At 33.3% G+C, this 60,948-nt stretch overlaps 4 protein-coding genes, 2 long non-coding RNA genes, 1 other non-coding gene and 1 pseudogene across 8 annotated transcripts; 3 read left to right on the forward strand and 5 right to left on the reverse strand.

The window, feature by feature from the left end:
• The first annotated feature begins 7,851 nt into the window (after nt 1–7,851).
• LOC129877482 (patatin-like protein 7) lies at nt 7,852–10,277 on the forward strand. The gene is made up of 2 exons (XM_055952993.1): nt 7,852–8,906; nt 9,697–10,277. The coding sequence occupies exons 1-2, from the start codon at nt 7,965–7,967 to the stop codon at nt 10,051–10,053; spliced, it is 1,299 nt and encodes a 432-aa protein (XP_055808968.1). The 5' UTR covers nt 7,852–7,964; the 3' UTR covers nt 10,054–10,277.
• Nucleotides 10,278–11,066: 789 nt separating this feature from the next.
• Nucleotides 11,067–19,576, reverse strand: LOC129875905 (casein kinase 1-like protein HD16). 2 transcript variants are annotated; one of them, XM_055951144.1, is made up of 17 exons: nt 19,194–19,569; nt 18,004–18,473; nt 17,683–17,808; nt 17,526–17,599; nt 17,318–17,387; nt 17,179–17,234; nt 16,956–17,027; nt 16,700–16,794; nt 16,390–16,456; nt 16,171–16,300; nt 15,854–16,072; nt 15,642–15,772; nt 14,181–14,355; nt 13,975–14,065; nt 12,213–12,370; nt 11,940–12,128; nt 11,067–11,464 (listed from the first exon to the last, which is right to left on the reverse strand). In XM_055951144.1, the coding sequence occupies exons 2-17, from the start codon at nt 18,418–18,420 to the stop codon at nt 11,405–11,407; spliced, it is 2,130 nt and encodes a 709-aa protein (XP_055807119.1). In that variant the 5' UTR covers nt 18,421–18,473; nt 19,194–19,569; the 3' UTR covers nt 11,067–11,404. The 2 variants fall into 2 exon arrangements, with proteins under 2 accessions (XP_055807119.1, XP_055807118.1); XM_055951143.1 differs by having other exon boundaries at nt 15,642–16,072; nt 19,194–19,576.
• A 7,704-nt stretch (nt 19,577–27,280) lies between these two features.
• On the reverse strand, nt 27,281–29,795 carry LOC129877800 (uncharacterized). Its single transcript, XR_008763617.1, has 4 exons — nt 29,526–29,795; nt 29,343–29,457; nt 28,344–28,418; nt 27,281–27,629 (listed from the first exon to the last, which is right to left on the reverse strand). It is a non-coding gene; the product is annotated as an uncharacterized LOC129877800 (long non-coding RNA).
• Nucleotides 29,796–30,385: 590 nt separating this feature from the next.
• On the reverse strand, nt 30,386–34,817 carry LOC129877799 (asparagine--tRNA ligase, cytoplasmic 1-like). Its single transcript, XM_055953334.1, has 6 exons — nt 34,252–34,817; nt 32,632–33,273; nt 31,929–32,182; nt 31,715–31,844; nt 31,028–31,086; nt 30,386–30,841 (listed from the first exon to the last, which is right to left on the reverse strand). Exons 1-6 carry the CDS (start codon nt 34,723–34,725, stop codon nt 30,658–30,660), a joined length of 1,743 nt encoding a protein of 580 aa, XP_055809309.1. The 5' UTR covers nt 34,726–34,817; the 3' UTR covers nt 30,386–30,657.
• A 2,055-nt stretch (nt 34,818–36,872) lies between these two features.
• Nucleotides 36,873–45,286, reverse strand: LOC129876246 (polypyrimidine tract-binding protein homolog 3-like). The gene is made up of 15 exons (XM_055951622.1): nt 45,203–45,286; nt 43,672–43,735; nt 41,897–41,968; nt 41,734–41,810; nt 41,505–41,586; nt 40,079–40,202; nt 39,742–39,806; nt 39,599–39,648; nt 39,440–39,481; nt 39,286–39,337; nt 39,146–39,203; nt 39,043–39,056; nt 38,720–38,827; nt 38,387–38,530; nt 36,873–37,466 (listed from the first exon to the last, which is right to left on the reverse strand). The coding sequence occupies exons 2-15, from the start codon at nt 43,726–43,728 to the stop codon at nt 37,077–37,079; spliced, it is 1,335 nt and encodes a 444-aa protein (XP_055807597.1). The 5' UTR covers nt 43,729–43,735; nt 45,203–45,286; the 3' UTR covers nt 36,873–37,076.
• Nucleotides 45,287–52,209: 6,923 nt separating this feature from the next.
• LOC129876021 (uncharacterized) lies at nt 52,210–54,671 on the forward strand. The gene is made up of 2 exons (XR_008763273.1): nt 52,210–52,466; nt 53,326–54,671. It is a non-coding gene; the product is annotated as an uncharacterized LOC129876021 (long non-coding RNA).
• LOC129878011 (small nucleolar RNA snoR137) lies at nt 52,846–52,985 on the forward strand. Its single transcript, XR_008763714.1, has one exon. It is a non-coding gene; the product is annotated as a small nucleolar RNA snoR137 (small nucleolar RNA).
• A 45-nt stretch (nt 54,672–54,716) lies between the features above and the next one.
• LOC129876020 (thioredoxin-like 1-1, chloroplastic) lies at nt 54,717–57,599 on the reverse strand (annotated as a pseudogene).
• Nucleotides 57,600–60,948: the final 3,349 nt, after the last annotated feature.

The raw sequence follows: 60,948 nt of genomic DNA on the forward strand, positions 1-60,948 counted from the left end.
ATAAAATATACATTATCTATACGTTGTGTAATGTTTTGTAAACTAGATGTCCCAAAAGCATTGAGAGATGATTTTTTCCACAAATATCAATAAGATGAAATTGTTTAGTAAATGAACAAAACAAGGAAGGATTACACAAATCTCATAGTGTTAAGAGTTAATTATATTCAATCCCTACTCTTTTTCAAATTACAAAAATTTCTTAAATTTGGTGGAATCCAAAAACATCCCAAAACGTCCTGTATCCGATCTATACATCACGTAAATGAGAGCATAGGGATTTTTGTAATTTTTTCAAATGGTAGAAAATTTTAGAAAAATATGATAAAATAAGTTGTGTATTTAAGTAATTTTTCCACAAAACAAACCCTCAATAGAATGGATCTCAACTTTGTTTAGGCCCAATACAAGTCTAATACTCCTGTAAAATGGGCTACTTAAGCTGGGGATTGACTGAGTCTGACAAATATTCAGGCCCAAGTTAGCTCAATCACTGAAGATGAACACTGAATTGTTATAGTTTCATGGGATAATTACAGTCTTGATTCTTAAATACTTCGATCAATTAGCTAAAATATGTACAAAGTGTAGGTTAGGTATTTTTTTTATTAAATATACATATAATATGCATATTTAAACACAGCATATATGGTATATAAATCATTATATCATGTATATTTTGACTATGTTAATAAACTAGTTGATCAAACGATATATTCCTGACTTTTCCTATTTTCATCATTAGAATTGGACCAAAATGCTTACGTTGGACGTTAATTACACTGCATAAATAAATGAATTTTTTACAAAAAAAAAATCTTTTTAAATCATCAATAATTTTATTTAATCATGTATTATTTGTATTTGAAAATTTATCAAATATATTACGAACCTAGCTGCAATTTCAGTATTTAAAGGTTATTGAATTCTACAAAGCTACAATAACTTCACGTTAATATATAATAATAACTAAATTTACATTTCAATACTCATAAATTATTGAGCAAAAATTATTGAGTTTCGGAACTGGCATGTAAAGCTACATTAAACCCATCACTTTGCGAACTCATTAAAATACAATTAGCTGTGACAATTTCTTTAACTTGCAACTAATTAATCTGAACTTTTCCCTTTGAACACCATCTAAAGGGAAAAAAAATTATAACATAAAAATCATAAAACATTTGTTTTTGTCAATATTAGAAAGACTGATTACTAGATATATATTACAACTAAGACTGTCCAATAATTAATAATAATATATGAATTTATTCATGCATGGAATGGAGTTTTCTTGTCCTTTTTCTACCTTATTTCTCTGTGTCTGTAGGGGACAATATGATATAATTCAGTATACTTGCTGAGTTGTTCTTGTTTTTAACTTATTCTATTCAGCCAACCTTTTTATTATAAAGGATGGTACAATAAAAAAAAATTAGACATAAGTAAAAAATAAGATTCAACATATAGGAGTCGTTTGGTATGAGGTATGAAGTAGAATAATAATTTCGGGTTAAAATGTAGGATCATGCATTTAGTTAACGGTATTAGATAGTTCTTGAATTACTTATCCCACTATTTATATCATAGTGATAGAATAACTTATCCCAAAATAATTAATCTCTCCAGATAACTTGTCCCTAACCAATCAATATATACATAAAACTAATTTATGACCTATTTTAATAATGTAATTTTTCAACGAATATTACGAATTCACATAAATTCAATTGTTTTTGCACAAAGCAAATCATGAATTATGTATAAAATTATATTTGTCTGAAAATTCAATTATTATTTTATAAGTACATATATTAATATGAGGTTGATATAAGAATCAATGTTAAATTTTAAATGTTAAATGTGCTCGATGGAGTACTCCTTTGTCCTCTTTTTATGCACAACGTTTTATTTTTGCTTTTGCTTGATATCTATTTGAGGTTTCAATTTAACTCAAATTTATATTGTATACTAGCTATTAAAAGAAGAGAAATTTTCTATCGTGAATTTTTTCATTCTCATAATTTGAACTCAGAACTTTTGATTAGAATACATAATCTAGCAGTAGCAACTCATGATCATGCTGCATTAACTGTTTTTTTTTATAAAAAAAACAAATAAATTAAAATACCATCTTAATTATCAACTATATATAGCAAAAGACAAAATATATAAATGGTGTTAATTAAGTATTATGAAGCTATTTTGCAGCAGAAACTTGGTCTATGACGATCCCTACCAATTTGGTTGGACTATGTATACTAAAATGTTAGTATGAACTTAGGTATAGAATTGACAATAATAATTATTAATGGAGATTTAATAATTGCTTCCAATTGCCTTCTCCATACTCATGTAAAAAAGGGCAGCTCGGTGCACTAAAGCTCCCGCTATGCGCGGGATCCGGGGAAGGGCCTGACCACAAGGGTCTATTGTACGCAGCCTTGCCTTGCATTTCTGCCAGAGGCTGTTTCCAAAGCTTGAACCCATGACCTCCTGGTCACATGGCAGCAACTTTACCAGTTACTCCAAGGCTCCCCTTCCTTCTCCATACTCATGTCTGTTATATATATATATATATATATATATATATATATGTTATTTAGTAAAATACTATGAGAGTGGGATGTTTCTCGGACCCCGCAAATAGCGGGAGATTTAATGCAACGAACTGTCCTTTTTACGAGGGTGAATGTGGCGGAGAGTGAATGTTCAGTGGCAGGGTTGGATGGTCAAGGGGAGGAGGGCGGCGCCGTGGCGGTGTTGGAATGGTGCATAAGTGACTTGTTTTCATAAAATAATATTTTAATTGTTCAAACATAAATTAAAAAGTCGAAATTTTTTCAATGAAAAATATTTTTCATTGAGACCAAACACATCCTTTATCTTGACTTGTACACTTCTCTCTCTATATATATAAAAGTCTCATGCCTATGTACCTAATAATTGGGGGGGGGGGAAGAAAAAGTTATATAAGCAATGAGTATGAAGAAGATTAATATTCCCTTTTATCCATTAGTGTTTAATTAATTAATTAACATCAATATCAGACAAAAGTGACTATTTTAATATGATGAATATTAAAACACCTTTAATCCAAACACAGAATGAATATAGAATTAACTAACAACCTCTCATAATTAAAGTGGCAGAGACATGATTATAAGGACACCAAATTGTTTGGTACAAGGGCTAAACTTATGCTTAAATTAAGTTTCATTTTCTGAAGTGAATTTAATTTAATTTATTTTTAATCAAACTTTAAATTACTATGGTAAATACATGGACTTCAGAAAGAATTTCTAGAGATAGAACCAACACAATTCGAATTTCAGAAAAAGAAAATATTTAGAGTTAGAAATATGTACTTCAAAAAAATTCATAGAGTTTTAACTTGTATCAATTCAAATTCCCGGAATATTTAATGAAGTTTGAACTTACAACAACAACAATCCAGTGAAATTTCACATCGTGGGGTTTGAGGAGGATAAAGTGTACCCAGATCTGACTCCTACCAATGAAGTTTGAACTTAAAAAGATTCAATATGCTGAAGTGGATAAATAAAAAATAAAAATAAAAATTTATTTTTACTTTAGTGGATAAATAAAGGTGAATTGTGTAATCATTTTTCGTGTTTAGTTATTCTTTAACTTTTTAAAATCTTTTTAATTTTGCTAATTGATAATTTGTTTGGTCTTTTAAGCTAATCTCTACCAACTGCTTAATAATTTGGGGAGTGTCCCCACTTGAGCCAACATAAAAAATCTTTGCTTGATTTGCTCACAATAATGTGTGGCTCTTTTTCTTTTTATGTTATGTTTTAACAAATCTCTTGTCTGCAATTCGACTAACTGTCGGTGATCCTAATTACCCTTTATTACCATTTGGAATTTCATTAATCACACTTCGACGCATAAAGTATCATGTATTTATGTCGAGTTCAGGAAAGATTGTATCTTTATTGGGTTTGTAATTTATAGTTTCTGAGTCTACGTACACGTGTAATGTACTTGTATTAAACTAATTTATTTTTTTTAAAAAAAAGGTTTGAGAGATCTCAAGGTTTTTTTCCTTATTATTTTATTTCATTGTCTGACAGAGATAATTTATGCCGGTTTTAATTACTAATCCTAATATAACTTATCACATGATTAATAATTATAATAAGAGATAATATAATACTAAATTTTTATCTCTAAATTATATATTTATGCTTATCAAGCATACCACACAAATCCTTAAAGTGAGAGTTGTAGGCTATCTAATTACATAATAGGTGGTGAGATATTAATACTTATGGTGAAGTTCATGAGTAAATGCATATGCATTTCACTTGTCTTGTCAATTAATAACATATATAGTTAATTAGACGATTGATTTATAATACAATAAACTACTAAAGTGGAGTAACATAACTAATGTAAATAGATTCCTTTCAATTATGGTATGTGAATTACTAGTATTGAAATGACAAGTTGTTCACCGCTTTAAATCAAATTTATATATGTATTGACTTTTCTATCTTACAAATTTATTGTTATAACAGTGTGCCAAAGTTAAACTCATAAAAGAATACAGTTAAAGGGCAGTTTGGTGCATTAAAACTCCTGCTATTCGCGGGATTCGGGGAAGGGTCTGACCACAAGGGTCTATTGTACGTAGCCTTACCTTGTATTTTTTGCCAGAGACAGTTTTCAAGGCTTGAACCCGTGACCTCCTGGTCACATGACAGCAACTTTACCAGTTACTCCAGGACTCTTCTTAAAAGAATACAATTATATGTATTTAAACTTTATTTCATCATGAAGTCTTAATTATGGTGTATAAGTGTAACGCTATTAATTTATGCAAAATACAGATGAGATTTTTTTAATAAAACTGAGGTCCCCTACCCATTCTTACATGTTGTTGTACTATTTAGGTAAGTACATAGGCAAATTTTAGCAAGTTGGTGAATGAAATGACCCCAATCATCTTATATTTCGTATGGAGTTAAATTAAAACAAACAAATTAAAGCAAAGGAAGCATTTGTAGTTGATATTAATTATACAAACTACTTAATAAATATATGACATATATAATCAGATATAGTCAACTAAAATATCAAAATTGTTTGTTATTTTGTGAGGAAAAAACTACAACAAAATCTCATTCATGACATCAAATACATTTTTACTCAAGATCAAACTGCAGATATACTGACTAAAGGACTCAGTCGTGTTCAGCTTGAATACCTATTATCCAAGTTAAGAATCTTAAACGTACATATTTCTCCCACCTAGCTTGAGAGGGAGCGTTGAAGTATAAGCTCACAATCTGAAGCCATTAATTAAGGATAGTTCGGTAATTTAACTTGTTCTGTTAATTAACTAATTGTCAAATTGTTAATTAATTTTTTTTGATTAGTTGAGTTAAGTTGTACATTTATTGCTGGGGTAGGGTTCAACTTTAAAAGAGCTTGAGGGGCGAGTTTTTGCCTCATACATCTCAGCCGACGATCGTAGAAAGTTTACATAGTAAAGAATAAACATGAAGATATTTGGGGGTCACAAATCTTAGTCAATACTCGTGCATGCATTAGTTGATTTTTCATGAAGTGGACATATCATATAACTATACTACTTAATTACAGTACATGAAATATGTTTGTCATGAAAATTGGTTAGTATATAGTACTCTTAGCTGTAAATTGAGGACCCCTACAAGTACAATTAATTTTGAATCTACCAAACAAGAAAACAATTTTTTTGGTGAGGAAAATAAAGTAACAAAAATGAAAGAATAGGGACTATGAAACATATTGAATATCAATGTTCATTAATTATACTGGGGTCTAATTCCTTTATAATTATTCCGGTGAGAAAAGGTCCATTTATTTATGAACTCATTTTTTTTTGCTATTTGACCTTGATTAATTTTCCTTTTTACTTAGCTTGTGAGAAAAAGATCTAACTCATGGCACGTACATATTGTACGTTCTAGTCCAACAAACGTTTCAAATTTGTACGCCTAAAAACATCTGTATTAATTATACTTGTTTAATAACTTAAAAAACTTTTTTCTTTCGTATTTTGATATAGTAATATTAGCTTGAGATATTATGTCCATCTTCTTCACAACTTGTAAGTATAATAGTTTTTTTGTCCTTCTCTTTGATCAGTCCTCGTTCGTCGGCGCCCCTCCTTCATGAGCCATCAAGATTTGTAACCACCAAATTATAATTACCAAGCCAATTGTGTCATGCATAATTCATAGAAATTAGTAACACTCCATAGCTACCCTTATAATAGTAATAAATAACCATTTATATGAAAGAGGTAAGGTAAGCACGAAACAAAGTTCAGAAATTAAAATACGAGTGATCGACAACATCATTATACTTGCCCCCTACCATTTGAGATCTTTTAAGTATTCACACAAGAAGAATTTTAACTTTTTATGTAGTATGTACAACATTTTTATCTCATATAATTACATCATTTATTAAGTAAACTTCCAATTAGTAATTATTTGAAAAATAAGATATAACAATTCATTCAACAACACCTATTCGGATCACATCACGATGATGGAATTGATCTGACCTCTCGAATGTCTCATGACACCCTTTTTCAATACGTTCTTCTTTAGTAAGAAGAGTACTATCTAAAGTAATATTAATTAAAGTGTATATATCAAAACCAGTCGTAACCTTTCCTCATGAATCAGCTCAATTTCAGTAACAATGAACTGTAAATAAGATTCAAGTTGAATATATTGACTATGTATGATTAACTACTATTTATATATTCTTGGATGTGATCTAGTGTTTAATGAAGTAATATGAAATATTTATTAAAATGTGTGCACATTAAAGGTGTACTTTATACAATATGAGTGTATAAATTGTTAGTAAACTGTATTGTAAATATTAAAATCAGTAACAACAAGTAAAGGTAATAAAACACAGAATCTGGAAAAATTAATGCAGAAACATAATCGAGCCCACTGAATGCACAGTGTGTCCTTAAGGAAATTATTCCCCTCAAAGTACCCGAGGTTTTAGAATTTTTCCTCCCAGGATAGAACGATTTACTCACCAAAGTAGAGGTACTGCAAATCTTTGGTGACAGCGAACCACTTGAAAGATGTATATCACACGATTTTAGGAAGTGCAGAAAGAAGAAGGAGAAGATGGTATGTTCAGAATTTCGTATGGAACATTCTGAAGATTTTACAGATATATATAGACTGTTTATACCTTTTCAGAAAAGGCACCTGTTGGGAAAAGGTTTGCCTGTTGAGAAGGTTTGCAACTTTTCGGACAAGGTTGCAACCATTCAAAAATCCGTAGAATTTTTTCCAATTAATTAATTAATTAAATAAATAATATTAATTAATTAAAAAATTTAAAGAAAATTTGGTCCAAAAAGATTATCAATCAATTGACCAAATTCGAAGCCGAAGCCGAAGCCGAAGCCGAAGCCGAGCGAGCGACGACGACGGCGCGAGGAGAGACCCTCTTCTTGACCCTTTAGCAACATGAAGGAGTGCTTCTATTTTTAAATAGGAGACTTTTCATTTCCACCACCTATGTGGGACCAAAGCTTATTTAATAAAATAAGAGAGAACATATCATTTCCTCTCCACTTCTTTTTCCCTCAATTTCCCATTCAACCTATCAATTAAACCCTACATAAATCAACATACTCATTAAAATATAATGATAATGTAAAAAAATATAAATAAAAAAATGTAAAACCCCACCCACCCAAACCCCACCCCTTAACCATCCCCAACCCCGCCAAAGGGAAAACACCCTGCGGCCTGCGGTTTGAGTCCTCTATATCTCTGTCACTCTTATGTGTGTATATATCTATATATATACACACTTGTCTACCTGTTCTTTTCACCATTCCTCTCTTCTCAAACCAATAATTCTTCAACAAAAAGGAAAAAAAAACTACAAAATCGAATACAAAAATGGCAGCAGCTGCAATTTCTACCATCTCAATGATCGATTCCAACTTAGAAGTTGACAAATTAACATACGAAATCTTCTCCATTCTAGAAAACAAGTTCCTCTTGAGCTACGATAATGACCCAAAACTTTCTCCTGCATGCAGAGAAAATCTTAATTTCTCCACCCCCTTTGCCGGAAACAAAAATGTCAGCGCCGGAAAAATCAGAATTCTCTCTATTGACGGCGGTGGGTCAACTAATGGCATACTCGCCGCTAAATCTTTAGCCCATTTGGAAGCAACCCTTCGTCGGAAAACCGGAAAGAATAACCCCCACATTGCCGATTTCTTCGATGTTGTCGCCGGCTCCGGTACCGGCGGGATCCTCGCTAGTCTTCTATTCACTCGTGGGAAAGATGGGGTTCCTCTGTTCACAGCAGAGGAAGCTCTCAAGTTCCTAAACGATAACGGCCGGAAAATCTCCCGATCTTCTTCAAATGGAGTTTTCCGGCGCGTTTTCCGGACGCCGGTGAAGGTTTTCAGTAACGTGTTCGGCGATTTAACTTTAAAGGAAACTGTAAAAGCAGTTTTAATCCCCTGCTACGACCTCACCACAGGATCACCGTTCCTGTTCTCGCGTGCTGATGCTTTGGAAGTGGACGGTTGTGATTTTAAGCTGGCGGATATATGTGGGGCCACAGTGGCTGATCATGCGGTGGACGTGAAATCAGTTGATGGAAGACGAAAGATCACAGCCGTTGGTGGTGGAGTCACCATGAATAATCCAACGGCTGCTGCTATCACTCATGTTCTTAACAATAAACAAGAATTCCCCTTTGCTAATTCAGTTGAAGATTTGTTAGTAATTTCTTTGGGAAATGGAGAATCAGATTCCGGCATCGGAAAAATGACGTCATTGCCGGCAGCGTTTGTTAAGATCGCCGGAGATGGAGCTGCCGACATGGTAAGTATATATATTTTGGTTCATGCAAATTATTTTTAATTAAAAAAAGAAGTGATAATAATTGCTAATAAGTATTTATGTGATCTCTGTCGGATGTGATTGATGTTGAGTCTATCTTTATTAGGCCACATTTTACCTACTTTATTATGTTAATTTCAATTTTAATGGTCTCAATATGAAGTAATGGGAACCCTTAAACAAAGTTGGTGCTTTGGAATTAATGAGTTATATTATACAAAAAAAATTCTCTCTTTTTTGGCATGGGACCTTGGATTACTTAATTTACATATTAAATGGTCCACAATATCTTTTGATTAAATTTTGTACCTAACTATATACTAGTAGTTTATTAGGAACTTTAATAATTTGGAATCTTAGGTAAGAATTTGCATTAAGTATGAACATCTAATGTGAAAAATGAGTGATTGGACTGTTTTTTTTTTTTTTTAGGTTATCGTTTATTAAAGATTATTAATGATGCTAGTATTAAATTGAGTTAACTATAGTTATATTTTATCTCTTCCTTCTCCGAGCTTCAATTATGGAGGAAGGAACTTAGTAAGGCATTAGTAACAACTATTAATATTATTTCATATTTTTTGTTTCATTTTTTCTGGAATAATCTCATGAATCTACTACAAGAAATTAAATTCAATACGTAATTTCAGCATTCAATGTGTTTATTCCAAAAATATTTCATTTTCAAATAACCTAATTGTATAAATATTTTTTACATCGTCAGTGTAATAAAGACTAATGTTTTTCGTTTTTTTTTTACCTACAAATGCAGGTAGATCAAGCTGTATCAATGGCATTTGGAGAATTTAGGAACAATAACTATGTTAGAATACAAGGAAATGAAATTATTGGAAAAAAACACCACATGATAAAAGATGAAAAAATGAGAAAATCAATGGCCATTTCTGAGGAAATGCTAAGGCAGAAAAATGTGGAATCCATATTATTTCAAGGGAAGAAATTGGTGGAAAAAACAAATTTGGACAAATTGGAAATATTCGCAGGTGATTTAATCAAAGAAGAAGAAATGAGGAAAAATAGCATATTATCCCCAGTTGTTTTGAAACAATCATCATCATCTCCTAGAACATCGTCTGCAACAACTTTATCGACTATTTCATCGTGTTAATTGAAACAATGATCATATATTAGCTCGATTTTAAGTTAGATTAGTAAGGTAAGGCAAGACAAGTTAACTCGATGAATTATGGTTTTGAAGCCAACTCGCGATGAATAATCTTAAACATCCGAGTTTGCGCTTAAGTTTTTCAGTTTATTTTTTTTGAATTTTTAGGTTTATTTTATTGTAAATTGTATATTTAGATTATGAATCTTGATGAATGGGTGTGTGTATTTTGTTGTTAATATTATCAATATTGCTTATTAGAGCAATGGTAAGCACTTGGTAACAGTAGTTTGTATATTTACCAACAATAGTTGTGCTTGATGATCATTTAATCCCAATAAATTTTTGTGTTAACTTTAACTCCCTTTTTTCCATATAAAAAGCTTTACAATTATCATTCACGGAAAAATAATTTCGAAGAAATACATTGCAGCGTCAGATACAATTTTTATTGTATCCATAGTTTTATGCACACACATTGGACCAGGAGATCACCGAGTCAAGCTGTGAAATAACCTTAATGTCGGGATCTACTGTTCAAGGGTGGCCAAGAAATTTTTACATAGTCTCTTCATTTGTTTTCTTAGCTAATAGGAATTTAGTTTCAAACCCGATTCGAAAGGGAGAAATACACCATGCTGTCTTGTACGATCCAAATCACAGGGTCAGACACAGATAAACACATTGAGCCACCTATGTGGTTGAGCTCACAGAACAAGCACAACAAGAGCGCTCTACTACTAAGCTAATAGCCAATCAATCTTTCTTTCTACCATACGATTTGACATGGGTTTTAAATACGGATATAGAAATCGATCTTTCCCCATAATCAAGGCATAGGGAGATCTTAGTGCACCGAGCTACCCTCCTCCGTATGGTAAAATACACGGTTTCCAAGCATGCTTTATGAAAACATGGCGCATCATTCCTTTTTTTCCAATTCCATAAAAGTTGCTTACTGGAGCTGACCAGCAAACTGACAAACAAGAGGCCTAATTGTCAGTCGAGTCGATCGATCATGGCAATCAATTCGCTGGATTATGGTAAAAATACACCTTCCAATTTAAAGGTACAAATATTTTTCAGCAATCAACCATTTCTTAGCCATAATTGCTAACACTAGAATAAACTTGGCCAGCATGCAGCAGCCACATTAGCTCAGTAAACTTCTAAACTTTCGTTTAACTTTTCCCATTACACAGTTGTACAGTACAACAGAACAAAAGATTTTACATGAAGAATCATAAGGACTCACTTTGGAGGCAATCCACAAGACCAGCTGAATTCATCCTCCAAATCTTTCCAAAGATAAAGTGACTACGATCGTTGATCGTCAACAACTCAGCAGTTGATGTCAGCAGACAGTTCGACCGTAGCAGATTGATGCAATGTAAAGATTTTTGGACCATTTTTCCTGCCAAATGAATGCAAACAATTTTAAAGTAGAAAAGGGAAGAACGAAAAGAATACATTCATAATAGATACGCAAACTGCAGCGTACAAATTCCTGGAAAACGGAACTTTGATTATTATAAACATAGACAATGGAGGCACAGCCAAAGACCGCATGTTGTTATAATACAATTTTCACAGCTTTCAAGAATTCAAATTCATTTCACTATTTAAACTCAAAACTTTGATGTGATATTTTCTCTATCAAACCAACTTTTTAAGCCATTATTTTCATATTTTCTCCCACGACTAATACAATAAACAAGCCCAACAAACATCCTAAATTCCGGGTCAGTCAAAGAAACGTCTTATAAATGGAACAGAGGGAGTACGTGATATATTCCATCAAAACTTCTTTTGCAAGTACTCCACTTGTTAGATTTTAGGAAAATCAAGGCAAACAGTAAACATGCAAGGTTATGCAAAAGAATCGTCACCTTTACATGGGTACTTGGGAAGGCAGATGTCCGCAAAGTCTCTTGAGTCTCATCAATCATTTTACGTCTTGGTATGCTCAATATGAAAGCTGCTTGATCGGCAGTGGCAGCCATAGAAGTTATTCTAAAACCACCTTCCCACCGTCGATGTATTCCTTCACTTGGGTAAAGGAAGTCTAGCTCAACAACCTATAAAGTCATCTTCTTTAAACCACTATTGTTGAGGAATTCAAGAAATGCAGTAAAGTGACAACTGAAAGAAAATTATTTCACCTGTTCCCCATATCCAGCGTTTCGGGACATCACCACACCCCAGCGACTGCCAGCAGTGGTCATTGATGTTACATGGAAACCTTCTTTCCATTTTTTGTTTATCCATTTAAAAGGAAAAGATTCACTCACTTTGTAAGACTGTTGTGTATAAGGAGTTCCTGATTCATCAAGCACAGAGAAATTAATAGATTGTTTACAAAACAATAAACAATAATCAAATCAAATTGATTCACAGCAAGCCTATTCATGGTAAACAATCTGCAGCGGATAATCTTAGCAACAAAATACAGCTCACAAACCGAAAATACAAAAAGAGGGGTTACTCATAATAAACCAGAAATAAAAACCATCCATATATTGTAGCTCTAACACCATTTAAATATTGTAGCTCTAACACCCTGTTATCATGAGATGCTTGCATGCATTGATCTCATTCAAGTAATAGCACACCTTTTCTCTTATCTGTTGGCTTGGAAATCCCATTTGATCTTATTTGCATTATAAATACTATAGCATCTACAGCTATATAATAAATTTTTTACAGTTCTTGTCAATATTAATTACAGGCCAAAAGTAGAAACATGCAAATGAAAAGCAGACTACCATATCCAAGAAACGAAAAGAAGGAATTTTTTCAAAAGAAACAGCACACTAGGACAACAACAACGAGAAAGTGTCAGCGCACTAGGCAGTGGTAAAAATAGGTTAAATAACTCAGCTACAGTTGCATTGACCGAACTAAAATGTTCTGAGGCAGCCACGACTAAAATACTTATACAGGTCAACCATTAGCCTGTGGTCTCAACTTTATTCTTCTTTGTAACCAAGATATCCAAGTAAGTTCACGGGTTCAAAACAAGGAGGCTACCCTGCTCCCACTTAAATACATTTCATGTCATTAACAGGGTTTGAACTCATGACATGCGCCCAATCCATGCATCCCAGGATGTGTCCTTACCTACGTCCTTACCACTGAATGAATGCCTCCAGGCTAGTCTATGGTCTTAACTTGCCCTACTTTTTTTAAAAATCTTTCTAACTTGCCCTACTTTTTCAGCAGCTAACTAATGGAAAGTGGTGATAAATTGCTATTTGGTATTCTAATTCCACCAGAGCACAACTCACATTTGAGGACATCTCATAGAAGGCTGCACTATGGAAAAGGTCTGAAGACATGAGTTAATCATCAGGTCCAGGCTACCCTTACAAGGGGCATATAATTCTACTTGACAATGTTTATAAGCAAGAGAACAAACCACATGAAGATCCCTATTGTTCAGTATTAGAACCACATGAACATCCCACTTCACCTCCCGGTCACACTTGTACTAGGAAACCTTTTATGCTTAAGCTTTATAGATCAAGTAGAAACTGAACCACATGAACATCCCCGTTGTTCCATCAGAGAACCACACGACTTGCCCCCCTTTCGACCTTGGTTTTTCTCTATCTAAAGCTGCATAAACCAACAAGCAGGAATGACCACTCTTAAACAGCGAAAATCAATCCACTGCTTTTTTCCAAACAGAGTTATTTTCTCTTCCATCCTTTGCCATTTGACTAAAGACCAGATCTGTAGGCTAGTGCAACAAAGTGAAAAACAATTAAAGCACAGACTCTATCTCCCTAATAAAGAAGATTTCCCACCAAAAATAGAAAGATGGAAACCATATCATTCCACAGGGAGAAGTCCATCAATTGATATTTCTGTAAACACCTCAAATTGTGAATCATTCAAATCACTTTTCCTTTAATATCTAACCTTTGGACATAACGACCAAGGAACTTCCATTAGCTGCACCAGCTATTGAGCTGATGTAGTAGTTCTTTTCCCACTGTTCCATTATCCAATCCTGATAAGACCAGCAACAGAGTCAGACAGTTGTTCGAGTATAACCCACGAAAAGAAGAGAGTCAAAGATAATCACTGAATAGAATATGTAAGTGCAAGGTGATTGAGATGATAACCTTATGGAGGAAGACAGGTGAAAGCTCATAAACCTGGGAAGAGAAACCAGTTCCTGCATCCATGATTAAGGCCCACAGATTGGATGCTGAGGCCACACAGCTGATGTAAAGACCGTCTTCATTTCCCTTGTCTACGTGCTGCCTAAGCCTAGTGTCAGCAACATTATAGTGGTACCTATAAAATCATCATGATACTTTTCTATCAGCAACTCACACTAATATAGAATCACATGCATTAAGAAGATAATTTAACATGAATATCCATGTTCTATGTAATAAATACTCAATTCATGAATATCTCACTTAATCCAGAAAGTGAGATAACACTTGCAGTCCTCATACGTAAACCTACCAAATCAAACAGTTTCTACAAGAATGTAGCCGGTCTTACCAGATTCTATAATATGATTCATTGAAAAATAGAAGGTAGAAAAATATTAGTCAAAGATATTCAAGGTGGACCAAAAAGGTTGCACACAAGGGTATTCACACTTTGATTTCCTTCTCTCACCTTAAGGGACAAAATGGTAGTAAAAAAAAACAATCAGAAGTGTACCTAAAACATCCATGCAAATATAAGGACGCAATTACATCTCTCAACACTATTCTAAAGTTAATCCTGTCAACCTAAACAAGATGTATAACATGTCCAAACAAAAGTAGAAAGGACACCTAAATTAAAGAAAGAGTTAGTTACAGTGCAAACTTCAAGAAAAATAAATTGACCAGCAGAGATGCAGTAACTAACCCATGGAAATAATTCTCAAATGTTTTCATAGGCCAGATTATCCAAAAACGACCAACCCAAGAATCATAAAATCGAGAAGCATACTTGTTAAAATGTTAAACCTGCAAACCTACTTGTATTCCTGTAATATATGCTGTATATATGAATAGTAAATCTAGATCCTTGTGGTCGGGCCCTTCCCGAACCCTGCGCATAGCTGGAGCTTTAGTGCACCGGGCTGCCCTTTTATATGAATAGTAAATCTAATTTGCGTTAGTCAAATATATAACCTCTCAAAAAAAACCATTTTATATACAGTTGAGAAAGAACAAAAGAACAAATGACATGAGGCAACAAGCAAGTCAACGTGAACATCTAATCCATATAAACAAATGACATGAGGCAACAAGCAAGTGAACGTCTATTCCATATACTTGTTGAATCCAACAACTGGCATAGGCTCTTACACAAGCCAAATTTATGACACACACCAAATAGGTATATCTAAGTTGCAATGTTATGGCAACTTAGATGCATAACTAATTAAATCATTAAAAGACTTTATTTGGAGGTCTAGAGTTTGATAAGATCCAAGACAAAATAGAAGTCAGGCACTGAGGTACCTCTTTAAGGAATTATAATAAAGACCAGATGTGTTTTTTTTTTTTTTTGAATTAAATGAATGACCAGACATGTTTAAACTCCTTATCACACTTTCATTTATAGCAACTTACCTCTGCTTCATAGGACGTCGTGCATTATAAACAGAAATCCATTGTGTTGCCGGACTACCTAATCGTACTTTTTTCTTTGGTTGCTCATCTTCCTCCAAATTTATTAGCAACCTTCCCCGCTTCTGCCCAACCTGATTAGACAAGAGGTAACCGGTGAGTGAGAAACCAATATTGTCATGCAAACATGTACATGCACGTATATGGATAAAAACCTTGAGAGCTCCATCAATTCTTATTGGCCGTAGTGATGTGACTGGCTCAATAAGACTCTCAAAGAAAGAGATAAGCTTGGCATAATTTGGTTCCTCATCAAATTTCATATTTGTCACAGCCTCAAGGAACTGCTTGAATGGTGCCGGACAAAAACAACACATCAACTCTGGAGAAGTGGCCATTTTCTTCTTACAGACAAGAAAACTCTTGTTGTCACCCTATCACAACTCAAAACAACAAATACAAGGAAATGATAAAGCTTCAAAAGACAAAATTAAACCACTAAAACAACTTACCGAAGCACATAACAACCAACCTGATAGCCTTGCCATGGTAACCTTCCCTTTATAAGAAATATTAATGTGTATGCTAGTGACTCAAGGTCATCCCTTCTACTTCCAGTCCGACCCAAATGCGCATGCACACTTGCATATCTTATGGTGCCCCTGTCAAAGCAAAAATATGAGTCCACATTTAATAGTGTTGTTGAATTGTATGCCCAAGATTATTCAAGTTACATGCCCTATAAACAAACCTGAATATATCTGGCCTCTGGTCATATTCAACATGCTGACCAGATGCTGCATCTTTCCATCTAGATGCTGCATTAACCAATAATACATCATGAACAGTACTCAAGATTAACATCGAATGAAAAGAAATGGTATTCTTTAAGTGTAGTGGACCTACAAGCAGAATTAATCTGATAGGTATTTTTCAACATGTCATAACAATTTGACAGGATCAACAATGTTTACATTAGATTAGAAACAAAATGATATGTACACTCCATGAAAAGAATATAAGTGATAAACAGAAAAGAAGATCATGATAATGCATCTTACCCAAACCGAGATCAATAAGATAGAGCTTTTTCTCATCTGGACTTCCCGGCAGACCAAGTAAGAAATTTTCTGGCTTCACATCTCCATGAACGAACCTTAAAGTGAGAACAAAAAATCAGATGTGAAAAAATAGGTCATTATTACTACATGACTCTTGAGTTTAGAGTGTTGAAAGCGAAAGGATGAAATAACATGTCTTGCTGTTTGACCCTCCCAAAAAAAACACATGTGTATTGCTGGAAGAGACAACAGTTACCCCTTAAGGTGCAGCTTTTCAAGAATCGAAATTGCCTCGACTGCAATACAGGCTACCATGTTCGGCGACATCCTGTTGCAAGATTAACGATCATCAATTAGAAAGACATACAGGTTACAACATATGCATGCCCGAGAAAATTTATATGTCGTACGTTGTTATGTTCTGCATTCCTATGTATGTGCAGGAAAATCAATGTAAATAGAACAAGTTGGCAACTTACGACTGGCCTAAAGAATTCCAGACATCCCACAAGCTGGGTCCAAGCATGTCCATGACCTGAAAAAAATTCCAGGAAATATCAGTAACGCTAAAGTGCTAGAACAAGAAATTCTTTTATAAGTGATGAAAACAAAAGTTACCAAAATGTAAAAGTCTCCCTGTCGGCCCTTAAAATGAACCCATGGGATTCCGTAGCATCCATTTAGGGTACTGTCAAGAAAAAAAGTTCACAATGGGATAATAAGTAAGAGATCTGAAGACAGTAAAATACAAAGATATCAAAGATTCTGAGATAGAATTCATGCTTGCAAAATCAAAGATTCTGAGATAGAGTTCGTGCTTGCTTACTTGTACACCTGCCACTCATAAGGAGGTCCATAGTTGCAACCTTTACTATTTCGATGCTCAAACTTTAATGCAACCTAGTGAGAATCATTATCACTGTATTATAATCCAAATAATGTCAGAAAGGCTCGAAAAAGATCCACTATGCCATAGGAAGTACCTCAACAGCATCTGGTCCTGTTCTCTCAGTTCCCCCGCTTGTTCTTCGACCAACATATACTTGCCCAAATCCACCCTTACCTAATTTCCTTTCCGTTTTATATACAGGAGAATTACCCACTTGCACCTGCATCCAGATACACAAACATTCATCTAAGAACTCTACTTACAATAGAAATTTAGCCTACATGTTATCATTAATGATGTGAAGGTATTTCACTTTCAAGGCAAGAGTTAACTTTAAGTTGTTTGTCAATTCACGTCATCCGTAAACTGTTAAGAACCCAAATGGAAAGAGACTTGAGAGCAAACAGGAAGATACCCTATCCGGTACAGGAGTTGTGCCTGCTTCTTCTTCAACTCCCATTACTTTGTCTGCACTTCCACCACCATCCATAGCAATTTTTTTATCTGCAGCACCGTCAACTCTATTAAAAGCTGGCTCAGCAACCCCAACAGGAGCAGCTTGAGGAAGAACCTCACACGGCGGCTCTGGGTCCAAATCTATCAATCTAATCCCCCTACCCCTACCAGCACCACTCTGCCTTCCACGTGTCGTCCCTGAAGGCCCTTTTCCTATAGCAGTTGCATTACCTCTTCCTCTTCCTCCACCACCTCTTCTTCTAGTTCTGTTCTGAGTAGGCAAGACCAAGTTTTCCTCTTGGCCAACAGGTTGAGGGGCAGGCTGGAGATCACCAAGCCGTTTTGATCTCCTTGCTCCACTACGCAACTCTGGCATCGTCACCCATGCAAATCACACTCAACTCGGTTCACCCACCTTGCCTTGAAAATCTGGAGTTAACACAGCATAAGAGCCAAAGAAAGTGTAACTATGAATGCAAGAATCCAATATTATCAACAATGTAGACTTCAAATAGAAACCAATAAACAAAAACACAAGGAACTCAGTCCAGGAAAGACAACAGCATCTAAGAAAAATCATAGTTTCCATGTATAAAACATGATCTTACATTATTAATTCCCAAAGTTCTGAAGTAAAGTTCGAAACTTTTTACCCATAAAAGTCTACAATGAACAACACAAGAAGAATCATATTTCCTACATACTTAAAAAGGACCAGTTATGCAGATAAGGAACATCTTTACTAATAAAACAATCAGAAACGCCCACAAACAAGTATGAAGTTTTCAAAAACTTCCCTTCATTTCCAGACAAAGAAGTGACACTGGAAGTATGTTTACAGAAATCTAAGTAACAATCCTAGAGGCTCAATTCCAACAGATATGAAAGCTTTAACCTTTTTGTAATCAATAAAAAGCTACAACAGCAAGAAACATCAGTGAAATAAATTCAAACAAATTCAAACCAATCAAAACAGATAATCGGAAAAAAAAACAATCCCCAGATGGATCGTCTTCATCCCATCACATATAACTCAACCGATCATCAAACAACCAACAAAAAATAAGCATTCTTGGCACATTTCACAAAAACCAAGAACCCAATAAAAGGAAACCCAAATAAAAAAATGGTACAAAAATCAAATCTTACCTCAAAAACAGCAAACCCCAGAAGAATCGGTGAGAAATGGAACCAAAAAAATCAAGAAAATTGAAGCAAGAAAATGGGTTTTCACAGAATCGGCGATCAATCTCAGATCTTTCAGAGAAAAATCAAGAAGAACCCCACATGGATAGTTGAAAGAAAAAAGAGGAAAAATCTTATCGGGAGAAGAAGAAGCTGGTTTTGGTGTTTAGCGTATATGGCGATAAGGGCATGAGCTTGAATGAAGGATGAAGTAACGTTACATTCGGTGAGGCAAAAAAAAATGGATTTTAGGAAAATTGAATTGAATGAATGGAAATGAAATGGAAATAGTTAGTAACAATGAGTGGGGGACTCTGTGTGTATGCTGTGCTGTATGTATTGTATCCCCTTTGTATTACCACCTTGGTACCTGTGCTGATAATCTTGATTAGTGTGTAATCTAATGTTATTTGTCCTTCTCTTATCATGTTTTAACTCTAACCTAATGTACTTGTCTTAGGACTCCTTTATAAAAAAAAAATGGATCTTCCGTATTCGTATTGAGGTTCGACTAAACGAACTCATGTGTTGTAGAATTTATTTCTTGGGGTAACGCTCTCAACAGAATTTTTTGTGGTTCGAAGTGATTGAGGTCTTACTAAATCGAATTTGTGTGTTGCAGAGTTCATTTTGATGGGTGCGCTCTCAATATAAATTTTTCATTCTCAAGGGTCAAATTGATTGAGGTCTTACTAAATCGAATTCATGCACTGTAGGATTCATTTTTGGAGATGCGCTCTCAACGAGATTTTTTCATTCTCAAAAGCTCGAAGTGATACAGGTTTTACTAAATTTAGATTCGTGTGTTGCATTCATTCTCAAATGCTCAAAGTGATACGAGTCTTATTAAATCTGGATTTGTGTGTTGCACAACTTATTTTTAAGAGCAGCGCTCTCAACGAGAACTTTTTCATTCTTAGGGACTCGAAGACATTGGCGTCTTACTAAATTTAAATTTGTGTGTTACAAGGCCTATTTTTGTCAACAAGATTTTTTTTCCATTCTCATAGGCTCGAACTGAGATCTCTGATTAAGGATCAAGAAACCTTGAACTATCTCACCACAACTCATGTTGATGTCTTTATTATTATTATTATTTAGTATTCAAAACTTATCCAACTAATCAAAATTTGCACCAAATAAGTCCAATAAGGTCCCTTTTGTCCATAAATTTTGAAGTTGAAACTTGAAGTTGTGGTTGGATATGCATCTTACTTGGATTTTTTTTAGGTTTTGTGACTCATTTTTTGGAATTTGAAAATATTTAAAGATTAAATTTTTAAAATTTTATCAAATTTCATGGTCAAACAACTATTTAAAGATAATTTATTCAAATATACTCTTACAATTTATGCTACTACTTAAATATAAATATCGAGTAACTCTATCCATCCAAGTATCAAGTCCCTAGGGCTTGTGGACACTAAAAGCTTTCTTTTTTTCTTTTAAATCTTTCTTTGCAATGAATCGAAAAGTGAAAGGCAGGACCCGATCTCAAGAGTTAATTTCAAGTCACTAGTCAGTGAAAGGTTTAAATAATACTGTGTGCAACTAAGTATAATGTGTCAAAGGTCACCAAGTTGTTGATTAACTAATCAGCCTCTAACTTAACTCTTAAATCCGCAGGTTGAAAGCCTACTTGTCGAAGTCAGCCCTACTACATATACAATTTGTAGGACCACGCCTAATTGCGGTATCAAGTTCATATCCTTTGCCTTTTTTTTAAAAGAAAATATGCTTGATAAAGCAAATAAAGACTCGTTTTCTTTCACATCATGTGTTAGAACATCAAATGACATTTCATGTGGCGGAGGAATCCCAGTCCAATGCCCTAAGCTCACGGTGACAGAATATTGTTATGTCCTTGAAAAGTGTTCTCCAAGGAATTATGTGTTAGGAGTTATATCTCTCACCCTTTCACCTTCAATGAAATCAGAAGCATGAAAAATGTGATCTAGCATTTTAGAAAAAAGTCTTTCTCTTTATTTATGTCAAACTTCAGCTACCTTATAGCGATGAAGAGATATTTCCTTGATTCTTTGCCTAATTCTTCTTTTGGGAAAACAGTTTTTGATTGACTTTTCTTGATTTCATAAAGGAAAACAGATTGTTTTGCGCATTCAAACAATTGAAAGAATTTGCGGGGAAGATAACAAACATGTCTTCTATGTATCACTTAACATCATTTTATTTGTTAATTAATTCTTAAGTTTACTTATTTAGTTAGGTGTATGTAACAACTAATGCACGTAAGTATTTATTGAGATTGTCCAACATTTTTGTCTTCGCTGAAATTTAAATTTGAAATCTCACGAGTCTCAACACGCTTCATTAATCATTAAGTCACATCAACCTTTGAGTATTCTTATCAAAACATTCTCTATCTTGCAAGAGTAGTATATTACCTTAAACTTGGAATGTATATACATACAAACAAACTGTTTTTTAAAAAAAATAAGTTTTCATGTAATATTATAAAAGAATTGTAAGTGCAATGATACTCTTAAAACACTTTTTGTTTAGCCAAACTTTTAAAAGTATGTTTTGAGAATATTATTAGTTTGTCTAAAAATGTGTTTGGCTAATGAATTTAAGAAGTATTTTTGTCAATATTAGATAAATAATTATATTTGGCCAAAATTTTATAAATGTTTCTCAGAAAAAAAGTTCTTTTTTCAATATGTGAAAAACTATTTTTACTACTGTACTTCTCAAAAGTTACTCTTCTTTTTTTCTTAAAGTCATCAAACACCTTAACTCTCTTAATTTTTTTATTTTATCTTTTTGTCTTCCTAAAATCTTGATCAAACAAAATATTAATGTTTTATATTTATCAAATCCAAAGAGTATATCTTACTTAATACATTCGTAAGAATTTGTTTTTGTATAGTTTTGTGTAGATTACATGCATAGTTCCTCATAGTATATATAAGGCAACAACGATAAATATTAAGTTTAGTGGTTTATTCCATGATGAATTATATTCAGTAACAAATCATAATTGAAACCCCCACCCCCCCAAAAAAATAATAAGAAGAAGGTAACATTTTTATATGATAAATGTAGGTCTTGAAAAAGAATCTATATCTATATATAATATAAAGGAGAAATATACACAAGGTGATGTAGCACCTCTTTATAACCTCCATTTATATTTATTTTTTTTCTCTTTTTTGGCTTTTTTTCTTAAATTAATTATTATATTGTAAAAGTAAATTACTTAATTTATTACAAGTAAATATTTTATTAATGGAGGAACATTTGGAACAAAAGACTCTTCACATGCCAATTTACAAGAAGTAATTATTCATAACTCACATATCTTTAATGTCTACTCTTAATAAATTCATTTTTCTTTTTGCTCTTTTTTTCTTTCTTCTAATCATAAATAAATCATAAAATGATAATATTTTAAGAATTTATATTTTTATTATTTAATTTATTTACAAGGATTCATGATTTACACTTCTTTAATTTTTACTTTTAATAATATTCATAACCCCCATAATTTTCATGTCTATAACCTCCAAATTTTAATTTGTAAGTTTATGGTGTCTTATGGTATTCCTCTATTTGTCTATATAAAATTCATATTTAGTTTTATGAACATTCACATTGAAGATTATCTTTTCTCCTCTTCATCATATTGATTTGTGAATGGAGTAACATGTAACAAAAAAGAAGTGTATGAATGTAACAAATGTTTTATTTTCAAGTCTTTTTTTTCCTCTATTTTGCCTATATAAGTTCATATTTAGTTTCATGGAGATTCATATTCAATATTATCTTCTCTCTTATTCAATATATTAGTTTGTGATTTAATTCACATATAACAAAAAAGAAGTACATGAAGGTAAGAAATATGTCATTCTCAAGTCTTTTTTTTAATCTTCATGTACTATTATGTTTTTTTAATATTTTATTAATTTATGTATTATCATCCTCCAAACAAGTATCATAGTGATTGTTTTCTCTAACAATCAGTTTGCAGTTGACACTAACATTATAATCATATACTGTAGTTTGATTATAATATTTGTTAGATTTGAAGAGATGATTATTGTTCATTGTTAGTACAATTGAAAAAATAATTTGTAGATACATTGTATAATTTAGATTTCTTTCCTTTAATATGAATATTTTTTAATTGGTATAATATTTTATTTATTCATAATTATGTTTAAATTTTTTATTCAATTTGTAGCATATGAAGAGTTTGACATAGCTAGGACATAGCTAGGGAGCAGAATATAGTGTCGAATCTACTTGCAAAGGAACATGGCAGAAGAAAAACTTTTTTTGAAGCATAATTAGGAATTACTTTTGCTAGATTATTTTCTTACATTGACTTAGATTAGTAACTTAGCTATTTTTGCTATAACCTTCTTGAACTTTGGCTTGTATTAATAACTAAGCTAGATATATGAGCCCGTTTGGATGGGCTTAAAAAAAGTAACTTTTATGTATGAAGTGCTTTTAGAACTTTAAAGTGCTGAACGTTATTTTTATAAATAAGTAGTTGAGTGTTTGGATAAAAGTGCTTAAATGAGAAAAATTATGTGAATTTTAGGGTTAAAAGAATAAAAAGGGTAGTTTGAGAATTTAGTTAAAATATAAAGGATATAAAAGTAATTTCTATGGTCAAAGAAAATGACTTTAAGCACTTAGAAAAAAAAAGATAGGAATCCTAACTTTTCATTTTTGACTGACTTTAAGAACTTTCTGGCTTAAAGTTAGCATTAGGCAAACACGTCCAAAAGCTGAAAAGGGGCTTTAAGTTGGTTTTGACTAACTTAAAGCCAATCCAAACGAGCTCATATTGAAAATACTACTCACTTGGTCTTTTACTATCCTACTTTTTTTTGTTATGAAGCACAATTAATATCATTATTCAATTTCAATCAAAAGAATTATAATGATCATGAGTTTCATTTTTATTATGCTAGCAAAAGAATAATTATAAAACAAAATACTAATTCTATAATTCATTTTTTTGTTTTGCGTATGTAACAATCTGTTTTCATCACTACTATTTTTTGTTCGAAATGTATTTATATATTTTTTTAATTACTTTGTCAATATAATAGTGTAAGTGATTTATATACTTTTTTATGTCTTAATAATATAACTAAAAAAAATCTATCTTCTATATATTATATAATTGAAGTGTTGAAATAATAAGATGACACATATTTTATAGCCATCAATTATTTATTTATTTTGGTTCATTTTTTATCCCCTCTCCCCTCTCCCCTTATTTTCACATTCATTAATTTATTATTACAAATAAAATCAATGCATAATTAGTAATATATTTAATGACTCATAACTCTTCATATTACATGTAACTTCCATTCTTAAATATTTTTTATAAATTTTGTGTGTTTTATTTTCATAGTATTTTAAAATATTTAAAAATTATTATAAATGAATGTAATAATAAAGACACAACGAAGAAATTCAATTTTTTTACGAAATCAGAATTTGTATATAGAATTTAGTATTCTTACAAAAGATAGAGAAAATTAAAATATAAAAAATTATTATTTCAAAATATGACCTCTTATTTCATTTACTTTACCACAATAAATATTTTATTTTACTATAAACATATGAATAGTTTGCACTTAAAAAGATGCAAAAAAAAATTATTTTGTATATTGAAAAAAGATTTTTTAAAAAAATATATCATGTCTCAGATGAAAAAAATATCAATATTATTTTATATATCCTGCACTAATCTAAATATAAATATTATATTCTATTTTATATCATTTAGAATTATAATATATACAATCACGCGGATAATTTCACTAGTAACTATTTAAAGTTGAAATTTAAGAAGAGTATTTGAAAGTCGGTTGAAATGCATACAATGATTTAATTAAATATACACCAATTCAGTAAATACATTATTTTAATCATGAAATTAGTTTAGCAAATTTAAGAACAATAAATAGGAAAAAAAATTAATGACCTTAACCTAACTAGTGTGATTTTAGGTTTGGGCTCTAAATATTTAGGCTTGGTCCTTCTAACCAAAATCTTTGTTTGTTTCCATCAAACTTTTAGAGCATATTTGGAAAGTCACCATATAATTGAGATTTGTTGTAATTTGATGTAATTTTATTTTTTGACATGTTTGGTAGATCAAGTAATTATTTGGTAAGAGTGAAATTTGGTGTAATTAAAGGGGAGTAATTACACTCTTCAATTTCTAAGGGAGAGTAAGGATTTTGGTGTATGCAATTTTTCATATTATTTATTATTCTATTTTTTTAAAAAAATAATTTTGTTAATATTCTAATTTTTAAAATCATATTTATGTACGTTGTGTTAAAATTTGATATAAGAGCATTATGTTAAAAAAAAATTCTTGAATGACATATTTTCAATTTCATTTATTTTAATACTATTGACTTGATATTTCACATTGCACAACATTTATTTTAAACTTGATAGATTATTTTTTTGTCAAATATTTTAATAATTTTATGACATTATATTTATAATTTTAACATTTTTTTCAAACATATATTTCATGTTGTTCATAAAAATCTTATACTTTTAGTTTATTTGATTAAATTATTTAACATATATTAATTTAAAAAATAGAAATAAATTTTTTTTTATAATATTAGTTAAGAACATATGTTTATTAATTAATATTTAATTTAATATCATTTATAAAGATCCTTATTTGTCTAATATAAATTTTAAATTTAGAAAATTAACTTTTATTTTTAAAATTTAATATAACCTTATAATTACACTAGTGCAACCAAACAGAACAATTGTAATTACACTATGACAAACAAGCAGGTCATCGTAATTACTAGACTGTTTAATTAGTAGGCTAGTAATTACTATCCTAATAATTACACAAATTTCAATTACTAGGTGATTTTTCAAACAGACCCTCGTAATTTTTGGTTTTGGGTCCCATTTTTCCTTTTCTTTAAAAATATATTTAAGTCCACACATTCCTAAATTAATTGTTTTTTTTTAAATCCTAAATTAACGGTGTTTTACTGAACACAGTTAAAAAAAAGAAAGAAATATTTTAAAAACCCACGAGTTAAAATAAGTTGTACAAATTTGTGCGTCTATATATCATTTTATTAAAAAAAAAATTAATAAGTTGAAAATTTTAACTATTTTAAAATAAAGATATACCATAATACATAAATTAAAATAACAAGAGTAGTATTTTTTTTTTCTAGAAGTATGGATCTAGAGGAAACAATTTGCCTTTTTTTTTTGGTAAAAAAATCAATTATTCTTCTCTAAATCGTAATTAAATTGATTGATCCGATTAATAAATTGTTTCTCATAGAGAATTTCTCTATTTTTATAATATAAATTCGAAAACTTAAATTAATGATTGCATCACATTATTCATCGGTTCTAAAATCAATTCTACAAACTATTTCCAAATTCAAAGTCCTAACAGTTATTGTATTAATAAAGAAACGATTTGGATTAGACACAAATTAATTAATAATGAATCTATAAGATATTGAATTATTAGAAATATTATAATCATGAATCACTATTATAACCTCTATTTTCATAATAACCTCATTTTTATACTCAAATGTCGCTGTGATTTTAAATAGAAAAAAGTCCACCAAATTTAATTTTTTCTGATTGATTGGCTCCTTCTATAGGTGTAAATATGTATTCATCTGTTTCTTTGGTGAACTGAATTTTAAGTTAATATGTTTTATCAAAACAAAAAAGATATTTGTTGAATGATAAGTGATCGACTTAAGTTACTTTTCTAACTTATAATATATATGTTTTTATAAGTAACGTATGCAGTTATTAAAACACGAGAAATGGTTGAACATAGTCATTTACAATTTGAATAAAATATTTTTTTATTTATTAAGATCATTTCTGGACCAAAGTATTGATGGTAAAGACATTTTTGGAGCAAACTATAAACGAAGGACATTTTTAACCCTTTTCCCTTAAATAAATAATAAAGCATATATCATTCAAAATAACAACTTAAAAGAAAGTTCACAATCTAAGCGCAAGAAGGATTAGGAGAGGATAAATTACTGCAAATGAGAAGTGTTTGAGGTTCCTTATACAAAACAATGAATTATGCATGTTCTTCAACCATTTCAACTTTAACATGGTAGCTGCATTCCTCACTTTGCGGCAGTATATAACATTTCATACTTGACCTCAATTTTAACCTTTCATATAAGCTAGTTAAGGCTTTCCAAGAGTTGTTGAATGCTTGTAGTTACTCTTTGTTGGCGAACATGACTTGCCACCTGACCTCTTTCCGTTTTTAGCTTTGTTAAATATGATCGAAAACTCCTCAGCTGAAGTTGGGTCACTGACATCCCACTCACCAAATTTTGGAAGTGGACAACCTGCTTTCTATAGTAATTAACAAATAACTATGAGATCTTGAAATTCTATATCAATGGGAAAAAGAGTATGAAAATACGTCTCGAATAAACCAGCAAATTCAAACAAATTGAATCAACCAGATTGAATGAAACATTATCCCTTCACCAAGAGAGGGGAGGTGTGGGCTAAATGTCTGGTAATCGACATTTTCAATAAGTAAACTTCTAATCATTGCTAGTCTTGCAATGCTACAAGAAGTGAAGTTTAAAACGTTGTAAAGCCTTGTATTAGCACATATATGCAACTAATAGTAGTTCAAAGATTGTATAATTCATCACACATTTTATGATTAATAGCCCAAAATATATAAACATCTTATTAGCACCAAGAAATGGTTAAGCAACAGACAACTGCTTTGGTGTAGTCGAGAAAGTCAAGTAGCAAACTAACTCGTGAAAAAGGAAAGAAACATAATGAAAGAGGCAAAAGGTTATCTATAGTTTTGTTTCTCTGTAATAATAATTTGGTTGCTTATTTCATAGCCTATTAACTCTCCCTTGTCACACAAACATGATCTTCAGAAATGTATTCAACATGCTCAACTATGACTTTTGAAGTTTGATCAGCCCATTGAACTCAATTCCGATGCCACTTGTGATAATAATCTTTTTTCTCTAGAAAAAATATTGTTTTTACTTTGCCATGAGTGGACATAACATATAGTGTATATAGTAATCTTACATTTCGCCGGTGGCGCACATTGCAATATTTTATAGTTGTGTTGGAGGATTATTACTTGAATGTACAATTGCAGACCTGCACAAGAATCATACTTGTATTATTACTAAGTTGCACATAAAACATACTACGGTATATGCTATATATCAATTTTTGAAAAGACAATCTAGATAGCTCACTATACCAAGATAGACAGATGAAACATATTACGGGTGGATTCTTCACCCATTTTATTTGTGACTTTCTCCGTTTACATTCTGCCTCATTAAATACTTTGGGGGTGTTATGAGCGCAATCCATAGTATCCCTATGATACTTTTTATGATGTTTTGTTAGACGGACTGAACAGTTCATTTAATTTGAAGAATAAATGAAAAAATTGAGGCGTTCTCTTCTACCACATAATCTCCAGCTATGAAAACACAAATGCCTCTTTGGGCCCATCATAAGACTAAAGCTTTTTCGATAGGTGATCTTTATTTTTATCTATTTTAGAGGGTTGTCCGAGCAGGACATCCAAGCTTGAAAATCATACTCCACGACAATTATCAATTACCCATATAAATACTACATCAAGTCGAATGATATCTACAAAAAAAGTTTCTAAAGTGCGAACAATCACTGCTTTGACAGGAGGGTTATGAGTCGTTCCAGACAAAGTAGGAGGTAAACTATGGGGAAGTCTATATAGCAAACAACAAATTGTATAATTTACAAACATGATCTAACAAACATGGCTAATTATAAGCTTACATTTAGCCAGAACTTTTCAACTAATAACACAATTTGAACACTCACTCCTTACTTATATTGAATCACAATTTTTTTAAGAAGGAAAATCGATAATAAAATTTGAAATGCTTTTAATTATCGAATCCTACCGAAGAAGAACCCATATATGGTTGTTGATTATTATTCTAAGCACAATCAAGATCCAAGTGTTATACAAAAAAGGAAAACACATAATAAAATTTTGGAGTCCTTTTAATTATCGAACCGTACCATAGAAGAATTATTGATGACCATTCTCAGGATAATTGTGATCCAAATGATAAACGATTGCTGCAGAAGTCAATTTGATTTCAAGCCGTACAATGACAGAGGTTTGAAAGAGAACCTGCAAATCACAGAAAGTGAAGCATGAAAGGAAAAACTAAAATTTCGAAAGAGGGAAAAAAGATCTACCTTGAATGAAGGATAAATCGAAGACCGCACATGTTAGGGAGGATTGTGTTGTAACGGAAGATAATGAGGCAGTGATGCAGGGGAGCATCTGTTCTAATTGAAAACAGGATGTGAAGAGGTGTATTTGGGTTGTCGAAGGTTCCTTTTTCCTAAGCGTACACTTATGATTATAAGAAAATATTGTGTGGTAACAGATAAATACCATTCCAGATGAAAACAACGAAGAAGACGACATGAAGGATGGGGCACAGACCGCAACTCGGTGGTATAAGAAAAAGTAGAAGATAGTGAGACTAAAGAAACGTCTTCTAGGAAGCAACCAATTAAATAAAACTTAAAAGAAGCGATTAAAAGAAGTGATCGTTAAAATTTATGGAAAAAAATTCAAAAAATTCAAAAAATAAATAATTTAATAGCAGGCCTAAGAAAGCGCCATATAGGCGGGCCTAAGATTTTCTTTTATATATATATATATATATAATTTTTTTAAAAAAATGAACTTACATCTCCCGGATATAATTTCAAAATTAGTTATTATAAAAAATCTTAGTAGCTCAATTGATTGACTATCAAAACTTTTTCGAGTACAGGTTCGATTCTCACCTTGTAATCTCCTCCCCATTTTGACATTTCCCCTTCCCCTACCTCTAATTTTATAACATTCAGTAATGGTACATACCGCCTAGCAATCAACTGTTGTAACAAGTAAACTAGACAGAGTGTAGCGGCAATTGATTTCTTTAGCCCTTCCTACCAGCCTAGATTTGGGAAGCAGCTCCTCTCCAATATTTGATAAATACATACAATTGCATCATTCACATATAAACCCTCTCAATTCCAGAATCAAATCAAGAACAGCATTTCCAATAACAAAGATATATTTTATGTCTAACAAAACCAACTACAATATCAGTCACTAAAAACCAGAATGCATTTGTAAACCCAGCAGCAAGTGTAAAATGAAATACACCGCAAATACGCTCTTACTCCCACCTCTCCTGAGAGATTACAATATGATACAGATTTTCCTGTATCTGAATTTGTTTATAACTTGTAAATAGCAATTACAATTGAGAAAATGGTATCATAATTTTAAAAACAACAACTAGGCATCCATGTCTATTGATATCATTTAAAGATCGGCTCTCCCTGGATATCTAGGGAAGGGAATGACATCCCGAATGTTTTCTATCCCGGTGGCAAACAGAATCATTCGCTCAAAGCCTAAACCGAAACCACTGTGTTTGACAGTGCCGTAGCGCCTCAGGTCCAGATACCACTCATATGGCTCTAGTGGTAGACCCATATCCAGTATCCTGAAATTAAAAGGAGGCAAATCTCATCAAAATTCCATCATTTATTCATTGTTATTACCTTAAGTTAATTACTTCCATTTCATCTTAAGAACAAAGAATATGCCAAATAAAAGTATCAGATTCTGGATTCTAATAACCAGATACATAATCTTGCTGTCTACTAGAAAGCAAATTTGTCTGTTATACCTTGATCTGAGGACCTTATAATCCTCTTCTCTTTGGCTTCCTCCAATTAGTTCTCCCACCTGCAGAGGAATACAAACATTTGCTTATGCAGCAGCAGACAAATGTACTCATGATATTAAAATGTAAAATCGCAAGGGAGATGCTGGAAAGGGCCACTGCAGGTAAGTGTATCCGGTTTTTTGAAAAAAATACAGCTGAATCTTTTTCTCTAATTAACTTCCCAGAAATGCTAAAGATGCAGTGCAGCCTGGTCAGTCGTATAATTCCTGTCACGATATCCGAAATGTGGGTTCATCGCATCGAGCAACAGTGTTTTAATTTAGTTAGTAACCAAAAATTTACATATCTCCAAGTACAAAAATGTTTTAGTGAGATCAAGAGATAACAACTCACATGTTTGAAAAATTTTCAGGAAAAGCTTTTCAGAAACTTATTAGAAAAAAGATTTGTGAATAAAAATGTGTTTAGATGTAGCTTTTGTCAAGATTTGTATGTGGTCAACCAGCTTTTTAAAAATCACGCAAAATTTCTTGAAAAATCTTAAAAGCATTTTTCAGATGACCAATTGCAAGATTTTAAAACATTTTCCAGACATTCAACTCCCCTACTGATTCTCTAACCGGAGATCTCTAACTTGCCATTCATTTACATCAAAGCATTCATCTAGACGTATTTCTTCCAGAATACCTTTGGTACAAGCAGATCCATGGCAGCAACTGTCTTCTTGTCTTCATTCACCTTCATGTAAAATGCTTTTATCCCTTTTGGGTAGTTGAACACAATAACAGGTGCCTTAAAATGCTCTTCGGTCAAATATCTAGAATCAAGGTAAGTCATGAATCAGAATAGCTATATAAATACACAGAGCAGACCCGATAGGTAGACTCTGGAAATAGAGTACCTTTCATGTTCAGATGCTAAGTCAATCCCCCATTCTACTTTATTTTCAAATTTCTTCACTTTAGCTGCTACCTCGAGAATATCTATGGCTTCTGTATAAGTTATCCGATGGCAGCTCGATGAGGCAACCATTCTAAGTCTACTCAGAGCATCTTTATCTACAAATTTAGTAATAAATTCCATGTCATCAAGGCAATGGTCCAGTAACCACTGACACAGAAACTTCACATACGCCTCAGCACAATTCATATCATCCTGCCAAAGGAATACAAATTGAGTAACGGAAACAGATAACTTAAAGAAATGTGCCCAACAAGAACCCCTTCAGAAATTCAAAGAGTGCTAGATGTAGTGTCTGATATAACCTTTCTGCTTTATTGTCATTAACGTGCAGCTCAAGTCATAAACTATTTGAACTTGAAACTTAATCAAGTAAGAGACCGCGATTTGAACTTGAAACTTAATCAAGTAATAGACCGCGATTTGAACTTGAAGCTTAATCAAGTAAGAGACCGCAATTTGAACTTGAAATTTAATCAAGTAAGAGACTGTGATTTGAACTTGAAACATAATCAAGTAAGAGACTTGAAACATAATCAAGTAAGAGAACGTGAGTTTAAATTGATTCCTTAACTGAGTGAAACTTTCTTGTTGCTAAAAGTTACCAGTCCAGATATATGATCCAGAAATTACTACACGAATACCTGGAGATCAGCAAAAGCAATTTCAGGCTCCACCATCCAGAACTCTGCAAGATGCCGAGTAGTGTGGGACTGTTCGGCTCGAAAAGTTGGTCCAAACGTATACACACTAGAAAGTGCACATGCATAGGTTTCAACTTGGAGTTGGCCAGACACTGTCAAGAAAGCTTGTCGTCCAAAGAAATCCTCAGAGTAATCAACCTTTCCATCCTTTTTAGGAATACCAGCAGAGAGTCTATATCTTTCTCCCAATTTAGATCTCTCCTGCAACTTCAGGAGATTCTCTTTAGCTCTTTGTAGCTCAGCAACTGCAGCACTGATTTTTTTGTTGATGTCCGCAATATTAGGATCAGTTTTGTCCATGCTCGACCTACTAGCTTTTAGCTGAGCAACTACCTCACCTTTCTCTTTGACAACTTGCTCAGCAGCTTTAATGTCAGATTCTGAAGGAGCAGGATTCTCTTTCAGCTCCTTCTCCAATTTTTCAGCTTCACTTATCAAACTAGTAACTTGGAACATCTCGCCAGCACCCTCACAATCACTTGTTGTGATGATTGGGGTGTGGATGTAAAGAAAACCATTGTTTTGGAAGAATGTATGGGTGGCATAAGCTAAGGCATTACGGATTCTTGCAACGGCAGAGATCTGAAATTGTAAAATCCTGGGTTACAATCAAACAATCTAACAGCAGATACAAAAATAACACACCATTTAGTTTTCGTCAGCAAACAGATAGGAGTCAAAGCAATGCTTTTTTATTCACTGGTCTCTCTTAGATGTTTCACAGAGGAAAAAACTAAGAAATACAACAAAACGCATATTCTCAAAATATAAAGTCCTTGCGGAAACAAAAAGTTTCACACACCCGTTAACAAATAAAAAGAAACCCCCAACATTCATGTTAACCCAATGATTACATTTAGTTTACCTTTTAAGTAGTAACTACGGATTTATGTTGAAACATAACCAATTGTTCCACCTACAAATCAACTACGACCCAATTCCAAATTAGTTGGATTCGGCTAAATAAATTCTCTATATTGATTCCATTCCTTTTGGGTCCAAGATATGCCACCTCACATCTTACAGGAAAAATGAGTACTAAATTACAAAGAATCGAAAAAAAAGAGTCTAAACTCCAAGCATGACATGATCATTCCACCAAATTCACCTCTTTTGTACAAATAAGAGCTTAATAATGTGTGTGCGTGTGTTCAATTGCCTCAATGGCGTGAGCCCAACAGTTTAGAGTAAAAATCTCGAGGGATGAATCCCAACAACAACAACATACCCGCGTAGTCCCACAAAGTTGAGTATGGCGAGGGCAAAGTGTACACACAACTTACCCCAACCTCAGAGGTAGAGAGGTGGTTTCCTATAGACCTTCGGCTCAAGAAAAAACAGTCCAAAAATAAGTAATGGAGGTGAAAGCATACTGAGAAGTCGAACAGGGGATGAATCCCAGCAGAGGCAAAAAGAATTGGGTGATTTATGTTTATATCTCTAAGCTTGTTCACAGATTTACTAGTGGATGTGTGTGATTGAACTATATCCTTAATCCGCCTCTAGAATAAATTATTGTGACATTAAAGAGAGTCGTAAAAATGAGATAGAGATCATTACAGTGTTTGTTCGGGATCGAAGATGAACAACATCCCTTAAAAACTCAAGCGTCAGCTTAGTCTTCGGCAATGGATACTTAGCAGCATCAACGGTACCCACAGATAGAACTTTCTGGACACGAAGCTCAACTTTCTGCTTCGCACCTTCAGGAGGCAGCTTCAACTCACCTTCCACATGTACGCAAGTACCTGTAAGTACCAAATCACCAAGCTTGTGAACTGAAGCATCAACGATTACTTGAAGATTCCCCGGACATGAACCGTCATTCACTTCGAGGAAAGCGAAGGAACCTTTGCCTTGTTCTCGTCCTGTTTTAACCCAACCACCGATTTTGACAACATTTCCGGCGAGTCCAGCTCCGCCGTCAGGACGCCCGACGATTGAACGGATCGGGACGCGTTGGGAGAATTTGGCCTCCTCTACGGCATCGTTTAGGGTGAGTTTGTCCACCGGCGGCGATGAATCGACTGACATTTTGGCGTTTTGGTTGCTCAGCGGCTGAGAGACAGAAATGTGGGATTTGTTTGGCTTCAGTAAACCCTAAGGGACCTTTTGGTTAGTTATTCTAGTTGAAACGCCCTGCCTATGTAAATATTAAATAATAATTAAAAAGGGGGATAATAGTATCCGAACTTTGATAAAATTTGTTGTTACGATACTAAACTTTGGACAAGCCCTATTACCCATGAAGTATTTAATAGTGCATTTTAAAAGTATATTCGTGGTTGAGTTAATCCAATTTTTTGTGGGTTTGATAACTATTGACATTATTGTTGATTTTGAAGTCAAAATTTTAGATTTTTCATTGACTTTAAGATATTACATTCAACACAAAATCAAGTTCACTAACTTCAACCATACAAACTAGCAAACATAAACACTTTTAAACTTACATCAGCACAAGAAAATGCTTCAATAGCTATTTTGATCCAAACAACAGTTTCAAACTTAACTCAACCACGAATATATTTTTAAAATGTACTATTAAATTGTTCTGGAGGGTAATAGGGTCCGTCCAAAATTTGGTATCATACCAACAAATTTCATCAAAGTTCGGGTATTTTTCGGACTATTATCCTTTAAAAAAAATCGTCCAGCCTTTTAAAAAAAAAAATTGATTATAAATACCGCATAAATTTGATATTTTTAAGTTTTATTTTGATATTCAACGGTAGGATGAATTAGTTATCATAGTTGTATAACTTCAACTTACATATGAGCATAATAAAGAATTGTGACTTCGACTTTCAATTATATAACTAATATTTTAGAAATTTGAAAAAATGTACAAGCGATCCTCTTTGTTATTCAACTATATAAAAAGATATTTCAATTAAAATAGAGCAGTTAAAATTCTATTATCTTAACCATATTAGATATTCATATATTAAATATAAAATGATATTAAATAAGATATTCGATATTTCATTTTACAAATACTCAAATTCATAGAATCAAAGCTTTCGATTTCGATGGGATAAATCGATATCTACCAAAATGTGCACACACAAATTCAACTAGTTCTATTGTTGGTAGCTTGTGGTTAATTTCTTTTGAAGTAATTTTGCATTTTTAGGAATCGTTTCTAGTACTTCATTTTATCCCCCAAGTTGCTCTGGTTTCAAAATAAAAAATGCACCTTAATGTGGAAAGTTTAGGGAAAAACTTTTTTTTAAGCCGTCAGGCGATCACGGATCATAACGCACTCTTCACATATTTATTTTAAAATTGACTTATTCACTTAGTCAATCATCAAAATGTGTACGAGATATCATAAGGACTCAATATCTCAATAGTATTTTTGTCTAAAGAGACTTCATATTAGAAACGCATGAACGATCGAATTAGAAAGTCATTTAAAACTTGATAAAAAAACTAGCGTTTATTGAAGAAGCTATAAAATTGATTACAAATAGTACTAATTTAAAAGACTCATTGGAATTAATCCACGACGAAATCAAAAGGAGTAAATCGAATAGGTATTAGTTGAAGCAGCTTGTTAAATGAAATAGATGGACAAATTAGATTTTCTTGTAGCATTTTTTTTTCTTTTGAATTATTTATGAAATGCGAGTAGACCACGTCAAATACTTGTCAAAGTTAAATCAATTTTTTATAAAGAGGACGACAGCAAAATAATTAAAATGTTTACTGGATTTTTCTTGTCAAACAAAACATTTAGAATTTTTAAATGAGTATTTAAATCTTAGAATACTTGGCGGCATTTGAACATAAAAAATGGAGTATGAAATTTGAAAAGAAGTATTTGAAAATAGAAGTTGTATTTAAATATGAATATAACTTGGAAAAATGTTAATTTTCTGTTAGTTATTTGGAGTTTTTCGAATTCCAGAAAATTGTAACAGTTCTATGTCTAAACATGATTTCAAAATACAATTTTGGAAAAAGGGAAAATTATCCATGGCAAAATGAGCCCTTAATATATGAATTTTTTGTTGCTACCGCAAAGGAATGTAGCGAGATGAATAAGATTTTTTCACCCTTCACTAGAAATTGCAGGTCGGATATTTTGATTGATGGAAGTTCCTCCACGCTTAACCAGAAATCTCGAATTTGAGCCCGACATATGAAAAAAGCTCCTAATAAGGAGTGCGTCCCCCTTTAATGAAGAAAGAAAAAAATCTTTCTATTAAATAATTTTGACTATTATATTAGTACAACATACTTCAATCTCCCGATATACCTTGAGCTCAAGGTACACTAGTCGATAAAGAAACTGAAGTTACAACAAAAGCAAAAAACCACTGTTTAATTGTTAATATTCAGTCTACTATTCTTTTGATAATTTCATCCAGGAAGGCTTCTCAGATACTTTGTACCTGAGAAAACGAAATCCGAATGATCGATCCGCCAAGGGATGTAGCATGTTGACACACCAGTGCCTCAGTTGCCTGCTCCTCGTTATCGAAAAGAACAAGAGCCTGCTTCTTCCCATTCATTTCGAAAAGCTTTGTGTTCACAATGGGACCATGCTCCTCCAAATGAGCCACTATCTCTTCTTCCGTCATATCCTGTGGCAGGCTTGATAGATGGATCATCTTGGTAGGAGAGCAACAATACCTGTAGTTTTTAGCAGCATTCCGGTTAAAACGATTGAGATTTGAGTTCGAGTAGTCGCGTGTCTCTGGTCCGGTAATAATATTTGGGTGCTTTGAATAGTTGACTTCCAACCGCTGGCCAAATAACATGGCACCCTGTATCCAAAATATACCAGGAGAAATTAACAAACATGAAGCAAAAGATATGCATGGGCTTTAATTCAGGTATACTTGCTGCATTGATGGATATCATTGATTGTAGAACGAGGCATTTGAAAATGAGTACATTCCAAACTTGATGAACAACATAAATCTACTAACCACCTTTTACTCGGTATAGCTCATGTCATCTGGTAACTCACTGAAAATTCAGGAATCTACACCAAGTGCAAATGCAAGGGATATGACACTTCAAAGTTCAAAAGTCAAGTTAGGAAAGAAAGGACGGAGGATTGCAAGGTTGTTAAACAACATTTAATTTTTATTTGACAACGAGGGAGCGTCTAGTAATATGATGCATGGTGTGAAGTATAGTTAAGTACTTTTTTAATTCTTTGGAGTCATCAACCTCTTGATATGATAGAGAACATCCCCAAATAGACAGAAGACAGAAATACATGATTACATGACTACATAAAGAGCAACCAAATGAAGTAAGCAATTTTATTGATCTGATAGGAAACATCTCCATAAAGAAAAAGTAAAAAATGACAATAAAAACAACAATCAATCATCTATGCTAATTTGACATAAGATTATGTTTTTTTTCCATTTTATAACTGTGTACAAGTTTATGTGGCAGAAGCTTGATGCTAAGTTTACACTTGAATGAGATACTTTTCAAAAGATTATTTGGAAACAGCCAGGGGGATTTATTTTACCCAGCCAGCTAAGATAGGAAAAGAAAATACAAAAATGTTGATGCTATGTGCAAAAACTAACTTCGGTGAAATTCTGATATGCTTCAAATGGTATTTAGGTTGCCATAATGAGGCAAAACAAACTAAATCCAAAAGAATAAAAGAAGAACAAGAGTAAAGAAATATGGAATCAAAATGAAAATCCACCATGCATACCTTCAAAAAGTGCACAGCCAGCTCTGCCTGGAAGCCATCACCCATTTGAACCAGAGCATGATCCGGTTTATTCCGTAAGAGTTTAATTCTAACAATGTTTCCATAAATGGAGAACAGATTAAAAAGCTTGTCCTCGTCTATTCTCTGTAATAGGGACAGCCAATCAGAAGGGAAACATAACGATAAGTAACCATGAACTTTAGAATTTAATAAAACAGGAAAGGAATAAAAAAGAGATTCTTCTGGTATTCAAAGAACAAGAATCCTAGAATCACTGTCCAAGGAAAGGAAAACAAAAGGCTAACATGCTAATAATGAAAGAAAGAATCTTACATCTGGATTTAAATTAGATACAAGAACAGTACACCTGTCATTTGTCCCGCTTATGCCAGGGGGCAAACCGCTAGGAAAGGCAGCTGCAATAGCTGCAGCATTTCCCATCTATTCAAATGATAGCAAAGACAAACCCAACTTAGAGCTTTAAGGAAAGTTACGCGTAAAACACGAGAAAGCGAGAGCAAGATAGTGTCAAGAAAAGAAGTGGTTAGAGAGCATAAGAAGCAGCAACTACAGCTGCACCACCAGGATCTGATTAAACAGAAGGAGATAACCAAGAGATATTAAAATACTTCAAACTTGAGGAAAGAGCTGCACACCTGAGGAAATCCAACTGGACAAAACAAAGGGAGAAAACAGTTAAGAACACTAAACCAGGAAAGTTTCACAACTACCATAATAAAATAGTGTTAACTTAAGCACCTCCACGAGGCCCAGAACCTTGCAATGAGTACATGGCTCCTGCATCTCCATATCCTTGCTGTTACACAATGACAAAACTTGAACATAATCCATATTGGCAAACTATTCGTGCTACTAAAAATAGAAACAAAGGAAACTACTTGAGGAGATTTGCCCTTCTGTTCTGATGGTAGATTTGGGTTGGTGTAGTCCCTGCACGTATAGATAATGCACAACATGAATAACTCCTAACAACTGAAAAGAAAAGCTTCTTTTGATATGTATAAGAGGGAAAGAAAGAAATGAACAAGTTACCTCGAGCGTTCATTATTGTAGTTCACTTGCAATTCATCCAGGCTGAATCACAAAATCAGCCATGGTGAGCATACCCGTCATCGCATATAAGGGGAAAAATGCAAATACGTCCATGCATACACAAAAACGGCACAATTTTAAAGGGATTTAAAACCTTACTTTGAGAATTGTATGTCAAGCTGACAGCAGCCATCATATATATTACGCCCCTATTAAAAAAATCGTCAGCACTAAGCTTCATTGTCTAACAGCACAAAATAATCTTTTCATGACAAGACAACATTATGCAACACAAAGCATACCTGGAGAGAGTTCCTAGCAGAAATAGCAGTCTGGGGTAATTGGTACTGAATTAAAGCTTGAAAACCTACAAAGTTCATAGCAAAAATCAGCAGTAAAAGATTATGCAGATATGGAGCAAAGACTGCAAGTGTCATAATTAGAGTTTTAAATATGCTCCAGAAACAATTGAAGCAAGAAGCTAACTAGTTACATCCAAAATTAGAATCATATAACACAACAAAGAAGTGCGAGAGATTTCCATCCATGGTCAAATTTCTAGACAGTCTTTAAATCCAGAATGAGAAACAAATTAAGAAGAAATTAGAACATAGAAAGAGAAAACTTGAAGGTGCTGACCGGCCGACTTCTGAAACGTCACGATCTTCTCAACAATTCCGTGAGGTGAAAAAACTTGATGCAGCACTTCCACAGTTATAGGATATAGCACGTGATGTATCGAAACTAAGAGAATTCGATTAGGCTGAGCATCATAGAGACAGAAGAGAGAGAAGAGAAGAGAATGAATAGAGAGGAATAGATGAAGAAAAGGAGAAGGAACGATTGCAACAATATTTCATCTTAGCAAGCAGAAAAAAAGTATAAAGACAGACCAGAAAGCATGTGAAAAGCATGAAATACAAAAGTTAATAAAAATTGACTTCTACATAACAACCAGTGTCTTATTTCCTTTTGATATGGTTCTGAGACATTTCAAGCACAAATGATCCCCCACATATGTCTTTAAAGAAGAGTTACGAATAGGGCCTCTCAAGTGCTCATTAGGTACAAAGTGAGATAAGCACTAATGTTGGATCTCGATGCTTTATGATAGTCACAGTACATCCATTAAAGGATCTTGGGAAGATACCGAAACCGGTGTGGCTAAGTAAGGTGGGTTAATTGCTCTCTTTAAAGCCTCAGTCAAAGGAGGAGCTACCTTCAATAACCTGTTTTCTCTCTCAAGTTATCGAGAAGACCATAGTTTCCAGTGCAATGAGACACAATCTTTCCAAAACATGGACTCTGTTTTTTCAATGGAAGAGATCGGTTTCTGGCAAAAAAGATAACTCAAACCCACAATCAATCTGGAACTATGCAATCATCTATATTTCCATTCTGCTTGCCTTTCTATTCCCCTAAAAGTCATACCTTTTGAGCACCTCCAACAGCATTAAATAAGTTTTAGTATCAGAAATTGTGAAGAGAACAATCAGTTAAGACCTTATATCTTTAACATCAAAAGCGCCAGGCGCAGAAGTGGTGCTAAGTAGGCAAACATCTAAAAGGTTAATTCATCTTCTCCATCTAGTGCGATCACGAAATCTCAAAATTTTCTCTTGATGTCTCGATAATATGTCTATACACTAGTTTCAGAACCATGTTCATCCACTTGATATGAATTTGAGATAGCATTGCTTCAGTCATTTGAATACATATAAACACACAATTCTGAAGGCTCCATTTATGACGAGTGAAATCAGTTATTACCCCATAGGTTTCACATAGTTATCTAACTAATAAGGAATTGGAAGTGAACAGTGTACTTCTTATTAGTGCTCATGTGCATAAAGTAAATAATAGAAATAAGTCTTTCAAGCAAATAATGAATCTACAAAACATGTAGGGCTAAAAGCAAACAACAAATTATACTTGAAAAGTTTTCTAGTTTAAAGTCAACCAGGGTGGACGTTTATGAGTATGTCTCCCAGGGACACCATTAGTATTGAGTTCAATATAAGTGATGCACAAAGCCACCTCTTATAAGACAAAAAAGATCACTGACCTCATCTCCTCGCCCTTGTGCATTCTGATCCACGGTTGTCAGTTCTTGATGAGATGAAAATTGTACATAAACATTTCTCCCCCTATGGACAAGCAAAATGAGCCACTAATCCAGGTTGAACAAAAAGATGTAGCAAAGTGTAGTCTCTTGAAAGCTTAGCAAACACAGTAATTTGAAAAGCTACATAAATATCTCCAGTTGGATATACAAGTTTTGTGTTACAAGGTACCTTATGCTGGGCTGAAAATTTGAATAGAATTGTATGGCATTTACAGCTGCAGCAATGTCTTGCATTTGCAAAAGGGCCTGTACTTCCATAAGATGTAATTATTAAGAAACAGCATCTTACTCGAATCATTCTGCCAATCAACATAATTGTATAACAGAAGTACCTGATTTTTTGCCCTTAGCATTACAAGTTTGGTAATGACTCCAAAGGGCTGAAATAGCTGAAGCAAGTCATTCTGAAAAAACAAAACAGGAACCATTACACCTATAGCGTCACTTTCTTGCTTGTTATAATAGAGTGGAAAAGAGAATTAATAGTAGAAAGAAATCCAAACGAATAAGAGGAAGGATTTGCTGCTGCACTCAGGTTTAAATATTTACCATCTTAAAGTACTAAGTGTTCCCATCTTTCAAACTGTGTTAACACTAATACCAAATAAAAATGGCATAATGCTAACTGCTTTTCTTTTAGAAATTCAAGTGTGGTGGGAAATCAAATGCTGAGAAGCTAAAATAACAAACATAACCCTAGAATGACTATAAGCAATTTGCAAACTTTCTACCTTCAATGACAGGTGCTGGAATAATCTCTTCAAATAAAATGATCATTCTGGGAATTCTGGTACGACAGTTCTAAAGAATGGAATTGATAGCATCCATGGTAGCATTACTCCATTAAAGGACTTGGATGAAGTTTTGGAAGCTAAGGAGATACAGACAATGCTATTGCACTTCAATGGGAGATCAAGACGAAGCTTATTGTCAAAGAATGAGCCCAAGAATTGTGGCGAAGAGTGGGCTAAGTGCTACATGTATTTCATGGTCTAAGCCCAAGAGGAGGAAGATTGGGCCCCACATGGAGCCCCAAAAGAGCTGAAAATCAAGTCCAAATTTGCATGTCTTTTGGTTCTCCAAAGTGCCACTTTTTTTCTTATTTTTTTAGGTAGTTTTGAGAAGAAGTGTGACATCAATTTTACCTGCTTTCTTAGGTAGGTTTTACTACTAATTATTTTCATAAAAGTAGAATTTGAATCTCATGGCGTTTGGGAGAGAGGTACAAGTTTGGTCCCTATATATAGGGGTATAGTTTTTGCTTTTTTCTGGAAACAACATTATTAGTATTATTGAGAGTTCTTTTGTTTACATCTTTGTGCATTGGCTACTTGAGATCTATCTTACAACCTTACAAGAACGATTTAGTCTAAGAGGTAAGATTTATTCGTTGCTTGATATCTATGGTTCTTACACATTTAATCGAAGAAGGTAATTAGTCGTATACTAATTATTGTCTTTAATTGTTCAATTAGGGGTCTAGATCATTTCTCATAAGTTCTTGAATTAAATCTACTGGTAACCATGATTAGACCTAATCCGCTTATTTTGTCTACTACAATCAATTAGGATCTTAGCATTTAATTTGAAGTTTGGGGATTTTATTCTCGAATTCCGGCTAACTTTAATTTCCTTTCTTTAATCCTCATAATTTTGCTTCCGAATAATCCTTGTTTCTCTTCAAGTTCTTGATTTTCATTAGGGATGCTGGCACGTTGTGTGCAGCCCGTTTTAATCATTATCACAAACTCTCCTATCTTTTTTAAATTTTCATTGTAGGAATTCGTTTTGTATATATTTCTTACATGCATGTCATCTGCTCGGAATATTTTTAGTTAATTACATGAATGACCTCAATCTTGGAAATAGTACAACACAATAAGTAAAATGCTAGAAGCACTTTTCTTTCAATGGAGCCGCCACGAGACAAATTAAGCTAGGAGATTAATTTGGACATATTAAAGCAAAATAAATCCAGTTCACGCATACTGGGAGCTCACAGATCACACATTTAACTCAGTAGAACAGATGCCTATCTAAGAGATAAAGTGAAGAAAGAGAAAGTGGGATATATGGGAGGTAATCAGTACACAATCCAGATATCTACCTCTGAGATTTCGTGGCCTACGTTGCGAACATGAATGACCTTTGACGGCTCAGTCATTTTTTACCTGAATCATAAAAACAATGAACCGCTTTGAAATAAATAGGCCCCGCAAACTCATGGCAAAGTCACGTTATGCCGAAGAATAATTAAGCACGTGCAAGACAAGAATTTAGTCAGAATGGAAAAGGGACTTAAGAAAAAGACCAGACCTATTAGAATTCAGAATGAAAGAATCTCTTAAGTCATTTTGACCACAAACATCACTTCCTAAAGAAAGTTAGAGTCAACAACAAGTAACAGCACAACAGTCTACTTGAAAAAACAAACCTTTGTATCTCATTTTGTTGGTATGGAAAATCAACCAGTAAGAAAGAAGGTAAATATGCAAGAAATTCAGCTATTACCAAAAAGTGAATCTATGGATGTTAGTAAAAGAGTACATGTGACATGATTACTGCCATTTGCGCCCAACTCATATAGCCTAAACAGGTATCTTAAGAGCTACAACAATTAAATTGTTACCAAAACTACTAATTTCTTTAGAAGAAACATGGAAAGAATTCAAATCATACTTAGCACTAAATAGGTATCTTTAATAGTACACATGTATAAGTTGACAATCTTTTTGACATCCAAATAATTAAATGCAGTTTCCACATACATTTCACTGATCAGTTATGCCAGTAGCTAAAATACTGTCCTAAACCCAAAGTGATACCGTTCATGCCATACATCTACCACAAGTATCATATTCATGCCACTTGACCACCATGCTCTAAAGTTTCATTCGTTTGCATTAAATTCCTCAAACAATCTTTTTGGTTAATACATTAAACCGCACCACCAAAACCCCTTTCCAGGAGTAAACAGTGACTCTTAAAACACTTTTGGTCCCCTGATGATTTAAAAGTAAAAATACCATTTTTGTTTAACTTTCTCTAAGATGCTTCATCCCTTTTAAGGGTTACATTAGATTGCATCTAGGATCATTCCTTAGTTGCACCCTCAGGCTTAGACCATCTATAGAACACTGAGATTTTCTACACTTCATAAGTAGAGCAGAATGAATACATAGATTCACCATCCAATAGCTGAAACAACCTCCTAACGACCCGAAAAATAATCTTGGGGACTGATTTCTTCTAGTGTGCTAGATCATGAGGCTCGAGAGCTGTATGAACAAATGCTTTATTCTATCATTTGTATGTTCTGTGCGCAAAGCGAGCAGCAAGATTTTTATACTTAAACAACCTCTACTCATAGCTTATCAGCTTTATCTTTCAAAAAGACTTTTACTTTTACAAAATTTCTCTTTTCTTTTACTTATAGAAGATGTGACAAACAAACTGAAGCCTTAAAACTCCATCCTAAATTCTGATTAAAAATGACATTTTTAAGCTATTGATAAAGCTCCTTAACCCTTATATATAACAAAACCAAAACATCCCGAGAAAAATTAACCAACTGTAGCATGAATTAGCAATAATAGAATGCATAAACACATAATAAATAATCTGAATTAAGATCTGACCTTCAGAAACAGAGACACAAAGAGAGAGAGAAATTAGGGCTTGAGTGCATATGGAATATTCACTCAAGGTGTTTCTGTTTAAAGGTGTTTTTTTGCTTTATTCATATTGACATAACTGCCCCTGGGAACGGAAATTTATTGAACTTAGACCCTTTGTTGTAAGAATACATGAGATAAAATTCAAAATTTTATTTCAGTTCTTTCCCCAAAATGATATTTTTTTTCTTTCATATAAAGTATTAATAATTCCTTTTTCAGAGGGTGATAAATTTTCAACCCTAAGTTGAATTATAGTGAATTTTTTTAATAGAGATTTCATCAACATTTTATATTCTTTATACACTTATTCTTACGGCTAGGGACACACTGAAATTTTATATTATATTTTTATAGTAATGTGCATCTTTTTAAACTATGTGTTTTTATCGTAAAAGAAAATATTGTTTATGCGTCATAGTATTAATTGTAAACAAGTTTTACGTAGCTCAAAAATTTTGGGCGAAAAATTTGTGAAAACAAACATGAATACTAGCTTTAAAGAAGTTTATTATAGAAATCTCATCCGCCTTTTTAAATTTTTTACCGCATCTTTAAAATTCGATAATTTCTTCATAGGCTTCTTCGTACATTTACTATAACTAAATAGACATGCTATATATTCTGGACAACCATAGAAATTAGGATGATTGAAATATTTATCTACTTGAATATGTTATAATCACAATCAACTACTTTGCAAATGATAGTCCAGAAATATGAGCTTTTTAGCTTTTAAGGTCATTTTGGTCTAGAAGTGTGAAATGATGATATGAATACTCCAAAAAAAAAATGAAGGCATGGGAATGGAGAAAAGACGACTAAGGACTTGAGACCATGGATTTTCACTACTTTTCATTACCTCTTTGATTCAATATGGAAGTAGTCAAAAGTTGGTTGTATTCCTTCTGCCTATGAGTCGCCGGCTCATTCTTCAACAGGCACGCGGTCAGAGCCCCACTGAGGGTACATATCATGTTTAGATTGAGTTTTGAGAATTTTCAATCTTATATTACATGTTGAGTTAAATATTATCTTCATGCCATATGTATTGTGATTCATTCATCCACATTTATCAGGATTTTGGGTGGATGAGCGAGGGAAGGAGAAGATCGCGCGACTCACTGAATTGATCAGCGACTATCCAAAATGATCGGTGCTCGCCAATGATTTCTAAAATTATTTTTTTATATATTTTATTTTCTATTGTGAAGTAGTTTTTTTATAAGGTTTCTACGGATATGGTGTATTGATGAATAATTATGGATGATAATTTATGCATTAAATTCGTTTATGGAGTTCGAATTAAATTGAGAATTTATTTACTATTTTATTTGATTGAAAGTGAAATATTTTAGCGAATAAATTTTCTTTAGCTTGTTTGGTTTGGATTGGGATTTCTTTGAAGTAATCGAAAGATATTTTTGAAATCATGGGTAGAACCAAAAGGAAAAATAGTTGAAAGACGTTCTTCCTCGATACTAAACTCTAAGCGTTTTTTCTTGCATATTTACATTCACTAGGTTGTAATTAGTGTATCGCTTAAGCTTAGATTTAACCGAAAGATAAATCTAAACCTTAGGAATACTCTATGATCATATTTGTTTGCACTTAATGGAGGTCTTTATCTGAATGGTTCAGATATTAGATCATTAAGTGCATTTGTTTTCATTAAGATCTAAGCACTTAATAGGTCTGAATAGATCTTAATCATTAAGTTCTAGAACAAAGATTTAATATCATTAAGAGGTATTTTTATGTGGATAATATTCACCATCACTTTATCCACAATCACCAACTACCACCACTAATCACCTTTGTCGTCACCACCACCACCATTACCGTTGTCTACCACCAATCCCCTCTACCATCACAATCATCACTGATGCTAACTATTATTATCAACTATTACCACACTTATCTTCTTCGTCATTATGATTATATCCATTGACACCACAACCATCATCTCTGTAGCCGCCACCTCCACCACTATCACCGTCTTTGTAGCCTCCGTTATCATTACCATCACTTTTTTTAGCCGTTGCCACTTCCATCTCCACCACCACTATCAACCACTATTACCACTATAGTCAATTCTTACTACCAACAAACTCCCCCATTACAATCAACGTCGTCGCTAACTACCACCATAAAATTTTCGGTCACCACATCCACCATTACTATCAGTCACTATCATTACTGTAGTCAAATCTCTACTAGCAACCACCTCAATTATCATAACCAGCACCGCCGTCAACTATCACAAACACATCACCTACCACCACACAATCTACAGCCATCACCATCAACATCGCCAATTACAAGCATCAACTAACTTTATTATTACAACCACCAACACCACTACCAATTGTCACCGTTATGATAGCTACCACTAGGGGTGTTCATGGTCCAGTTTGACTCAATTTTTGGCTAAAACTAAACCAAACCAATTAAGGCGGTTTTTTTAATATTCAAACCAAATCAAACCGTTATAATATAAAATTTTATCATTTTCGATTTTATCGATTTTGTCAATTTTATCGGTTTGATTCATTTTTTACGGATTGAAATAATATATTTTATAATGCAAAATAATTGACAAACTTATTTACTACCTTCATACTGCAAATCAATAGAATTTCAAAACAACTGTCATTAATCTTCAAAGATACCTGAACTCGTTCAGAGATAGTGAGGACAGAAGAAAAGTATATAAGCTAAATAAATTACCATCTAAAGTCCAAGTTGGAGATATAAGAGAGAAGCAAATATGGTTCCAATAATAAAAACCTTGAATATGTCTTGACTGGAACTATGTATGATGTTCTTGTAAAATATATAAGCTAAAATGATAAGCTATAAAAAGGGCAAAATATCAGCACCATAAATCCATACGTTGGTGGATTGTTCAACTCCTACAGTCCACGAAGGAAATGACTTCAAAAATAAAGAATTGACAACCTGTTTTGACTATCCAAGTTCGATATCGAATCTGAGAAGAGGGACCACCAAAACAAAAGAAAGTCCTCCAAGAAGCATCATTTTTTTCACTATTGCATAAAGTAATTGAAGCATTTCAGCCATGGCCAATAGAAAACTTGCTACTTTACCTTTCTCCAAGATGAAACTATTTGAAAGAAAACTGAAAGTACGGATCAGCACAGCAGCATATGTAAAAATAGCTTCGAAAGAAATTACAAAATTTCCACCACGAAAAAGATAGCAACTACTGCATAGTAGTAAAAACTCCACAACAACAAAATTAAGAAGGCTAGCCCATAAAAGGTTAATTATATACATTAATTTTTCATTAATCAAGTTGAGAAAAAATAACAAGGTCTTTAAACAGTCCTCCGAATGATCAACATTCAACACAAAAGAACCATATACCCAACTGTCATCAGAGAAAGATCACGTAATTGCTTACATAAAAGTGTGATTAAATAAAAAACAAGTCAATAGCATAATCCAAAAGTACTTCAGGTGAAACAGCAGCAAAAACCTGAAAATTAACTACCAAAGAGCAAAACAGTTAAACTACGAATTTCAATTGCAACACCCAAACTAATCAATGCTCAAGGTTGTGCCAGCATATTCTAAAAAAATAAAGAAAAAAATTTAACAAAGTAGGCGTTAAAATTTTTTAAAACATAAAAGACATATTTATAAAGAGTTAAATGTGTAAATTTATCTTTTTCAACTATCTCAAGTTTCTGAATTTCTTCTAAAATTTCTTCAAGCTTGCATTCTTTGGAAGTTGATCTTAACTATTGTTGAGTGCAAATAAGAGTTTCTACTGTCTTTGGAGATAAAGAACTTCGATAAGAGTCAAGAATTCGACCACCGATGCTAAAAGCTGATTCAAAAGCAACAGTAAAAATAGGAATAGAAAGAACATCTCTTGCCATCCTAGAAATAATTGAATATTTAGCCGAAGAAATTTTCCACCAAGCTAAAATATCTAACTCTTTGGTCTTTTCCAAATCATCTACCAAGTACTTCTCAAGTTTTGATTTATTTTTAGTATTGTCTTCATCTGCCAAATATTTCTCCCATTGTGATTGCCACATTTCGTCACTATGCATGGTTTCAATTTCATCATTCAAGATTGTTTGACCACCAATTGTATCGGTATGAGTCCCGCAAAAAGAACTCGTGTAGTAATCATACAAGCGACTCAAAGTATCCATCACCTTTTTTGATTTTTCGGCTCCCACCAAACAATCATACTTTCAAAAGTACCCCAGTATTTGTTAAATTTAAGCTCCATTTTTTAGTCATACCACTCAAAATAGAATCTTCACTACGAACATATTTTCAAATTATCTTTTAAAGATTAAAGATCTCATGGAAGAAAGAATTGGAAGTAGCATATGAAGGAACTTAATGAAAACTTTAGGTACTTGTGATCATCATCATACATTTTTGAAAATGCCCTTTCAAATTTTACAATTGTATCTAACATCATATATGTGGAGTTCCACCTAGTCTTAATATCTAAAGTCAAAAGACCATAAGTGTCAATCTTAACCTTCTCGACAAATGACTTAAAAGAATCAAACCTTCCAGCTGAGGACTTAACATATTTGATAGAATTTCTTATCCGAGAAATAGACTCATTTTGTTCACCGAGTCCTTTTTTCACGATCAAATCTAGAATATGAGCATTACATCTAACATGTAAGAACTCATTTCCTAAGATGCCTCCTTTCCAATCCTCAAATCTTCTCTTAAAGTGTTTAATTGTAGAATCACTAACAGTTGCATTATCTAAGGTCATCGTGAATATGTTATCAATTTCCCAATCATATAAGCACGCCTCTATCCCCTTAGCAATTGTTTCACTCTTATGATCTGATGTTTGAAAAAAGTTGAGAATTTTCTTTTTCAGATTCCACTCATCATCGATCCAATGGGCAGTGACAACCATATAAGTTAGATTTTGAAGTGATGTCCACGTATCACTAGTAACACATACACGTTGATTATGAATAAGCTTTTTAAGCTTTTCTTTCTCTTCTTGATATATTTTCAAACATTGTCTAGCAACAGTCAAGCGAGAAGGTAATTGAAAATTAGGTAAAGCAACTGCCATTAATCTCCTAAAACCTTCCTCTTCAACAACTTTAAAAGGTTGTTCGTCAATAATGACAAATTCAGCAATGACTCTCTTAATCTCATTGGCGTTAATCACAACCATTTCTATAGTACATGTACTATATGCTTGTTCTCCTTTTTTAACCACCTTGATTGGTTTTTGTCAATAATTCTAAGAAGGAAAGTTTGACAAACCTCATTTAAATGTCTCCATAGCGTTGAGGTCTCATTCGTACTTTCAGAAGCAAAGTTACTAGTACAGTAGTTACATTTCGCCCTTTTCTTACCCCATTTATCAAGATAGTCAATATAGTGTTTTCAAACGCTGGATGTTCTCCTATCACTACTCACAAGGCTACGATTAGGGTCACAAAGAATTGTTTGTTTTCGCTTTTTAGCATGATTGAGAGTAATATCACGAGTTTTATCACCGTGAAGCTCAGGTTCCAACAAAGTAGTTGGAGATACTTTGTTGGTTACCTCCACTGGCTCCACCTCTTTTTGAGTAGTTTTAGTTTCCATCTGAAAAAAAGTATTCGAAAATCTAATTAAATAGAGAAATCCAAAATCATTAAATAAAAACTAAATTAACAAAAAAACCTAAATCAGTGGAGAAAATCTAAAATAAAATAAAAAACACATACAAGATGAAAGACTAGAGAAGCAATTCATTCAAGTAAAACTTTAAAGAAAAATTATTTATGCTAACTATTCAGTAAGGGTTTTTTATTTTTACTTTAAACGTAAATGGGCTTGGGGAACATGGGCTAGACTTTTTTCTTGGAATGGTCCTAAATTATGAAGAAGTTAAAAAATAGATAAAGTTTAATAAACATATATAAATATATATAATATTTTAAATATGTACATATTTATCGGTTTGGTTCGATTTAGTTCGGTTTTCTTTATGGGTAACACCAAACGTGACCAAATTTTATCGGTTTTTAAAAATCTAAAACCAAACCAAATCAAACGAGACGGTTTTCATTTTATTAAATCAGTTTGACTTGATTTATCAGTTCGGATCGATTTTTCGGTCTCGTTCGAACACTTCTGACTACCACAACACCAACTACCTCCACCGTCACTATCATCACCACTAAAATTACTAGACACTAACAACAACTATTACCATCATCACCATCACTACAAACTATCTCCACTATCACTAGCAAGTATAAGTGTTCTATTTCTTTAATCAAATAATAATTTTATTTTATTAATTCTTTTTAAAATATAATTAACTTTTATTTGAATTGTATATTTATTATGTATATATAAATAGATTATGTATATTTAGATGTTGAAAAACAAATCGTCTTAATTATTCAAATGTGCATTCAGATTTAAATATCTAAATTTTAATGAAAACAAATGAGGCCTAAGTAACTATCGAATTCGACAACACTTAATTAAAATGTGAATAGTTGAACATGATCATATCCCGATTATCATCTTGCACATGTATAGTGTATTATTACCTTAACCTCTCATATTGATTGTAATCTTTGCTAGTTGTCAATTGTTTTTATTTACGTTTTTAGTCAATAATAATTGTTCATAGCCACAATTAACTTATGTTTTAATCACCTGAATAATAATTATCAAGTTTGATTTGAATTGTTATTTGTACTAATCCATATAAAGAAATTTTTTATATTGTACTATTTTTGACTAACGAAACATTTAATTTAGAGTGTTTTGCACTCATTATTTACCCCAAAATATATCCTTTCAATGAAAAGAAATAGAATTATTGTTTATTTTAGTTCAAAGATAATGGACTATTTTGAACCTTTTGTTTATATTGACAACTATGAGGGGTATATTAGGGAATTCACACAGAGTTAAGGACCTTTAGGTTTGAGAAAAAACTATTTAAGACCATGATAGGGCTGGAGTTTAGCCTAAACTACTTGATCTTATCTGAGCAGTGGGCGGCGGCGGAGCCGGCGACGGCGAATTTGACCGGTGGTGTTGGGGAGGAGCTACCGTCCTATTTATGTAGGGTTTATGGCGGCTCCGATCATCTCTTTCTCGCCGGTCAATTTTCTGGAACCCCTTTTCCCTGCTTTGCTGCGATGAAGACTGTTCGCCATCTGAGCCTATCAAATAAATCGGGGCGATGAGGGTTTGTGCGGACTTTCCCATACAAAAGTTTTTATTTTTATGTAATTTTTGCTCTAGTCCATGCATTTGAGTGTTCTTGTTTCAAATTGTTGTACAACATAGATCCAGATTTCAAAAAGGTTTTATTTTTATGTGCTATTTGGTTGAGTTCATGCATTTCTGTTGATTTTATTTGTTATACTATTATTTGAATCTAAGCTTCCGTTTAGCCATATATTTTGAAAAGTTGAGGTGTTTTTTTGGAACTTGAAGTTACCTTTGGACATGCATGAAAATTTAAAGTAGAAGTTTGCTATAGCATCAGAGCATTTTGTTCCTTCTGTATTCAGATCTGCATAAAATCTGAATCTTGCTGCATATCTTATGATTCAGTGATAAGAGTTGCTTCTTACTTGTGAATACTTCTTAATTTTATGTGGGGATATTCCTGTTTCGGAAGCATAGATTAACACTTTTGCCAGTTTTAAACAGCGTGATGAATATATCATTTGCACCGCGCTACCTGTCTTCTGGTACAAACTCTATGCAATGATGTGCTAATATAAGTTTTAAATGTATCACCTTCAAGTTGTGCAGCATATAACATGATTTAAAGATATGGAAGACAACAACTTTGCAATCTTAGTACATCTGCATATATTTGACAGCTCTAGCACATCTGAATTTGGCGTGTTATGTGTTATGGGGGCGGGAGTGGAGGTGGAACTATGTCATTTTATCTCTATTGTGCAACTCTAGCTAATTTTTCCTTTTAATTCACTCTGTGATTAGTAGTGCAAGTTGGAAGAGGCAATGTCTTTGTATTTGGTTGATTCTGCCTTTAAGTGTCCAAGTTTTGATGTTTTTCGGGTTGTCCTCAGTGTAGCTATCGGATGCCACAAATGACAAGAGTTCTGCTCTTCACTTTGCTATTGCAAGTCAACTGGAAATCGAGTTTGAGGCTTTGGCAGATGCAGGTCATGGCTAAAGGATGTACGTAAACCTTACCCCCAACAAACGATGATACAGACTATGATCTAATTTTGTTTTTTTGTGCGCATATTATTTACTCTCCAGGGGTTGAATCTTTTGGCAATTGTGTGAAGATTGTTTTTTTTTTGTTTTGCTTAACTGGATATTTTATATAAATAAAGTTAAAGGTGCAAATGCTGTAGCGTCTCCCCTAGAGAGTCATTGGTCCCAGAAGTGTTTTGGCCTGTACCATTACTATTACAATAATTAACTTTCCTAACAAAAGTAGTTCCTAGCCCTATGGCAAACATTGGTGGAACTTCTAGGAAAGTAGCTTCCTCCGCAAATGGTTTCTGTGTTCCTTCTTTTGCTAGCCGACCCGCTAGTCTGTTTCCCTCTCTATACGTGTGCTTGATGGTTGTTACTCCCGCTACCTGCATCAAGTACCTGCACTCGGAGATAAGATTATTAAAACAGATATGATTGTTTAGCATCATTGAGATTGCTTGGGATGAATCAGAGCAGATATGAATGGGAGTTAGGTTCCTGCCTATTGCCAGCTGAAGGCCATATCTGATGACAAGAATCTTGGCGTGGATCGGGGAGGTGTAGGCCAAAGACTTAATGAGGCTTTTTTTCCAGTTTCTTGTGTGGTCTCTTATCACGCATCCTATACCTCCTTGCCCTGGTTGGTTAGGAGCTGCCCCATCGACATTAAGTTTGAAAGTGTATATGGGAGGAGGTTCCCATTGCACTTGGATATTTATGTTCGGAGGCTTCTTGGGGATGTTTTCTTTCACAAGGTGATAGTATTCATTCGCATGTGCAATGATGGTTTCTACAGGGACCTGTTCCCTTGTGTTGTTGAAAAGATTTCCATTCCTGCTTTTCCAAATCCACCAGAGGCTGAGGGGGATTATGATGGCTCCAGGGGACCCAATCATTGAAGGCTTTAAGCTTCAAAAAATTCCAAGTGTTGAGCCAGTTGTTGGTATTCAGGGTTGTGGTGTCGATATCAGAGATAGAGTTGCTTTGTCTTGCTAATCTACCCCAGAAGACTCTTGCTCTATTGCAATGAAAGAAGATGTGATCAACGTCTTCAGCGTCCGTGTTACAGTATTGACAATTGGGGTGTGTCAAGATTCTTTGTATAGAAAGATTAGCTATTTTTCTAGCACTTTCTTCCTTCCAATATTTCCAGTTTATGAGACGTGATGAAAATGGCCTCTTTAATAGAAATATACATTCTACTCAACTAGCAAGTAAAACAGGAATGATGTGCAGTCTTTGCTACAACTCATCTGAAAGCCAGATTCCACATAAAATATAACAACCAAATACAGTATAATAAACACATGGTATTTCTTGCAGCATTATGTACATAAAAAACACATGAGATAGTTGTGCATACATAACCTCTATGATACAGTTTACTTATGAATCTCAAAATCATCCACGGTGAGTCTCAAAAAAAACTTTATTGGAATGTCCCGCATTAGCTGAATTGGACTGTATCTTTTTATATGGTCCCGAGTGATCCTCAACTCACAAGCTAGCTTTTAGAGATAAATCAAGTCTAATGTCCATTTTCTTAAGTATTAGAGCTAGGTCCATCAATACTCTTAGTTCATGCTCCAGACTTTTACTCTTGAAATGAATTGTTATTCCTTATATAATCTTCTCTCATGAGTTGGCTTTTCGACTTGCGTTAGGCCAAGGTCCAATTTCTCAATAAACTTCAATCTTTGAGTCCTGTTTGGCCTCGAGTGAAGTTGATGCTAGAGGCAGAGGAAGGGGAAGTGGTAAAGGGGGGAATGTATTTGGATGAGATGAATATGGTCCGCTTGTTTTTTATCACCATAACTTCTTGTAAGGCAACAGGCACTGGTTCTGTTTTTGGTGTGTAAGCGAAAGAGAGGTCCTTGTTAGCTGCTAGGGCAAGTAGCTCTTTCTCCTCGAGCCCTTTAACTGGTCCGAGGCTGCAACAATCTGCGCCAGACTTTGTCAATGCGGCTCTGAATTTTTTGATCTGCACAGGAACGGTTAGTGCTAGAATACCATTCCAAAAGAGGATTATCATTTTATAACAAGAGGCAGCAAAAGAATGCATTGCTCAGCTGTTGAAGACATTGTAAATCTTTTGGTCATCAAGACGAAAAAGATTAATTAATTCAAAGGAAGATATTGCAGAAAACACAGATGAAGATTTTAGATTACAGAACTGTGATCCAATAACCATCCTAAATGTTTTACATGCATACTGAGAATGACATGGAAGAAACGCTTTACCAGCATATAATGTGAGCAGTAGATTGCGGTATCAAAAGAAAAACAATAGCAAATAAAGGTGGAAGGAAAACTAACCGTGGCATTGGTACAACTAAAGCTACAAAGACGACCTTCAGCCCCTCTATAGAAACGGAAAAATGGGAGAACATGTACATTCAGCGAGTAACACATTGACTTGTGTTCCTCATAGTTCACATGCAAAAACTTCACATCTGGATTCATCTCTGCTAACTGACATATCTGCACTTTTCCAATTTTGTGAAGACTAAGGTCATTAATCATCGATTACTGAAATGGACGACCGACAAAGTGCAGCTTATTTCAATTTAGACTCACACGCACAAACACATACTATAACAGAGTTTAGAGTTTAGACAACAAGAATATATTACCTTTGGATGAAGGGCTTTACAGCCTCCACAGCCAGGGGAAAAGAAATCGACAACCACCAGTTTATCCCCGGCGCTTAGAAGGGAGTCAACAAGGTCTTGGGCACCAGTTACCTCTTTCATGTTCAGTTGAAGTCCTTTCTCCCACCATTTAGGAGCTTTCCTGATTCCCATGCTCATCTGTTTTACGCATATGTAGCGCGAGATGGAAAGGTATAACTTTTTATATACTATAATATCAAGCCTGCCAAATTTAAAAAAGAAGAACATACTTATAGATTAAATCGAGTTTAGCTAATATTGACCAATCATGCCCTAAATTTGACCAAAAAATTTCTACCCCAAAATAGATTCTGTAACACAAAATCATGGGAAAAAGATGAAATTTTTACATACTTTTTGACTGATAGTTCACACCCAAATCAGAGCAACGAAAATTAACATAAGAAAACTCGTATTATTGAAATTATAGGGATTCAACCACTTGTGGGTTGAGCAGAAATCACCAAGGTATTCAATAGTGTCGCCTAGTGATCAATAAAGTGAATCGGAAACCATGAAGTCTCATGTTTAATTCCTATCAAAGGCAAAAGCAGCAGGTACCTTTTTTCCTATGCGTCCAAACCTTATTTTGTTTGGAGGTTGTTACATATAGTTTCATAATATATTATATTGAACTGCATTATTTTTATGGATAATGCACCGTTTAGATAAATTATATTGCTTCTCGTCATTACATATATAACATCACACATTAGTCATTTGAAGCACAATATTATAAGAAAAGTAAAATACGAGATAGAGCTATTATAAAATGCATATAAAAGATAAAATATGATCATCAGATATAAAATGAGAAGAAAAATAAGATAATCTCCCAATCGCACAAAATCAGTCATCACGTAGAATATGACTTTTTGTCTATACAATCCAATAAAATTTAATTAATCATCAAAATAAATATGATATTTAAACGGACAATACAATATAACATGTAACACCCATGTAACAACCATCTAAAGAAGCAGTAATTGATGAACAAAATTACATGATACCATATATTGTACACTATACAATATGTTTAAGCTACTCAACCATAAAGTAAAGAAAGAAAAATTGAACCTGAGCAGTGGCAGCTGCAGATTTGGGATTTCTTGTATTGAACTTTGAAAAACTTAATGGTCCTCCTCTGAGGGAAATACTAGCACTAAGAAAATCATTACTTGCAGATAATGAATATAAATTTCTAAACTTCATTGGAAAAACACAAACCCCATGTTGATTATAATGATAATTATCACCAAAATTCAAAAGTGATGGGGAAAATACTGCCTTGCTCAACACTTTATCCATGGATTTTCTTTGATTTTTGAATTCGACAGGTTTTCAAATGGGACCTGAGATTGGAAATTGGGAATATAAAAAGGGTTTTTTCTTCAATGGAGACAAGAAAAAGCAGAGGGGTTCAAGAAAAAGGTGGGACAAATGAACAGGTGGCCTTTTTGTAGAATGACAATATTAACTGATTCCTTGGATGTCAGAGAAGCTAAATTTGGGACAGCGTGTCAAATGTTGGACCAAATAGGAATGGGAAAAATATCTGTAAGAATAATAGGGAAAAATATCTGTAAGAATAATAGTACATTACAAGAGGTGTCAAATGTTCGACTAATTTAATACACGACCTCCACAGTATAGAACTTTACTGATATATCATTGTTGTTGTGTAAGATTTTATTTAGAGAAAGTATTTTTTTATTAAGAAATTTTTTATATTCAAAACTTGAACGATATTTGATATTTATATTGTAATTAGATTATTTCAAATTCGCATTGCATAGGTTCATTGCTTCCCCATATCAAGATTTTTTCATAAACAAAGCTCGAACCTTGCCTATATTCGAGGCTCGAGAACATACTTACAAAATCTACTCTCTTTCTCCCATGATGAACAACCATTTCTAATTTATTTATTTTAATTCAATTTTATTTATTGATTATGTGTAAGTGTAATCAAGATATGTTTTTTTGTTATATTTTCTTGACTGAACATATAAATAGACCTTTGAATTTGATTGATTTTTTCTCTCAGGCATCTCAACTATGCTGCATTCCTATTGAACCCCTGAACCATACATAATTTGTACATTTAAACATTTATTGCTGATATTGTATAAAACGTTTTATCACGTTTGAAGAGCACGTGAAAAAGATTTAAAGGGTCTGATGTGGAATCCATTTTGGGATGTAACGGTCTTTCTTTTCACGTGCTCTTCAAACGTGATAACACATTTAATGGATTCCACATCAGTCCCTTTAAATTCTTTTCACGCGCTTTTCAAACGTGATAAAATATTTTATGCAATGTCAGCAATGAATATTTAAAAGGTACAAATTATGTATGGTTCAGGAGTTCAATAGGAAGACAGCATAGTTAAGGTGCCTGAAAGGAAAAACCAATCAAATTCAAGGGTCTATCTATGTATTTGGCCTATTTTCTTTTGGGTAATTGGATTTTTCTGTCGAATGGTACTTTAATTACTGTTTGCATATGCCTTTCTTCAATTTTATGAGGAAGTAATGGTGGGAAAATGACATAAATAACATATAATCTTGATAATGTATTTGCTAAAGTATTCCCTATTTTTATAACTATTGTTGGATTTGAGCCGGAAACAGTATTTTTACCTCCATAGAGTAGGAGTAAAGTTTATGTATACTTTTCTGGACTATACTCATCAAATTTCACTTATGAATTATACTAGATATATATTGTTATTATTGTATTTGCTGAAGGACGTATAAAACATCAATATCAAGTTTATTGCAAAAAATCAACTGGCTAATTGTTGCACATTTAAGAAGAGCTTTAGCTCTCTTAAAACATCTGATCGAATGGTTGGGTTAATAAGTTTGAAATGTTGAGAATATTTGCGTAGTTTGTCTAGGAAGACAATGCAATATTTATTTTTAGTATTTTGGTGTATCCAAGAATCCAAAAACTTTTCTTACTGAATTTTAGGCAAGGAAATATAATAGATTAATTGGCTATGTCTATATTACTTAAGTCATTTGCCACGCAAATTGTCCCAAGACATAATTGTTTTTTTATTTTATTTTTCACCTAGAGTTCGGTGTTTGTATTGAAATTTTGATTAAATCTGAATCGCACACAACAGAGCCATTTAAGGCGTGACGCTCCCACTATAATTTTTTCATATTCAAAGCTCGGACACAAGACCTCTAATTAAGAGTGTAGTAATCCTACAACAACCCCTACAACCCATGTTGATACCAAGCCATAATTGTTGGTAACTCATTAAATCAAGTTGTCCACATTATTCTGAAAAGACAAGGGTAAGAAAGGAAAAACTTATTAAAAAACGAGGACTAACACAAAATATATATGATCAAAATAATAAAAATAAAATGGAAAAAATAATGACACCAAGAATTTTACGTGAAAATCCAAATAAGGGAAAAACCACGGGCTAAGAGGAGCAACAGATATCACTATAGTAAGGAATTTTACACTGGGTAGTACCGAGTACAATACTCAAAAATGACTACCACGCACTCAAAAGGAATAACACTCTTTTGGTTTCCATCTTACAAAAATATCGTTCATACTCAAATTTTTTTCACAGACTATTTTCTTATAGTCTATGAAATACCTCACAGCTCTCTAAATATTTTTTTTCTCTGTCTGTGGATTTTTTTATGTGTTAAAAAGAGGAGCTGAAGGGCTCCTTTTATAGGAACTCCCGCCTACCCTTTTTCACAAAAAATGCGGAGAAACTGCAGTTTACAACTACAAATTACAATTACTTTTTGACAAAGGAAAAACATTGGCCAGACACTTTTGACAAAGAAAGTGTGGCCATCAAATGTGTTTGAAAAATTGGTGGGGGCTGGACCCCACAAATCTTCCCCTCCAGTTTCATTCACTAGAAGAAGGTATCTTCATCTTCTCAGAGAGAGTTCATGCCAACAAGTTCTTTGCACAATTCGAATTTGTCCCTTGTTACCACTTTGGTCAGCATATCTGCAGGATTCTCATTTTTAGAAATCTTTTCAATCTACATAGATTCGCCTTCTATCTTTTCTCGAATTCAGTGATATCTCACGTCTATATATTTTGTCCTTGCATGGTACATAGTGTTCTTGATCAAGTCTATTGCACTTTGACTATCACAATAGATGACATACTCCTTCTGATGCAAGTCAAGCTCTTGAAGAAATTATTTGAGCCATATCATCTCCATGATGGTTTTAGTAGCCACAATATATTCAGCTTCAGTTGTAGACAGTGCAACACACTTCTGCAACTTCAACTGCCATGATATAGCTCCTCCTGAAAAAGTAAACAAATATCCAGTAGTGAATTTTCTGTTATCAAGGTCACTTGCCATATCAGCATTTGTATATCCTTTCAAGATTGGATTTGATCCTCCAAAACACAAGCATTTAACTGAGCTTCTCTCAGATACTTGAATATCCACTTTACAACTTCCCAATGTTGTTTTCCTAGATTGTAGAGAAACCTGCTGACAACACCAAGTGCATGAGCAATATCAGGTCTAGTTCATACCATTACATACATTAGACTTCCGATGACAGAGGAATATAGAACTTTGGCCATGCGCTCTTTTCCCTCCCGAGTTGTAGGACACATCTTCTTGCTCAACTTCATATGACCAGCAAGAGGTGTGCTAACATGCTTAAAATTCTTCATGTTGAAACGCTCTAGTACACATTCAATATACTTCTCTTGTGACAGATAAATCTTTCTTTCATACCTGAGAGGAGTAATTCTAAAGTCCAAAATTTGTTTGGCATGACCCAAGTCTTTCA

The sequence above is a fragment of the Solanum dulcamara genome, chromosome 12, assembly GCF_947179165.1.
Source record: "Solanum dulcamara chromosome 12, daSolDulc1.2, whole genome shotgun sequence".
NCBI classification, from domain to species: domain Eukaryota; kingdom Viridiplantae; phylum Streptophyta; class Magnoliopsida; order Solanales; family Solanaceae; genus Solanum; species Solanum dulcamara.

What these genes read in the sequence shown, in the direction of transcription:
- LOC129877482 (XM_055952993.1), top strand. Translation starts at nt 7,965, where the DNA reads ATGGCAGCAGCTGCAATTTCTACCATCTCAATGATCGATTCCAACTTA. An exon ending in GAGATGGAGCTGCCGACATG is followed by an intron (nt 8,907 to 9,696) that starts GTAAGTATATAT and finishes CTACAAATGCAG; the next exon opens with GTAGATCAAGCTGTATCAAT.
- LOC129875905 (XM_055951143.1), bottom strand. Translation starts at nt 18,420, where the DNA reads ATGCCAGAGTTGCGTAGTGGAGCAAGGAGATCAAAACGGCTTGGTGAT. An exon ending in CGACGTCCTATGAAGCAGAG is followed by an intron (nt 14,356 to 15,641) that starts GTAAGTTGCTAT and finishes ATGATTTTATAG; the next exon opens with GTACCACTATAATGTTGCTG. An exon ending in TCCCAAGTACCCATGTAAAG is followed by an intron (nt 11,465 to 11,939) that starts GTGACGATTCTT and finishes TTCATTTGGCAG; the next exon opens with GAAAAATGGTCCAAAAATCT.
- LOC129877799 (XM_055953334.1), bottom strand. Translation starts at nt 34,725, where the DNA reads ATGTCAGTCGATTCATCGCCGCCGGTGGACAAACTCACCCTAAACGAT. An exon ending in TTCGATCCCGAACAAACACT is followed by an intron (nt 33,274 to 34,251) that starts GTAATGATCTCT and finishes TTACAATTTCAG; the next exon opens with ATCTCTGCCGTTGCAAGAAT. An exon ending in TTGCTTTTGCTGATCTCCAG is followed by an intron (nt 32,183 to 32,631) that starts GTATTCGTGTAG and finishes TTCCTTTGGCAG; the next exon opens with GATGATATGAATTGTGCTGA.
- LOC129876246 (XM_055951622.1), bottom strand. Translation starts at nt 43,728, where the DNA reads ATGACTGAGCCGTCAAAGGTCATTCATGTTCGCAACGTAGGCCACGAA. An exon ending in TATCTAATTTAAATCCAGAT is followed by an intron (nt 38,531 to 38,719) that starts GTAAGATTCTTT and finishes TCCCTATTACAG; the next exon opens with AGAATAGACGAGGACAAGCT. An exon ending in TGGCTGTGCACTTTTTGAAG is followed by an intron (nt 37,467 to 38,386) that starts GTATGCATGGTG and finishes TTTTGGATACAG; the next exon opens with GGTGCCATGTTATTTGGCCA.